The sequence below is a fragment of the Lycorma delicatula genome, chromosome 13, assembly GCF_047948215.1.
Source record: "Lycorma delicatula isolate Av1 chromosome 13, ASM4794821v1, whole genome shotgun sequence".
Taxonomy (NCBI): domain Eukaryota; kingdom Metazoa; phylum Arthropoda; class Insecta; order Hemiptera; family Fulgoridae; genus Lycorma; species Lycorma delicatula.
In genome coordinates this window covers 50,507,247-50,579,335 of record NC_134467.1, presented here as the reverse complement: position 1 = coordinate 50,579,335, position 72,089 = coordinate 50,507,247, and the positions used below count along the sequence as shown (strand labels likewise).

The 72,089-nt window shown below is 35.4% G+C and overlaps 1 protein-coding gene across 1 annotated transcript; it reads left to right on the top strand.

Annotated features, from left to right (window-relative positions):
- Positions 1–39,665: 39,665 nt before the first annotated feature.
- On the top strand, positions 39,666–42,850 carry LOC142333944 (uncharacterized). The gene is made up of 2 exons (XM_075381572.1): positions 39,666–39,697; positions 41,762–42,850. Exon 2 carries the CDS (start codon positions 41,820–41,822, stop codon positions 42,627–42,629), a length of 810 nt encoding a protein of 269 aa, XP_075237687.1. The 5' UTR covers positions 39,666–39,697; positions 41,762–41,819; the 3' UTR covers positions 42,630–42,850.
- Positions 42,851–72,089: the final 29,239 nt, after the last annotated feature.

The window sequence follows — 72,089 nt, the reverse complement described above, 5'->3', positions numbered from 1 at the left end:
CGAAGCCGTCTTTGTGTAAACACCGCGGTCTTTACGCGCCGTTCAACAGTCAGGAACGATACGCAAACAGCGCTTTAATAATCATTAACCGGTGTCTGTTCTGCCGACGTAAAACACGTTAATAATTATTAACGTAAACGATTATCGCCAAAACAAATGTCGGATCGTTTCGTGCGCCGCCCTGTATTTTACAATTTATAGATCGATGACTTATACGAGGTCCGATACCTGCGTTATACGGTAGAAAAGTATTTTTTAGCCGGAATATCATTCCGCAAAAGAACGGGATCACCGGCGGTGGTATCCTCATAAAAAAGTTACGGTCGAACAAAAAAAGAGCGTACTTCGAGAACCTTCCTTTTTTAACAAAAGAAAAGAAATCGATATGTTATTTGATTTTCACGAAATTATTTAAAAATTCTCAACGGTTATTTCGATACGCAATACCTTTCCTTCAGGCGATACAAACAGAATAGTAAAACTGAAAGTACGTACTAAGAAAAAGGAATATACGAAAACCAAAAGAGATAAAATGCACAAAGATAAAGAGCAACAGATCGAAGTGTACACAAATACTTCCAACTTTTTTGAAGTTTGTTAAAAATCTAAGCATCCGCTATTTATATATAATAATAATAATAATAATAATAATAATAACAATAAAATTATACAAACCGTGGTGCTCTTATTAGCATATTTTGGAGTTCGTTTTTAGTCGTAAGGTTATATTTTTCTCCTGAAAAAAAAAATTAAGATGTAAATTCAATAACTCAGAAAAACCAAAAGGAAACTATGAAATTATCAGATATAATGAGATAAAGACGTATTTTTTTCTATCGCAGATTTCATGAGAAGGAATCCGAAATCTGTTGAAAATCAAAATCACGACCGTCAAATAAAAATTTAAAAAAATAAATAAAAATAGCACGTCCGGCTAGTGTAATGTAGAATTGTGGAGCCTCTAAATTTCAGACCGTTCCCATTAGATCTGTGACGGCTTTATACCGATAGGACTAGGTTAAAATATTTAGTTTGGTTATAAAATGCCCACCTGCTTACTATAAACTTCCCGTTGCCTGTATCTTGGAAATGTCATTGTTCATTTCGTTCGTCATCTTGATTTTGCTGCGTTATTTGTATATAAAATAATTTTTTTAATTTATTTGAACATTTATGTATAAGTATTAATACGCCACTACGACTTCTGTTTTAAATGTTTGCACAAATAATTTCCATTTACTTGTGCGATTAAAATGTATTTAGTTATGCGTACATATTAACTTATTTTTGTATCGAACGAGTACAATATTACATATGTACTCGGAGAGATCTTAAGTAATACAAAATAAAAATTATATTATAAATCAAAGGACGCAGCTGCAACACATTCCTGAACGTAATGATTTCCAGAAAATTAATGATATCCGGATGCTCGTAGCATTTTGAATGTAATGACTTAGTAAGTTACTGTATTATAACTTTATTTATATATAAAGTTAAGTTTAAAACTCGACGAGTTACGTTTTTAAAAAACGAACTTATTTTTATACAATTAATATGCATTTTACTGTTAACTATTTAATATACATATAAATACGCTAATGATGAATTAAATAGAACGATGATGTGCGTCGAACGGGCCTCTAATACATATATAGGACGATGTTCTTCGAACGTGTCCTGTTTAACGACCGACTAATTATTCTTTACACTTTGCAACGGATTCAGCTGCATTGCGTTCCATCATACGGTGGATTTCTTACCGCTTAGTGATATGAAGCACACGTGGCCGATGGAATGCAATACGTCAGGATTTTACTGTAACATAACATATATATATATATATATATATATATATATATAGAGCCTGTGACACTACGGGTAATGTAAGGATTCCAACACGAGGTCATACAACTAAATCGGTTCAGTCATTGAGCTGCTACGGAGGAACAAACATACGTACACCCTAAATACACCTCACTCCTTTTGAGCGGTCTTTTAAAAATTAATAAAAAATATTTTTAATCGTTATAACAAGAAAAATACAAACAAAACCGGATAACAGAGTTGAACAAGATCTAGAAGAAATGAAAATATTAATCAAAGTAGTACCGGATAAGGACATTTGTTTAGATTAAGTACGGTAATAAATTTTGAGGGATTTCAAGAGAAAACAAAAAAAAATCAGGATGCGACTACAGATCAGAAAGTGAAAAAAGAAAAAGCGAGATAATTCTAGGAGAAAATGAAACAAGAGAAGTGAATATTTTGATTCACAATAGGTCTTCTGAAATTTACTTCGTTATAGTAAATACAGGCTGCAGAAGATTTACAAATAGAAAATAACATTTATGAATAATAATCTTAAATGATTTTTTTTCCACAGCTGTTTGAATTACGCGGCTGGAACCTGTATCGTAATGAAGGTCATACGATTTTTGGCCTGTTTTGCTTCAATAAAATATCGATTTTATTTGCATTAATTTTCTCAGAATTAGCAATTTTCCACAAGTCTCATTAGTAAAACTTGCGCTTTTTATTAGTCATTTAACAAAGCTATTGTACCACAAAACTTCTTTTTCGACATCGAATTTTGTTTTTTACGTCGGATATCTTAAAAACTACTAAAGTTACAGTTCTGGGACCCGTTTTATCCTATTTCCCAGCTCAAATTACATAAGAAACCGCCAACTTTACTCCTTAATTTGGGTGTCAAAAATTACAATAGGGGTTTATTTATTAGAAGAACTGAAATCCGGGCGAAATTTTTCGCTAGGCTAACTCGAAAATAAAGCATTTCCAAACTACTTTTATAATTAACGTTTTTCCAATCCGCCGGTAGATTATGTCCTGAAAGTTTCTTTACGGGACATTCTGTATATATACCCAGAGTCCCGGGAGGATTTTGCTAAACTTCATAGGCGTATTTCTCTTATTAAGATAATGAAAAAACTTTATTATAAACATCGGTCCGAAAACGCTTCGTTAGCGAGTTACGGCTAGTGAACAATTTTCCTCGATTTATGATTCTCCGCTGAAATGATGCCCCGGTAAAATTCCGGTAAGTTAAATTAAGGGGGCAATTTTAGTGATTTCTTACGGATTTTGATCTGAAAGATTTTTAAAAACGGGTCCGGAACTGTTTCCCCTTTATTTTATACGAAATAGGATGTAATAAACAAAAAGATCGAGTTGAAAAACACAGTTTTTTAGCTTTGGCGTAAAATAACCGTTATATAGTCGGTAAACAAAGAAAACTTATCCGTTAAATCGATACAGAATTTAATTTTGAGAAAATTTTTATAAATTATTTATCAACAACATCCGATGACGCTAATTAAGTTGTATTTTCACGTGAAAAAAAGAGAGAAAAATTACTCTAATACGTATTTGTCTGCCTGCAGTATTACGATGCGTTATTTTTTATGTTTAGTGCATTAATTCCCCACTAGGGCGCTGTAATGTTCTACACTACTAGCAGTCTGTCTTTAATCTCCTACAGATCAAAGCTCTACAAACAAAAGTTTGAAATGTTGTCGCTGTAACGATTCAGAATCTTGCTTCAGCGTGTTGTATTAGTTATGGAGAAGTTAATTTTCATTCTATAAAATTTTATTTAATTTTGAAGTGTGAATTTGTGATTTACGTGTATATTTAAGTAGTTCATTTGCATCGATTATAAAAGCTATCGGTAATAATTAGTGAACGATTTGTTCTGAAAAAAAAATCAGAAATATGTCGACATTCATTTCATCTACGGGTTTCTTAACGACAATGCTAAGCGAACCGTTAAAGAATATCGTCGGAGAATTCCTAACCGAAAAGTGTTTGCACATACTCACCGGCACCTAAGGAAAAACGGAACATTAAATATTTCGTTTTCTAAACGGAAAACAAATGCGATCGAGTCGATTTTACTTACGATAGAGCGAAGTCCGACTACTAGTAGATTATCTGCACGTTTGGGGATTTCACGTATCAGTGTATGGCGGGTATTACGCGGTGAAGATCTCTATCCGTATCATCTTCGACCGGTTCAGCGTCTCGAAGGCGATTAAAATCTGCGGCTGAATTATTGCCGACGGTTATTACAAAACGACGGGCTTCCATCGCCGATATTTTTACAGACGAAGCAACATTTACGCGAGATTTGATAAACGATACGCGAAACGAACATTTTTGGAAACACAACAATCCTCGTGAAACCATCGAAACTAATTTCCAGCGCCGTTTTTAATTAAATGTCTGGTGCGGGATAATAGATAACGTTCTTATCGGACCTCGCATTTTCATCGGAAGACTCGACAGGTAACGGTTACCTGAACTTTCTTCAAAACGACCTGTCAATACTTTTAGAAGACGTTCCACCATGACGGCGCACAGGTGTTGTTATTCATTATCTGAATGAAACATTTCTTTCGACCGCTGCATCGGTCGAAAAGGACTTCAACTGTGGCCGGCTAGATCGCCTGATATGATCCCTTTGATTTTTTTTTTTTGAGATATATGAAAGCTTTAGTGTACGCGAGTAAATCGGGAAATGTAAATGAATTTTTACAAAGAATCGCGTGGGTCATTGAAGAAATAAAAATAACCCAAGAATGCTAGAAAACGTCATTTCATCTGTACCTCGCCGTTCTGAAATACGTTTTCTGGTTAATGGCGGATATTTTGAACAGTCGATGTAAGAATAACTTATACTATTTTATTTGGTTTTAGAAGTTTAATTTGTTTTTACAATTAATAGAAGTCTGTTCGTTATAGTCTAAAATTTTAATTCTGCATTTTCCATATCGGTACGTATTTTTCCGCATTAAATAATATGTTATTTTTATTATTATTATTTATTGACTTTATTTACATCGGTTTTCTTAAAATTAAATTTATTTGTTTACTGACAATTTAACAAAAGTTATTTTACGCCAAATCTAAAAACCGGATTTTTCAACCGATGTTTTTATTTATTACATTATATTTTACAAAGATAATGGAAATATAGTTGTGGGACCCGTTTTGAAAACTTTTTCAGATCAAAAACCATAAGAAACCGTTAAATTGATCCCTTAATTGACCTTCCCAGAATTTCAGTAGCTTTTCATTTCCGCGGTGGAGCAAAGGTGGGGGCGAAATCTTCCACTAGCCGTAACTTATTAACGAAGCGTTTTCGGACCCGTGTTTATATGAACTTTTTTCATTATTTTAATAGAGAAATACGCTTATAAATTTTATCAGAACACCCCGGGACGCTGCATATATAATCATTAAAGAAACTTCTCGGTTGTTTGTGTAATAGACAACAGATATTTTTTTATTTTATTACTCCTTAGGTAGCACAGCCGTTTTGTAATACAAGAATAAACACAAAAAAGTAATTCTATTTAAGGTCCCGCATTTATCCAAATGTTTAGACAAAATAATTCAAAAAGTCGTAGGAAAAAATGAATTTAATGTAAAGGGCACGCGGAAATTCTATAGTTTTATATGTAAGCAAACGGTAACGGAAAAAACCAACTTCTATCCTTTGATGCGGTTTCGCTATATAGTAGTTTACTATTGAATTAGCCATACGGGCGATCAAAAATAAACGGGAAGAAATTCCAGAGTTCACCGATATAAATGAACAGGGTATTATTACATCGTGTATAAATAACACGTTTTTCAAATTTGAGAATAAATTTTACGAACGATATCACGGGTAGCCACGAGATCGCCTATTTCTGCTCGTTTAGCGGATTTGGTTATGGAATTTTGTAAAACCCATATAATGGCCAAATCGAGCGGTAAGGTGGCTTTCTGTACGAGATATGTAGATGATATTTTATTACGGTCGCTTGAGAACCAAATCGATGAAATATTAAACGGATTTAACAAATATCGTAAAAACATTAAATTTACACGCGAAGTAGAACGTAATAAAAGTTTAGAGTTTCAAAGGGATATCGATATCCCTTTGGAACGGAAAATACTCGCTAGGTGATTCGCTAAAAAGACTTCTTCGGGTAGATATTTTAAGTTTTCTGACGGCTCAGCCCGCGTCGTATAAAAAAGCTGTAATACGAAATTTAGCAAAGAGAGTTCCAACGTTTACCGATCCGATCGGTAGAAGACAAATAATTCTTGAAACAAAGAATATTTTACTAAAATATAAAATTAACAATATTTACCGCGATAGCTTTTATGAAATACGCGATTTTAAAGATAACAGAAACATCACGGAAGTTACTGTTTGTGATGAAAACGAATATCGGCTCGACGTATAACCGTTCTTCATATCCAAATTACGTGTGAAAAGCTTAAAAATATTTTAATATTTAAAACTTTAACGTATCATTAATCGGATTGCGTTTTCAATTATACTTGACGAGTTTCGAATTTAGCGCGAAACACCGTTTTATTATTTTCTGTGTATTACATTCCCTCCTATTGCTACAGCAGAGCTACATCTATAGACGGTTAAGTACGGTATCGGTCCGATTCGGGCGTATGCAGTTTTCACCGGATCTTTACGTTTGGACGACTAAGGAATCCTAAAAACCGCATGGAAATTTTCCGGATATTCTTATGTACGTGTGTGTGTTCGCGACGTCGGTCTCTAAATCACCTAATATATTCTGAATTATTGAACCGATTTTGACCAAACTCGGTCAGATTAGTTGTGTATGTGTATATATATATATATATATATATATATATATATATATATATATAATATATATATATTATATATATATAAGCGAGTACAGTGGGCCATTAGTACCCCCTGTCACCATAAAAAGCGCTTGTGTAGCGCTGACGTATAGCTGCTGTAGCGGTCTTTCTTCTTCACCATCTACGTTGTGACGTCACAGGTGAGCGGTAGAATTAAATAAATGAATAATATTTGAAGCGGCCGCTAGTACCTCAGCACCCGCGCGAATGAAATGCGGTTTGCGCGCGCGCTTTAGTTATAATTTTTAATTAATTTGTCTGTGTAAGCCGTGCATCAGAAAAAAGTGGCCTAGCGCGAAAGTCCTGCAACTTCTAACGTCAGCTTTTTTTTTTGTACTATAATATTATAAAATTGTTGTGTCGCCTAAAGAGTGATAAATTAAAATATTTGTTGTTTTATATATATTAAACCATCTGCATTCCTCGATTACAAAAAAAAAAACAACGTTCAAACAAATTCAAGAAGATCTAGTAGAAATAAGGTAAGCGTAACGCAAGAAAACCATTAAAACCATTAAAAAAAGAAACGAGTAAGAAAAATATTTTAAAAATGGAAATCTAAAGCTTCCAGGAGAAAAGAACGAATGAAAAGGAGAGAAAGAAGTTATAGAGTGTAGAAAATAAAACGATAAATCTGAAACTAAAAAGGGTATATGACACTTACCAAGACATAATGAAATGTTTATCGTTAAAAATAATGTAATAAAACAATTTATTTTGCACATTATCACCGTTTACAATAAATAATGTAAATTAAAAAAAAACCCAATTTTTTTATATTTATAGAAAATAATGGATATATTATTAAAAGATCATAAACGAAAAGCAACGATCTGAAAAAATATATTTTTATAATTTAACAAATTGCATAATAAAATTAAAAATATATATATAAAATGTATAGTTATAAAATTTTTATAACTGTACAACTGTAAAAATTACCGAATATAATTAAACGGAGAAGGATTTCCTTTTTCTTTTTTTTTATTGATAATAAAATAATAATAAACGCGATTTTATTTTTAAATATCTAAAAATTTAAATTATTAAATATATTTTTTTATCGCAACAAATTATTATTTTATTTCTATTTATTTATTTTTTTCTATTTCAGTTGAAATAATTTAACGTAATTAAATAATTAAAAGTAAATAAAAATTGATACCGTTAATAACAATAATAATATTACTGTTTAAATCAAATTTTATATATCTAGTAAAATTTACTAAAAATATCATTATAAAATTTAAAAATTAATATTATTTTATAAAAAGTAACCGGTAAAGATGTAATGCATTTAGTTTTTGTTTTTTGTTTTTTTAAATTACCCGATTCTTTTAGATGAGTATATAAAATTTATCGTATTGAAAGCGGCTGTTTTAAATTATTACAAATAAATAAAATATTTCTGTTGTTTTCCGTTTTAATTTTAATAATTAAATTTGATTCGTTTGTTTTTCATAGACTTTATCGTGTCGGTTTTATCCGAATTAAATTCTGTACGCGATTTGATAATAAAATTTACGCATTTATAAGTCATTTAACAAGGCGGTTAAATACTAAATCCCGAATACCGGTGTCCTTTGGGGGTCGGGTTTCAGTTAACCACGCATCTCAAGAACGGGCGACCTACATTCGTACATATCGTCCTCTGAAGTATAATACCTTTCGGCGGTTCCGTAAGCTTAACAGATAAAAAAGAAAAAAGGTCGTTTGACAAAGTTATTGTATTTAAAAAGAAAAATATGTTTTTCGTCACCGATGTATTCTGTTTTATGTTGGATTTCGCTAAAACTACGGGGTAGTTTACCCCTAATATATTGAAATCCACGCGAAAATTTTCGCTAGCCTAACTTGATAACAAAGCTTTTTTGGACATATGTTGGTATAAAAGTTTACTGATTGCATGTTCTAGAATCAGTTCCTACATTATTATAATTTATAATACTATTAAACACACACACACACACACACACACATATATATATATATACTCAAAAGAATGACATCTTAACATATGAAATGTATAAATTTACATACATACAACGATGAACGGAATTAATGGATGCAGTACAAATATATAGATTTTTGATAGAGATACTTAATTGTCTATCTTATCTAAATAAAAACAAGCGACGGTAACATCAGCGTTTTTTTTTTTTACCGTTTAGCCTGCGGAACCGCCGATAGGTATTACTTCAGAGGATGAACGAGCACGATATGTACGAGTGTAGGTGAAGTGTAGTCTTCTGTCGACCGTTCCTGAGACGTGTGGTTAATTGAAACCCGACTGCCAAAGAATACCGGTATCCACAATACCCTGGCGTTCTTGCCTTTGCTAGGACTTGAATCTTAGAACTCTCGACTTCGAAGTCGGTTGATTTGCGAAGACGTGTTCACCGCTAGACCGACCAGATGGATTACAATAACATCAGCCGAGGCCTGGTTGAAAACAATACCGTTTTCTAAAAGTCATCGACAAAACAACTTAAAAGTTTTGAAGTAACTTTTAAAAACACTATTATTAAATTTTACTCGGTTTGTAGTTTGAAACGTTTATTTTTTAAATGTACGTTTTTATTTTATTTTTATTAGAATTTAAATCTAGAAAAAAAAATATATTTTTGATATTAGTTGCGCGTTACCACTCCGTGGCGGAGTAGTAGCGTCTCGGCCTTTCATCTGAAGGTCTCGGGTTCGATTCCCGTCAGGCGCGCAATTTTTCATACGCTTCAATAATTCCGTTCCCGTATCATATCCTACGCACAAGTTTGAAGCTTATGCGGCAATATTTCCTAAGCCGAAAAAAACGTAAGTATTTAACATATTTATACGCGCGTATTATTATACGCTCGTAATTTAACATAGTATCGTATTTAATTTAGTATCGACGGTTCGTTCCTCCATCGATCCTACGGAAACTTTATAAGTTAGTCTGTAAGTTATTTGTTTAACAATACATCATCTGCTTTTAATAATTTTTAGTTAATAAAAATTTGATGTGGACACCACATGACATCCTTGTACGCCTATTAAATTACATATACAGATTTTTTAAATAAAAATTACGTAAAATTTTACTTCGCTAATAACTTCTGATTTTTTTTATTGTTATTATTGAACGATTATTTATCGTAAAAATCTTTTTACGATTAAATTTTTACGATAATTATTAATAAATCGATATATTTAAATTAAAAAAAAGGAGATGAAGTCTGATTCAAACCGATGTGAGATATTACCGCTTGTAAGATCCAAATATTTCATTAATTAAAATTTTATTTCGTATAACTCTGGAACCGATGAAAATTAGTACCGCTTATATCGTTGAAAAGCTCTCGATGAGGGCTTATTACTGCAGTTTGGCAAGTCTAAAACTCAAATGTTTTTAGATTTTCGGCTTTTGGAGACTTTTGGTTAATCCGATTTCAATCAAAAGGAAAGGTGCACAACTAGATGTTACAGCAGTCCTAAATCCAAAATTTCAGTGCGTATTTACGAACACGATGAACTAGGATGCAACAAATTCAGGGCTTTTTTAAATTTATTAATCGGTATTGTTTAAAAGAACGGGAAAAGTATCGCACGACTTTCTCGGCTACGCCGATCAAGCGATCACCAACATAAGAAAACGTGACCTAAAACAACGAATATCAAAACAAAATTAAAAATTACCAAAATAAGATTTATACATCAAAATTTACAAAGTTCGAATAGAAAATTTGTTTGATTTAGGGGGCTTCATAACTCTACGGAAAAAATCGGGTGGAGCGTGTGAAGGTGCACGGCCGTTGGTTTAACGCGAAACTTTACAGAACTCGGATGAAGTTCAGCTCCTCCGAGCTACAGACCGACCAAGAGTTAAGCGGGAGAGCCACCGTCGTATTTTTGAACAAAACTGAAAGTCACCGATAGAAGTTTTAGTTCCTTATTTTGCCAACTCTACTGATAAATCGGTCTGTATTTCATCGAATCGCCTTTAGAAATAAACGAGACGTTGAACGCCTACTAAATTTAATTTTAACATAAAACTGACGCTAAAGGGTACACGATATTTATTTCGACTAATATTCGACGACAATTTTGTTCGACATCGGTCTCTTATACGAGAAGAGACGTAAGGCGTAATGAGCAGCGGTAGAGGTGCTGGCGTCATCGACGTCGTTCGCCGAGCGCGTCATGCCGACTTTGCGACGCTCCCGAAACAGTCTCGGTCGCACCGGATACCGGGATACCTGTGCGTGTCCCGTAACCTCCCCTTTCCAACGATGCGCGTAATTTATATTTCCGGCCGGCTTCTGCGCGGACTGAGGCTGACATATTGAATTTTTATACTTTTTTACGCGTAAATGTTGTCCAAAATACAATTATTATTACTTAAATCGATCTATCTCGACAAACGTTAAGCACAAACGCGTAAAACACCGCGCTATCGCGTCTAAGTCGTGAGCTAAACCGAACGGAAATGAGCGAGGGCGCCAGTTTGGCCGATCTGCGCTGTGCCACCTCTTCGCCAACCCGCTCGCCAGTGACGCAAACTCGTAGTCGATCGTGTAAGTTATAAAGTAACACCGCATTTACGACTCTGAGTCTAATAATTAGGGAGTTACTAAGGCAGGCGATTTACATTTTTTCGTTACGCTACAAATTTCTGTTCCGGTACCCCTATCTTTTGTTGTGATTTTAAAGACGTTTCAAGTCAAGATTTATTTATAAAGAAGTAATACCCGCCGAAAAATAAATAAATAAAAATCAAAAGATAATTATTCTAGCGTATCTTTTTTTTAAAAAAGAATAACTTTTACGAAAGTAATGAAAAAAATCGCTTCTCATTTTGAGTTCGGAATATAATACGCACGGCAATGCTACTTCTTTTATAACCGTTTAAGCGCTGATGAAAGATACAAGGGAAAAAAAGATTTTTTAATAATCAAAATTTACTCGGAGTCAAAAAAAAACAAACAAAATAATCGAATTTTTCCGGGGTACGAAATAAATTTTTTAAAAAGCTTTACTAAAAATATTCTAGTTTTGGTTATGCTTAACGGATTTGCTTACGTAAAGTTTTCTCTAAATCTAACACCTCCTAATTTAACAAAATAAAAAACTTTTTTTCATTTCAGATCGTTTATAATTTAAAAGAATCGTAGACAATTCTCGATAGCTCTATATATTAAGTATAAACTTTCAAATTATCAGGTTTCATCCCGCTTGTGTACTATAAGATGGCAAAATCCAGGATTACTAGATTTATTCTTCTCGACAAATATTTTAATATTCGGTAATAAATAATACAACTCCCTAGTACATTTTTTTTATCCACCGGTACCATTGTTAGGTAAAGTAGCGTCTGAAAATTGCATTCCTGGCGGGGATTCGAACCCGGCCGACTACGAATCCCGATAAACTCGGTATCGACGGTATGCGTGTGCGTGTGCGTATATATACATCGATTCCCGCGGCCGTTGCCGGATCGGCTATCGGGTGGCCGCTCTTGACGATGGGGTACGCTCACCGACTATAGTCGGAGGGCGAAAACCGGTGAAGATGCTGAACGACCCTGAAGGCTGAAGAGGAGGACATTCCGGAAGGGGCGAGAGGGCGGTTGAAGCTAGGGAGTTAGAGCTCTCTAAATCTGTGTAGGAGAAGGGAACTGTTATCCAAGTCGGGGGGTTGGGTGTGGCGTTTACAAAATCTTGTTTCGAAATCCAAAAAAAAGCGTACATTTAGTACGGGTAAGGCCAAGGTTCACACTGGACTGCAGCGCCGGTGAAAGAAGAGTAAAATTTAAACGTATCGATTATTACGCTCATACTTCGTACTGTACGTAAATAATATACTTTTATATTGAAAAACCGGGCATCAACGCCTATTTGGGTTATTAGCCCGGTGACAATCGGTAGCGTGTGAAAAAATGCCGTGCCTGACCGGGATTCGAATTCGGAACCTCCTAACGAAATGCTACCTTCTCGGTTTTTTTTCATCCGTTGAAATATGGACGTTAAAAATTTGATCAGATTTTATACTTTCCTTTATATACTACAACGTATAGTTGTACAGTACAACTACATAGCCGTTTATGTAAAATTGTTAATTTATTTTTTATCTCTTTTATCAGCTCATTAATTCTTCATCTAATGATGATTGTTTAAAAATCCAAATGACCATCTAGTTTTAAATTTAATAAATACATATATATATATTTTTAAGTTTTTCTTACTTTTTGATTTGTTTCAATAAGCATCGTTTACGGTTTTTTTATAATTAATATATATATATATATATATATATATATATATATATATACATATTGTTAATTAACGTTTAAATTGAGTAATAAATTTTTTATCGAGTGTAATAATTAGTATATATATATTGTAATTACTATTTAATTATAAACTACTAATTTTGTTTTATTATTGGGAATTAACAAAATAATGCACTATTAATTCTTTCATTTTTAAATTCGCGGTTAATTTAAAATAAAATTGTCTTAGCAGATAACTTTTATATCTTACTTCTATTTACTTTATAAATAATGATTTAAAAAATTATCTGTATTTCAACTTTTTTTTTTGTTCACCGTAAGTTATTCTATTTTATTATTACATTTTTTTAAGGTCAAAACAGTTTACTTCCTTTAGTTTCACAAATATAAAATAAGAAACTTAAATTTAAAAAACTAACTTACAGACTTTTTATGGCTATTCTATTTAGCAAAAAAAAAAAAAAAAAATGCCGGCGAAGAATTACGTAACTTTCTTAACTTTGTCCTTAACAAATTTTTATTTCAAACTAGCTGCAGGGATTACCTCCGCAGCTAGGCCCGGTCGATCAAGAGCGTACCCGATACGTTAAACGGTTAGCGCTTGAACTGCTGATACATACGCCGGTTGAATCGTGAAAATCGGACGAGCGTTTACCCGAGATATTACGGTGGCACCCCGTCGCACCCCACCGCAATTTCCGATCGGCGCCTCGGGGGCGGTTGAAATTATCATCCGACGGGTATTACTGAGAGCGGATGAAGTTATCTTCATGGAAGGTTGAAACAGATTTTCAGAACGCTAGGACCGACCGTTTTCGAGATATTTGCGATTTTCGACCGAAATTCGGATCCGGTTAAAAAGCACTAAATTTTCCCAAACCTTCGGTATATATACATCAATAGATATATTATTATGATAATATATATATATATATATATATATAACAATATAACAAGTATACACCTGACCACCACGAGACATGTACTAACGAATCGGGATTTTCCGCTAGATCGGTACAAGCTCAGGGGAGCGCACAACATACAAATGCCGTTTAGTACGATAGGATCGCCACTGAGTTTTTAAGTATTAATGCTTTAATTATCGTTACTTTAACTGATTCGATGAAAATTTAAAAAAAATTGATTTATTTGTAAAGTACAAATTGGGAATTAGTTTTAATATATAAATTTATCAAGGATGTTAGAAAACGAGTTCAGAAATCGATTTCTACAAGACGTTTCTAAAAATTCGAGTAATATTTTAGTAGTTATATAAAGCGACGAACCCGGTAATATTTATCTTATTTCATTTTTTTTTTCATAATGTGCAATAAGGTTTTGGGAAAAATGTCGCTAATGATATCTCGTGAACGATAGAAATTCAATCGAGTTTTTTTTCTGAAGAGTATAAAACAATGCGACTGCTTTTTAGTGGTAATCGTGAGCCGTGACGTTGAATATGTTGATTTTTTAGAAGAATCTAGTAAACAGGTAAGCCGCATCGGAATTTGTAACGATAGCGATTTTTTTCCAGTTACATTTTGAATAGATGTTAAGAAGTTGTTCCGGCCGGATTCGCTTCCGTCTAAAGTACAGTCCGTTCGAAAAGTTTCTTTGCGCTGGAATTATGGAAGTCTAACGACGAAGCTCGTTATCGACGAAGCTTAATTATCCGTTATTTTGTAGAAACGAATATTACAATAACCGGAATACTTAATAAAAGATGTTGGAAATAACCGGCGTATGCCGTTATTGCGGCCTTCAGTTCGTCAATCGAGCAAGGTCTGTTGCGACGCTTTGTTTGTTTCGCTGTCCCCCGTAGAAAATGATCTGTAGGAATCAAATCGGACGTTCGTGCGGCTCACAAACCCCTCGAAAAGATTCGTTCACCGTAGACATTTCTAAAACAGTCATCGACCTGTTAGCTGTGTGCTCTGTAACGTCGTAATCTTAGAACCCACCGCGATCGATTTCCGCTTCTGTTAACCGACTAATGAAGTTTGTTAAAACAACACGATATCGGTCGCTATTATCTGTATTTTTAAAAAGGATCGGACCTGCGATGCCGGTTTTACTCGCACCTATCCGTACTCCGATTTTCGTTTCGTGTAAATATCGTCGGGATAATTCGCGGGGGTTAGTTGACAACCGCAGCGGTGTATTGTACGGATCGATATACCCTCCCGGATTAAACCGCGCTTCATCTGTAGAAAAACTTAACGTCGAGGATACTTTCGGAATTTTTATCGATAAACGTTTAAATCGTCTTTTGGCGCGATTTGTAGGCTTCAGTTCTTTTCTTACGGCTTTATGTGCGGTAGCAAGTCCGATATTTTGCTCCTGCGCTAACTTACGCGTCGACTTTGACAGTCTTTCGGCCGCGCATCCGAAATATCAACCGGTTTCTGTTCGTTTAGTTTAGGCGGTCTTCCGCTTTGATCTGCGTCTTCAACCGAGCCTGTTGCCGAAAATTTTTCGTTAAGAGTTCGAACCGCGTTGCGTAGAGGAATAGGATTATTTGGAAATTTTCAGAAAAATTGTACTTCGCTAAATCAGTCCCTTCACGAAAGACGTCTTTTCTCGACGAGAAAAATTCGTCCTCTACGGAAACGATTATTAGTCTCTCGCAAATGTCGATTCCGATAAACGAAACGATACGAAGCGCATCCGATCGTTACTCGACGACTGACGTTTCGGTTTATTACCGAGCAACGCCCGACGAACTCATAGCGTAGCCAAACTAACGCCGAAATAACAGAATGAAGTACGTAATTCTAAAGCGTATTGCACTGCGACTTTTCGAACGCGTCGTATAAAACCGTTTCTTATCTGTTGTACGAAAACGGTTTTAGTATCGTCACTTATTTATATTTATCCTTAGCCGGACAACGTACTGTAAATCCTAGTTCACGGTCAGACTATATATTTTTTCCCCCTGTTCCCCGGGTCGGATTTACAACAAAGCAAAGCACAGCCCAGAAGGTTGTCTACTCAGACGGGCTTCCCCGTCCGCCGGTCGTAAGTCTAGTCCGACAGGTCAGCCCCCACGGTTAGATCTTTTCATCGCCTGCCGTAGGTTACTTTATTAAAGTTACTCGTCTTTACGTAGCGATTCTCTGAATGATTTATCGCTAGGAGTGAATATTATTTTCATTCGTTAAATATTAAAAACAATTTTTTATATACGTAAACAAAATTAAGGAGTCGACGAATAATTTATTTTGAAAAGGGTAAAACACATTTGAGAAATTTTTTCAATTTATCTAATAATTCTTGAATTTTGAAAAGACGGAAGCCGACTGGTCGGTCTTTATTATAGCGAAAATGAAGCGTACTAAGAATTTTCTAATGCCTGTCTGTAGCCATCTTTCGGAAAATATTGGGAAATGCATATATTTTTTTTTGTCTTCAGTCATTCGACCGGTTTGATGCAGCTCTCAAAGATTCCCTATCTAGTGCTAGTCGTTTCATTTCGGTGTACCCCCTACATCTTTCATCCCTAACAATTTGTTTTACATATTCCAAACGTTGCCTGCCTGCACAATTTTTTTCGTCTTCCTCACCCTCTAATAATAAAGCGACTATTCCAGGATGCCTTAATATGTGGCCTATAAGTCTGTCTCTTCTTTTATCTATATTTTTCCAAACGCTTCTTTCTTCATCTATTTGCCGCGACACTTCATTTGTCACTTTATCCACCCGTCTGATTTTTAACGTTCTCCTATAGCACCGCATTTCAAAAGCTTCTAATCTTTTCTTCTCGGATACTCCGATCGTCCAAGTTTCACTTCCATATAAAGCTAAGCTACAAAAATATACTTTCAAAAATGTTTTCGTGACGTTTAAATTAATTTTTGGTGTAAAAAAATTATATTTCTTACTGAAGGCTCGTTTCGCCTGTGTTATTCGGCATTTTACATCGCTCTTGCTTCGTCCATCTTTAGTAATTCTACTTGCCAAATAAGAAAATTATTCTACCTCCGTAATCTTTTCTCTTCCTATTTTCATATTCAGCGGTTCATCTTCGTTATTTCTACTACATTTCATTACTTTTGTTTTGTTCTTGTTCATTTTCACGCGATAGTTTTTGCGTAGGACTTCATCTATGCCGTTCATTGTTTCTTCTAAATCCTTTTTACTCTCGGCTAGAATTACTATTATCATCAGCAAATCGTTGCATCTTTATCTTTTCACCTTGTGCTGTCACTCCGGATCTAAATTGTTCTTTAACATCATTAACAGCTAGTTCAGACTCAAAAATGTATACAGTTCACCTATGCCGGTCGGTTTCCGTCGTAAATTTGAACGAGCAAGGTTTCGGTGTAACATGTCTTTCACTGTACAGAATGTTCTGGGACGTATTCCCCGAACTTAAGGTACCGATTCAGGACACCAAAACGAGTAAAAACGTTTACATTGACGTAAGTTCTATTTTACTTTCTTTTTTTTCTGAAAGCCGTTTTGCGACAAAAATATTATTTCTCAGGAACGGGTAAACCTACTTCAATTAAATTTTTTAGTTCTAAGATTACCGTCTTATTCTACGAAATAACAAATTTTGAAAATGTCACCTAAAAAAATTTCAAAATGGCGGCCTTGTTAATTTTTTAATCTTTGTAATTAATTGTTCGATCAAATTTTTACAAATTTATGAAGCATTTTATTTTGAACAAAACGGGTTATACCTAATCTGTAAAAATTTGTCGACAAACAATCGAATCATCGCAGACAATTAACCGGAAGTACACGATGGCCCACCGTAATTCAAGACCGATGATCTTTATTAATTTACTTTTCTTATTACATTTAGCGGCGGAAATAAAAACAGACAAATAATTATCGGATTTTGCTCGTTTCGGTGTCCTGAATCGGTACTTGAAGTTCGGAAAAAACGTCCCGGAACACTCCGTATGTTCAGTATTTTCGGGCGTTATTGGAGGTTTAACGAGAAGAAATAAATCCTGGACACGAATGCGACCGATCGACCGCGTTTACCGACAGAGTTCAACAAATCTTAGAAAATTAGTTTTAGAACATGATTTTATTCTCTCGTTTCTGATCGATCGCCGCAACCTATCGATAGTGCAAACAGTTCATCTTAACGCCGATGCGGTGCAGCATATGTCGGTGAAAGAATTATATTAGTCGCGTTAACTCGACGGTAGACGATAAAGTTTTAAAACGAGTTTACGCGATCGTAGTCTGTGCGGACGGTTTAAACGTGACACCATTCCGAAAAGTTTAAATATGTCGAATTTAAATACATCTGTTTTTGTTTTTATATTTATAATTTACGTGACGAGATCTATTTAACCCTTCATTTATCACTTATTACCCGCGATTCCCCTACATCGAATGAAACGGATTTTCGGATAATCGATAATAAGTTAATCGAAACTAATAAACTTTATTTATTCTTCTAAAAGTATTATTCAGTTGTATTTATGTTTTTTTTTCTCTTTTCCAGATGAATATGACACTTGTTCGTTTGTTTCTATTCGTAATCATAACAGATGTCGTATTATGTGATAGTAAGTTATAAAAACATTGACGTTGATTTTTGTACGTAAGTTCTCTCTTTCACTCTCTCTCTTTTGCTAAATTTTTCTTTGACAGGTATAAATTTATGAAAGTCCTACTTTTTTTTTGTCTTTAGCAACTTTTTTCATTCTTTTTTAGCTTTTTCTCTCCCTGATTCCTCCTCTATGAATCATGAGACCTTGCCGTTGGTGAGGGGGCTTGAGTGCTCAGGGATACAGAGTAGCTGGACCGAAGGTGCAACCATATCGGAGAGGTATCTATTGAGAGCCAGACTAAGGAATGATTCCTGAAAGAGGGCAGCAGCTCTTTCAGTAGTTGTTAGGGGCGTGAGTCACAATGACTTAAACGGCCGTATCAACATCACTCAGTCCTCTGAGTACTGCGCAGCTGAAAGCAATGGAAAACTACAGCTGCTTTTTTTCCAACAAAATGTGGCTCTCTGCATTTTCACATAGTAATAATGGAGGCGCCTTCCCTGGTAAAATATTCCGGAGGTAAAATAGTCCCCCGTTCGGATCTCCGGGTGGGGACTACTAAGGAAGGGGTCACCAGAAAATTAAAAAATAACATTCTACGAGTCGGAGCGTGGAATGTTAGAAGCTTAAAAAAGGTTGGTAGGCGAGAAAATTTAAAAAGGGAAATGGATGGGATGTAGGATGTAGAGGGTATACTGAAATGAAACGACTAGCACTAGATAGGGAATCTTGGAGAGCTGCATCAAACCAGTCAAATGACTGAAGACAAAAAAAAAAACTCTCCCCGATTACTTAAAGCGTTCTAAAATTTATTTTTTCTCTCGTTCCTTGTATCATTTCCCAGAAATTTCTTCGATGAAGATAAATTCTGTGTAGGATATACCTTAAAAAAAATATGATTTTTCTGTATTTTATCATTTTCATCAAATTTCACACCTTTATTTCTTATCATTATATCCTATTTTTATTAGAGAGTGGAAAATAATTTGTAGATACTTGTTTTTTTCTACTTATTCTTACACGTAGATCGATTTGTAGATTCTCCTGAACAGGCTCGTCACTACGTCGTAACCTTTTTTTTGTATAGAGTGACACAGAGGTGTATTACCCGTTTTTGGAATGAACAGAACGCTGTTATTTTTACTCCAACCTGTAATTTGTTTGTCGTCACAAATGTGTGAACTAATGCCGTTTAGTTACAGCGCATTAGCGATCAGTCGAACATCGTGTGTTGACGTACGATGCGTATCTGAGAGGCGGCGATTTGGTTATGAGAGCTCAGAGGCCATTCCGCCGTTATTTCAACGTCGGCCGACATGGAACAGTCCTAACACGGAAAACCGTACTAACGGGGTTGAACATTTCCCCATTACAGGTGATGTGATTTCGACGCCGCTATGGGTTGAACGTACGGTGAAAACGCAAGAAACTGTGGAGAGAGTGAGAACGGCAGTTCTCTAGAGCGGCGCCAAGTAATAGCGATTAGCGGTACACGATCAGGACGGGAATCGGTAAAGAGAATTTTAAATTTAATCCGTACAAGACGATCTGCGTGCAGCAAGCAATTACTCCCGACAGATTATGAACAGCGGAAAGATTTTGTTGCGATGATGCAAATGCTTTTCCACGATGAACCAGATGCGCACGCGTTTACGGGCGATGAGACGCACTTTCTTAACGGGTACTTCAACCGACAAAATTTAGGTACATCAGAAATCTCAAGACAGACGTACGAACGACCTTTGCATTCATCCCGTGTGACTGTGTGGTTCACGATATCTAGGCTTACGTTATCGACCCACCGAGTCGGTCTAGTGGTGAGCGCGTCTTCCCAAATCAGCCGATTTGGGAGTCGAGAGTTTCAGCGTTCAAGTCCTAGTAAAGCCAGCTATTATTACACGGACTTGAATACTAGATCGTGGATACCGGTGCTCTTTGGCGGTCGGGTTTCAATTAACCACACATCTCAGGAACGGTCGAACTGAGAATGTACAAGACTACACTTCATTTACACTCATTACTTATCATCCTCTGAAGAATTATCTAAACGGTAGTTACCGGAGGCTAAACAGGAAAAAAGAAGAGGCTTACGTTATCAAACCACCGGCTTGGTCTGGTGGTGAACGCGTTTTCGCAAATCAGCTGATTTGAAGTCGAGAGTACCAGCGTTCAAGTCCTAGTAAAGGGAATTTTTTTATACGGATTTGAATACTAGATCGTGGATACCGGTGTTCTTAAGCGGTCGGGTTTCAATTAACCATACGTCTCAGAAATGGTCGCCTGAGACTGTACAGGACTACCCTTCACTTACATTCATACACATCATCCTCTGAATACGTGACTGTAATTCCCGGAGGCTAAACAGGAAAAAGGAAGGCGTTATGTTATCGGTCCCTACGTTTTTGAAGAGGAGAATGTACCGGTGACAGTAAATTCTCACGATTACCACCTTTTTCCAGCCAGCAGTCCGGCGCTTGGATACGGGTCCAGAAGTGCGGTTCCAACAAGACGGGGCGACAGCACACACTGCCACACTGCCGCTTATTCGATGCAAATCCTACGCCGATTGTTTTACTGTCGTGTAATTTTCAGGTTCGGAGATGTTCTTTGGCCCCTCGATCTCCCGACCTGAGTATGTACGACTTTTTCCTGTGGAAAGACTTAAAGGAGCCGGTGTACGTCGAGAAACCTCGTACATTACGGCAACTGAAGACGGGTATTCGTAGGCGGGTACAGCAGATCGCGCAGGAGACACTGGAACGGATGCGGGTCAGCTTCATTTCTTGACTTGAAACTCGAATCAGGGAAGACGGTCATTACGTTCCAAATGTAAATTTTGCCGGCTAACATAAACGGTATCGTTTGTCCACATGTTCCAGCCGTATAATGAAGTTTGGTGCGAAAATTTCGTGTGTCGTGTTCATTCCAAAGCGGGTATACATCTCTGCCACTCTATACTAGAATATTAAGAATATTTAAAACAGATCGATATTGAATTGTAAGTCGTTTAGAATAAATTCCAGATAAAAAAAATAAAATTAAAAAATCGATTAATTTTCCGAAAATATTTCGTCGATAACGTATTCTGTCATCGATTTAAATCAATAATCCCAGTATTTTTTCAGCCGTAGAAAAAGTGCGGTATACAACTCTGTATAACGGTCGCTAATGTACGCTTGCGAAGTTTACGACACTCGCCAAGGCTCGTATCGTAATTTGGATCGATGAATATCATTATAAGCTCTTTGCGTAATGTATTATCTATCGACGTTGAAAATATTATAAAACTATTGCGTTTTAGCAAATGTTACTAGAATAACCGTTATTACCGAAGGCGAGCGAAAAAAGAAAATTATTTTTATACGATTGAAATATCGGAAGAAAATAGTGACGATCAATAACTTAGACTTCAAATTCCTCTTGCGGTGGAGTGCCAGCTGCAAATCGACATACCGATAAATAATTTTCTTGCCGTTAGAGAACCGCATATAAATCACCCTAATGCGATGTAACGGATGAACGTCAGAAATCGCGATTATAAACTTTCGTTATTTTCCGGTTACGTTCGGATATTTTCGGTAACAATAGGTTTTTGTTTCCGTAGTTTTTAGTTATTACGGATCGTTTACCGGAACGATCAGTGCGCGTTTTTTTTCCGAAAGCGTTTTACAAAAGTAGTGATATTTTTGATGATATGTATACATGGTTTTCCTTTCTCTGTTGTTAACAATCAAGGTTGTTTTACTATATTTATTAAATTTTTTCTGTTAAAGTTGTATTTTAAAATATTTTTCAGCTAAATTAACAATTTTTATTAAGATGTTACGAAGGAAGACAATTGTTTGAATTACAACAGTTGCTTTACAGTGTTTCGTAAGTTCTTGTACTTTTTATTTACAGAGTTATAATTTTTATTATTATTTTTTAATTGCTTATTTACTTTTTCCACATATCTATTTATTATGAAAGTATAATAATCGAAATGGTCGTGTAGATTTATTTAGATTGTAAGTATATATTTTTTTTATTTTTGTCGTTCTGCTTACTCTTTGTAATTTGTCGTACTCTCGTTTTCAATCGTATAATACGGTACTGAATCGGGAATAAACGTTAAACAAAAATTTATACGCTTTGTATTGTACAAAGTTTTTAGTCCCGTCCTTATTTCTTTTTCTACGGTTTTTCTAAATTACAGAATCCTAACCGATGCCGTTTCAATTTTGTACGCAAAATAATTAGTACGTAAATAGTATTTCGGACAAAAATATTAAAATGTTGGCCGTTATTTTGGTTCCGCCGTTTTTTATTCGATTTATATTTTCTTAAATGAAATTACGATCGTATATTACGATTTATAGGCATTATCTTTCTTTCTGTGTACGTTGCAGTCTGTTCAGCTAGTGAACAATAAGCAACCTCTCCCCTCATAATCAGATGAGGATGATACGTATGACATTTAAATGTAGTGTAGTCACGTACAGACTTAGACTTATCATTCCTCAGATATTAGGTTAATTGAACCCAATCCGCCAAAATGCATCGGTATCCGCTGTCTACTGTTCAAATTCATCTAAAATTAACCGTTTTTTACCGGTATTTGAACTTGAGAACCTCCGAATTCGAAAATCAGCTGTTAAAAAAGCGATTTGCCACGAGTTTACCCGTGGGCTTAAGTAATATTCGACAAAAAAACACCCGTGCGTTGGATATTTCTAGCCGTTTTCAAAATATTTTCCATTAAAATGCCTATCGACTGACGGTTCTTTTTTTGAACGACTCGTGACCTAAAGAAACAATAGAATTCATGAGAATTTATCGAACGTTTTTCATTTATCGATTTCTGTTTTCCTTTGAACGATTTGAATCGGTCAATATCTGTCCATCTATCTGTATAGAATTGATTCTATTTTTTTATTTTTTTTTATTTTTAGACGCATACGGTAAACTAGTGGATTCATTGCTAAGTCCATCGGATGATGATAACGTTCCTGCATCTGTTCGACGACTCGACCGCAAGAAGTTTTCCGTGGATTCTCAAGATCGACGAGTTTTTGGAAATAAGAAATATCTCGATTCTTTATTAACACCTTTAGAAGAAAGAAATATTAATGTATCTTCCAGTAGTTTTTAAATCGGTACATAATTTCTATTAAAATTAAAGATATTAGTTGTTAAATTCAGTTTCAAAATAATAAGCGTGGTTTGTATATTTTGAATTTTTGTGTTGTTTTTTTTTTTTTTAGTCGATTTACTAGCTGCAGGACGTGCCCACGGTATGCCTCCGCAGCTGTGTTCTCCGGGCGGGTTACCCTGACGGGCGGCGTCTCGGAATGCGAAACTAACCTTTCGACAAAATATCAATGAATTCTAAACGGATAATCGATAGTATTTTCAGTATCGATTTACTTTTACCCCAAAAATAGTTGTGTTTTAAGATCTGCTACGATATCGAACGAATGAATTACGGTAGTAAAATTGATAAATTTGTTTTATAATTATTATTACTGCCGTTATTTATTTATCGTTTATAAACATCGAAGAAAAAATCTTACGATTTTTTGACGAGCAGTATGTTCGATCGTGTAAGCATGTTCTCAGCTAAGGGGGACGTACGGTTAACGAGGCAGCATCCGGAACCTAGTGTACGAGGAAGGTTCCTGTTGTCGTTCTCTTGGACGTGCAAAATGCCTTCGACTCCTTGCGCTTGGGATGCCGTTTTCGGGGCTCTCGATGGTCGAGGGATTGACAACAACCTGCGGAAAATGATGCAGCGATACCTTCAAGACAGATATCTAATCTATTATTCGACCGATTCACCCGTCCGTTTTCAAATCGCATGCGGTGCCACAAGGTTCGGTATTGGGGCGTACGTTGTGGAACATAGTATATAACGGGGTTCTCCGCCCGAGTTAATCCGAGGGTGTTGTTCCCAACGCCTTCGCGCTCGTAGTGCGGGCTGGGTCGGGAGAGGATATGGCGATTACGGCCAACACGGCAATACAAAGAGTCCAGGGATGGATGCGCCTATCTCATGAAGAGACGAAGTTCATCACCGTGGCCGACAGAAGGGCGTTGCCCCCTTTTCAATCAGACTCGACGGCAGTCCCGTACGTTGCTCAGGCTTCGTCCGGCTGTAGAAACGAAAAACATTCTCGGTCCACGCCGACTTGAAACCGCAGCAAAAGCCGAACGACCGGTAAAGGTATTACACCGATCGCACGGTAACTTGTCTAGTTCGAAGTCATCTCGTAGGAAGATATACGCTCGTGTCGTAATCTACATTGTCGTGCTCCTCTATCGAATTACCGTCTGAAAAACTGCGCTGAAGGACTCGAACAGGCGCGTCCTGGAAAGGGTCCGTAGGAGAGCAGTCCACAGGATCGCTTCTGCATACTCCTCAGTCTCAATAGAGGCTGTCGTAGTAATCGCTGGAGTTCCTCCTTTCCGGCAGTTGGCGGTGATGCGGTGTAACGTCGTTAGGGGAAGAAACAAAGTAACTGTTCGGACGGGCATGATACGAGAGCGGCAGAGGAGACGGGATCGATCATCAACGGGGCGTTAGATCCACCGATTAATTAAACGTGTTGCATCACGGATCGATCGCAAATTTTCCCGACTCGATTTTTAGCCGACCCGGTTCTTCACGGGGCACTGGATTTTCCGGTCATATCTTTTCGGGAGGTGGAAGGCTCTCAATTTCGAGCGCCTACATTGCGGAGATTACGACTCCCCCGTTGTGCACCTCCCCGTTTGAGTGCAATCAACTTGACCAAAAATTTCCAGAACAGCCCAAAATCAAAAAATTTTGGACTTTTTCTTAACTGCAGAAATAAGCCCCCGTTGAGAGCTTTTCAACGATATATGATAAGCGGTATTTATTTTCATCGATTCCAGAGTTATAGTAAATAAAATGTTAATGAATAAAATATTTGGATAGTACAAGAGGAAGGCACATCGGTTCAAATCAGACTTCATCTCCTTTTTTTAATTTAAATATATTGATTTATTAATAATTATTAACCTCTGATTGTAAAACACTGTTTCCAATAAATATTAAGTCAATTAAAAAAAAAAAAAAAAATATATATATATATATATATATATTTATATAGAAATATCAGAAGGATTAATTAATTAAGTAAAATATTATGTACGTTTCATTTTTTTTTTAAATGTGTAAATTTAATTTAATAGGCGCAGAAGGAAGTTATATGGTGTCTGTATCAGATTTTTTTTATTACCTTTTAATCTAACCCGACTTACGCCCGTGTGTGAAATTAAAGCTTTACTCCAACAGCTGCATATTAATTAATATTTTTTATTATCTTAGATTATCTAATTTTTTCTTAGAGTTTATATTATTTTGAGATAGGGAATCTTGGAGAGCTGCATCAAACCAGTCAAATGACTGAAGACAAAAAAAAAATTGCTTTACTTGTGTTTATTATTTTTTTAAATGCGATGTTAGGTACTAAGATAAAATTTAGATTTTTTGTCTTTTGTTGTGGTGTCCGCTGATGATTAATAAATATAAATTATAATTAATTTTTAAACAAGAAATTACTCAAAAAAAACCGTTCGCAAAAAATTTTACTTAAAATTAAAAAATTTCATCGATACAATTAATCGGTTCAGCGATAACAGTATTAATCGGTAAACAAATAAGTACTACCCCGAGGTATTAGTTAAAAAAAAAGAAGAAAAACATAACTGCTTGTATTATAAGCGTTTATAGAATAAAAGTAAAATGTATAAAAACAGGTATTATCACTTAAGCAATTCCAATCGAAAGCTGAATCATCAAAAAACCGAACTCAGACCGTCCGGTTAGCGGTTTTAATATTTTGAATTTTTTTAAACTGACTTTCTGATATCGTTTAAAACAATAATAGTTGTCTGTGTCTTTACTTTTTACTCGTTTATTTTACAAACACTTGTTTTATAACGTTTACAAAAAATTCTGTTTTTTTTTTAATTTTAAATTTCCGTAGTATATGCTGACGATGATCGTTTAACAACTGAAACGTACATCTAGATGTTAATAAAACATTTTTAACCTTTTTTTTAACGATTTCGTTTTTTCTAAATTATATCAATAATCATCTAGCATAGAGATTTCTCTACTAGGACTTGAACGCTGGAACTCTCGACTTCCAAATCGGCTGATTTGGGAAGACGCGTTCACCACTAGACCGACCCGGCGGGTTCCCTGGATCCCCCTAGTGTCTGTTACCCTTACGGTTGTGAGAATAGTACGATAAATAATAATTAAGGAATTCAGACTTCATAAAAACCCGAAAAAGAAATTAATCGACAAAAGACTAAATAGCAGTAATAACTATGTTAACGAAAAGACCCGGTTTCTTCGACGAGAAAAACTCTGTACCCAATCTATTTCACTTACCATGAGAACGGAAATATAAAAGGATTAATTTTTTTATTTAACCGACGAATATCTTTAATATATTTACCCCTAAGGAGGCTGGGCCTCCATCTACGGCTTAAAACCTTCCCTTGGTTAACAGGAATGTATCCTGAAAATTTGAAAGCGATTGGTTTGTAGTTCTCGCGTGATGCAAGAACAAACAAAATTTCGGCTCTATGTATACACGGAATGTTAATAAAGAAAAAGAACTCTTAATAAGTTTTCAACCGTTAAACCGATTATTTTTTCGGTATGAAACTACCGCATCCCCGCCGCTACCTCGTGGGGAGGCAACTCCCCAAATTCTAAAAGGAAAGGTAATTATTCATTTAAAATATATTTATAATTTTTACCGATTAACGGAAAGTTCTCGAATTTTCTTTTTAAAACAGAAATTATGAAAGTAAGCTTATTCCAAGTACCGTTAAAAACCAAATACGCGTAAAAAAGCGACCGGTAAAAACGAGCCGGACAAAGTAACTACCGGAAATCCGGAAAATCTATTAGAAAAGTTAAATTTCCTAAACGAAGAAATTTACAACAAAAAAGAAGAACCTATAAAGACAAAACCGAGGCGTCTCATTATATCGGTGATGTTATGCAGAGTTGAAACGGAAAATCTGACCGGCTTAAAAAATATTTTCAAACTCAAGTGAAAAATACATAACAGAATCTACGGTCAAATAAAGACAAGAAGGATACAGAGTGAAATCAAATAAGGGAATGTATAAAATTAAAACGTTTTGAAACTGTAGTTAGCAAAAAAATATTAAAATCGTCCAACACGTGATCTGAAAGGAATCCAAAAATAATAAATACAAAAATTTTTGAAAGTAGAAAGCCAAATCGGTTACATAAAACAGATGAAAGAGGAAATTCAAAACCTAAAGATAAAAGAGGGCCGTTTGAACGGAATGAAGTTCTATACAAAGGTTCTTAAGAAAGAGCACCGCGAGAAAGTTTTTCTGAAAAAAGAAAAAACACGGGTGCACTAAGAGAAAACGAAGGCAATATGGAAAAGAAGAAAAAACAAATGATAGTGGCGTGGTTCCTAGTGGTCGCTTCAAAATAAAATTAAAAATTAAAAAAAACCGCAATCTTACCGTTCATCAAAACCGACTGACTGAATATTCTTCCCGTTTTTTCTACATTTTGCATCGCGAATCCAAAAAAATACAAAATGTAAAAAGATGAATTTTGGCGTAATTGCCTTTTATTTTCCTCCGGATTTCGATACTTCTTATACAATACCCGACTAAAAACATAATTTTTGTCGATATTTTTTCGCCACAAGATTGTCATCAAAATATTGTTCGTTTTTTATCTTACCTTAATTTTATTAAAATATTTTTATAATAACATTAGCGAGCAGGCTGTGCTCTCTAGACCTCCATGACCCAGGCGAATCCCGGAGCCGACCCGGGGACTCCTGGGGGGCTACCCAGGGCCGCAGAGCTCGCGTCGGTCGACATTCTAGACTGGAATGCCGACCGAAGCGAGCATTCGGGCTCCGCCCCCTAAACCCCCCGCAGTTTTCGTTAACCTTATAGTTGTGAGCGTATCTGGTGAATAACAATTTAAGTAATCGTGCTTTATAGGATGCTGCGAAATAAACTAAATTACAAAAGGCAGAACAGTAGTAACTGGGGTAACTAAAGTATACCCCCCTTTGACGACGCAAATTTATAACTTTTTCTTTGCCGTGGTGGGAGAAATATAACGATGAAGTAAAAGGATGAAATCTTTCTTTTCTTTAACGAATAAGTTTTACTAACAACTTCATCGTGAATGGGGCTAGGACTATTGTTTAAAACCTTCCGTAGTATAATACGAATGTATCCTGCAAATTTGACAACAATCGACGGGTTGATTCTCGTGGAATCCGAGAACAAACCGACAAGCTTTCGGCTTTTTAAGTTGTAATGGTACATTATTTAAAATTTTACCTTTTTATGATTTTTTACCATTTTCATGGTATTTTAATGACAGAACAAAGTAAAACTACTCATATATATATATATACACACACACTAGCATTTTCCCGCCACACCTTCGCCCGCGAGGTGTCGACTAAACGTTATATAAAGACGAACAGAAATTTAAAAGTATCGGTACAATAAGTTTTGATGATGAACTTATTCAGAAACGCGTCAACATATAATAAAGGAATGAAGCTAAGAAAGGTAAACGGCAATCGACATAGAAATCCTAGCGAATTCGTTCTAGTTTTTGCTTTAAGGATAAAATGAACCGCACACTGAAATTTTTGGGAATCAAATTAAGCGAGAAATTTATGGTTTTCCGTTTCTTTAATTGTTTAAGCACTAAAAAGGTATTTTATAGTAACGCGTAGATAAAATTGTTTTAATTTTAATAAATTTGTCGTAATTAGGTTGATTTATATTTTAAATTTAATAAAATTAATAAACGCGTAACATTTACCGTGGAAATAGAAAATGACAAACGTTAAAATTTTTTAGATATAAAAATATATAACAATAAAATAAAGAACAAAATAAAATTAGATATATACCGTAAACCTTCTTAAAATTATACGATAATTAATTTCATCCACGGTCCCAAAAGGTGGCTCTTTTTAATGGATTTTTATATAGAACAAACATTATCTCAAAAATGATAAAGTTTCTTTAAAGAAAGAAATAGAAATAATTTAAAATATTGTTATTGCTAATGGTTATAATATTAGTACTATAAATAAATTATGTAATAAAATAAATAATAAAATTATTACCAGATAAAAACGAAAACATATATATATATAAAAGATATATACGAAGTGTGCGAGAACAGCATTTGCTCATTCGAAAAAATGTCGAATGAGCAAATCAAAGATCAAACCCGTGCCGATTTGCTTTTTTGACAGTAGGAGTATCGTGCGTAAAGAATTTGTTCCTCTATGACAAACCGTCAACCGAGTGTTTTAAAAAGGTGTCCTTGAAAGGCTCAGGAAAAGAGCGATTCGCGTGAGACCAGACATTGCAGACAAGTGGATGCTTCGTCGTGACAATGGCCCGTGTTTCCATCAGGGATGTTTTGACCCCAAAACGCATTCCTACGGTTTCTCAACCCCCCTGTTCACCTGATTTGAGTCCTTGTGACTTTTCCTTTTCCAGAAATTGAAACGCGTCTTAAAAGGACGTCCTTTTGGAACTCTGAAGAACATTCAAAAGACTGTGACCGACCGGTTAAAAGTCCTACCGGTTGAAGCCTTCCAGCGCTGCTACCAGGAGCGGGAACAACGACTCCGCCGGCGTATAGCTGCCCAAGGGAACTACTTTGAAGGGGATAATATTGTTGTTTGAATAAAATTAAAACTTTGGTAGGTAAAAAGTCATCTCCTTACTTTTCTCACCACCTCGTACTCCATTTAGTCTAGGAATTGAAAAGCGTATAAAAGAATTAACATAACACCTGCATATGTTACAAATAATAATTACGAGTATAATAAGGTATCATATAATAATGATTCCAATCTTGATAAACAAGGGGGTATATAGTTTAGGTTGTGAAGTTTTTAACATGATGTATATATCGGTATGACCGATCGTAAATTCTGTATACGTGCAAAAGAACACGGATAAACCAAAAAATTCTAACTTCGGTAAACATTTATTAGATAACGGTCATACATACAAAATGTTAAGCGTATCTTATAATTATCATAATACATCTAATTTACAAAAATATCAAATTTACAGTAAACATAAAAATCTAATTAACGAGCAAACATTTTTTAAAAGCGATAAATCGTTTAAACACGCCCTACACGTAAATACAAAGAGATAATAATTCAAATAAAATTTATTCGTACATGGTTCTCGTTGATTTTATTTTGTTCCACCAGATTACGCTGTAAGTTTCGAACGGTATACTGATAACTAGTAATCGGTCACGATCGCTTAATATTTTAATTCTTTAACTTTATTTTACAATGATATTTTAATCACCTGACGGTGATCTAAGGACTGAAAATTTATCGACAAGTCAAAATTAATTGCCGGTAAGTTGGATTTGTACTTTTTAATAATTCTTAATAGTTTGTATTTTATCGGTATCAATGAAACCTGACTGCTGCGGGCTCTAGGAACCGCCCCTTGGTAGTGATTATAACAAAAAAAAGCTTAGTAGTCCTAGGGTTAAAGCGCACATCAATCCGGTAGTTTTACACAGGCCGTAACGTTATTGTTTCCTTTCCGTACCTTTTTACGTTGACGGTTCTTCTCGCGGCAGTCACCTTTCCCGTACGAAATAAACTGTCGCCACGATTTACACGATTAAAGTCTCTTAACGTTTTATCGAGTTCGACGGGAAAATGCGAGCGGTTATGCCTATCAAGAAACTGTCGTTTAGGTTTAGGTATGGACTGACACAACCGCGTATTCGTCGATATGCCATCTAAGAAAACGTCCCTTTATGTTTATAATAGATAAAGAAATATCTGAAAAGCAGTTATTCTATTCTCTTTTTCTTTTGGCGTCTAGGTTTTTGAGATCTACCTTGTAACCTACTTTAAATACCGTTCTGGGACTTAATTAAAATTTTCAGATGAAAAAATCTGAATAAACACTAAATTTATTCTTTAATTTACGTCCCGAGAAATTTAATACGGCTTCGTTTAATTTCAAGAACGTGGACGAAGGACGTGAGCACATGTTTCGCCCTGAAAATAACCTACGAATCCTATTACAAGGTGAGGCACGGTGGAAAGATTCCTGAGGACGGTCATGACGAAGCTCCAATTATATGAGGAATCCCGCAGATGAGAATGGCGCCGGATGGCGCGGGGGCGGACAGGTCCTCGGCTGAGTCCCTAAGGAGCCCCCCGTAAGTGTGGGGATCGCCTGGGTCCGATGAGGCCGGAGACACTCTGCTGTGCGTCTGATGGTGGCTACTGGTAAGTGGTGTGACTATTTAAGATTTGTCTCGACGGCCGTGTGGGTGTTGCGGATGTTAGTAGCGTGTCCTGTTTTTTGTAAGTTATTACGCGTTAATTTGACGTATGTATTTGACGTGCTGAACGTGTTGCTTCCAGTAGTGTTTGTGTGGTGCGTGACATTGTTGGATTGTTATGACCGTGTGTGTGGGCGGTTCCTTCTTCTTCTGATGTAATGTTTTTATAAGGAGTTCCAGGAAGGGTGAAGCCAGGGGTGGAGGTTTAGTCGGTAGCGCGCAGGTATACATACGCCCTTGGTTATAACTGGCGGAACCTGTTAGCGAGCCCGACACTGCTTAGGCGCCCGTAAATTGGGTTCCTCCAACTCTTTAAAAAAAAAAGTTACAAAATTACTAGTTTACGGTGACCGCCGTATCTTTGATCCACCACATTAAATCAAAGGATTTTAATATAAACCTTTACGAGAAAGACGAAGCCTTAAATCGTTGCCCGATAAATGTTTTCGCTACTTTTTGAGTTATGAGCAATCAAAATCGCTAAAACGGAAAAATCGCGGTTGTAATAAAACAAAGTAAAACGTCCCGTATTACTTCTTTATTTTGTATTACCTTCAGAATTATATACGATAACGATAAACTTTAAACGCTTAAAGTTGGATTTAACGCTACAAACAGTAATAACAATAATAATACTCGATAACTGATGATTTACAACACTACTACAAATGAAAAGGCTACGTCAATTGTTATTATTTATTTAATAATCGCAACGTATAACTTTAAAATTTAATTAAAAGGTGACGATCCTAAATTTTTTTTAAACAATACATTTTGATCTACAAGCAATGTTTAAAATGCTCCCCCCTCTACAACTGAGCGATCCGCTATCCTCAAGTAATATCCGTTAACTTATTGTTCATGTGAATCGGCGGTATTCGTGCAGATTCGTCATATACATGCCGTTTCAAACGGTTAATTTTTATAGGTTTTGTTTTTTATACGTTATATTTTAATAAACCTCAAAAATAATAACGCGGAGGAGAGACCTCCGGAGACCTGGCAGCCATTCTACGGCTCCGTTACGACCTATCCGTGATCTGGAAATTTTTCATTTAAAAATTCGATAATATTAAGGTGGCGTCTCGTCTTGCTGAAACCGTAAGTTATTTGATTGTTATCCCAAAATTTTCCTAAAAATTCGGTAAAATTTAAACGAGTTACGATAAGCGTCTCCTGTAAGATTTCCATCTGAAATAAAAGGCTCTACAATACGATGACCGAACGAACGTTCACTTTCTGAGGACGCTTTGTACGACCCTCTAAAATCCATCTGAGATTATCACCGTTACAGTATCATCCGTAATCGCATGACCGTTTAACGTAAACGTGCTCTAGAAAAAACTTTTCGCCGACGTTTTTCTCGTAAAATATTACGTTAAATTCGCGTATCCCATTCCCGTATTCGTATTTAAAAGAAAAAAAAATCGATTTAATGTATCGGATGTAAAGTGGTAATTATGTAACTACGTAGATCTCCCTTTGTTTCTATGTTCCCTCGGTTTTGAAATACGAAGCCGTTTTCGTACTTGTACGTTTATGTAAAATGTGTGTAGCAGTGCTAATTTTTTTGTTTTTTTTTACGTTTTTTAACTCTTCTTTTTCCGTTTATCTTCTGGAACCACCGTAAGGTATTCAGAGGATGATGTGTGAATATAAATGAAGTGTAGTCTTGTACAGTCTCAGGTACCGTTCTCGAAACGTGTGGTTAATTGAACCCGACCGCCAAAGAACACCGGTACACGGTTATTACAGTTTATTAAGTGTATTTACTACTTTTTTTAAATTACATTTTCTTTTTTTCATTTTATTTAATAAAAGTAAATAAAATGGAAACGATAATGACATAAAACGATAATAATTTTTTTCTTGTTACTTTAAAAAAAAAATAATTATAAAGTAACATTAATCGAACGAATAATCCCGATAATTGATTAATTAATATATTAACAGACCATATTTAATGTTTATTAAAATCCTAAATGTTTATTTATCGTTTTTAATCCTAAATTTAAATATATTTAGGCGATTAGAAACGAAATAAATTTTATGGTAATTTGAGTTGCTGTTTTGTTTTATTTTATAATCAGAATCTTCTTTCAAGGCAGATGCGAAACGTACATCAGATTTCAGCGGGTAATCGTGGAAAATTGCTAAATTGTAACGACAGTATATGTTATATATTACTAAATATTCATTTTACGAGTAGAAAGAAAAAGCGTCCTTTCTATTTAATATAAATAAACGTATTATTTAATTTAATCAATTTTTTAATTTGTTCGACTATTATCCGTCAAAAAAAAGTAAGTATTTAGAAATTATGTAATTTATTCCAAATTTAATACGATTATATATATTTTTTTATTCATCTGCTTTTCTTCAAACATATATTTTGTATGTTTTTGATTCGTTTTCTTTTTAATTCGTTATCTTAAACGAGCTTTTAAGCATCATTCAATTAATTAAATTATACAGGTCGCGTCTAGAATAGATAAATATGCCGAATGATTAAATAAATCAACGGAATTCGTGAGAAAACCACGGTTAAAGCAGCATAACAGAATTTATAGATGGTTACTATAAAATAAAAACCAGATGCGAGTAAAATCGAAGGAGTGATGAATTTGGCTTTTTCAGACGGTACACATTCCTTATGCGCGCATCAGTCGGTGGTCCCGTGATCGCAGGTTTTGTTATTTCTTTCGGCGGAAGACGTGTCATTCCGACGTCCATCTGCGAATGAATTTTTATTATTATTATTATTTTCATTATCGTCATTATTATTGATTTTTCTTGTTTTACTTGTGTTTTTAAACCGATAAATTGTAATCGTATAAACATTTTCGATTGTCAATCTGTCAATATCTTGATCGAGCCGCGAACACGCGACAGTATAAAATAATTCCAAAACTTCCACCGGGCTTGATACGTTGTTGTTCCGGTGGATAAATTTTCAATAAGCATTTGTCAGGAGTATTAAAAAAGTTATTTGATTCGATAAATATAAAAATTTAAGATATTTTAAAATAAACAATTTTCGTAACGAAGATATAATAGTATCTAAAAATATCTTCTTTGTTTTAATTCCGTACAACCGTGTACATTACGTTGCGCATTGCTAGACGTAAGAAAATATATTTTATCTTTATTTACCAAAATACATTAATTTCACCGTAAATAATTTTATTCTACGTAAAAAAAAGAAAAAAAAAGACTTTTCATTTCATTTGGTAAAAACCACTATTAAAACCCAAAGCTTCTGCGCTAGCAGCATACTTCAACAGTCTGAATTTTTTTTAAATAGTTATTTTAAAACAAGAGATAAATATTAAAAATTAAATAAGCGACTGCCAAAAAAAAAATATTGCTCTTTAATTTAGGATAATTAATATAAGATAATTTAAGTGAGTGCGCGTGACAATTTCTTATATAATATCTTTTTTTTTTTTTAAATATAGATTGATTGCGAAGACGTACATTTCCGAATAACCATGTCCGGTTAGATCGAGAGTGAACCCGATGCGTACAAAAATTAGCGTTCGACCTAACTTTTGAAAGTTAGCCATCGACCTCCTAAAGAAATGTCCGGTTTGAATTTTGAAAATCGGACGATTGTTTGCAGAGATATTATAAGAGCGCCCGAATTCACCTCCCGAAACAGCGCCCCAGGGACAACCGTTTATTTACCGGTCGATGGTGATGATCGGTCTAGCCTCGCACATGGTTCTCGAATCAACTCGCAGCTCTAGCCTCACACGCAGTCCCCACCGGAAGCCCGTTATTATTAACAGAAATTTATTTAATATTAACGTAAACGAAATTTAATTCTATTACTTTTGTAATACTATTCGTTCCGTCGATTCGAATCGTCCAGTTCAAAGTCGGCTCGTACGGCGATAGAGAATCGCAGTTAATAGTTCATCGATTCGATTCGTTGAAGTTTTCGCTTCGACCTGCAAGTGTCCATCGTTACATATATATGTAGCCTATTTCATCGCGGGGTCACACGCCTAAATCGGTTCAGCCGTTGACTTGCTACGGTGAAACAAACATACATACGTACGTACAACCTAAATACATTACACTCCTTTTTGGAAAGTCCTGTAATAATATATAAAAAAGACGTTAGCGGTGAAAAATGTAGAAACGTATTATGAAATATTACACGGAAAACAAACTAAAAGAAAAGTATTTTTTTAAATATTAAACGTTCCAAGACAAATCGAAGTCAAAAGTGGACATCACCCCAAAACAGAAGAACAAAATAAAACCTTGTCCCAGAAGAATGAAACCTTACTGACAAAAAAAAAGAATAGTCGATTTGGACTTCAACAACGCTAAATTTTTCGGTCGTATGTAATTTGTTTTAAATTAAGATTTTTCAAAAGCCGAGTGTTAAATCGTTAATTAATTAATGGAATTTGATACCGTTAAGAAATTTATTTTTACGTGAAACGCGTGATGAATTGAATAATTTTAAACTTTCGATAATTAAGTACAAGTTAAAATAAATAGAAATGTCACTACTTGTTTATTAAATGTTTCGTCTATATTTAAATGAAATAAATTTTATACTTTTACAGATGGCTGGAAAGTTAATACGATTACTTACGACATTTCTCTTACTAGAATTTGCCGTTAGTGAAGGTGAGTTATTTAAAAAAATAACGTATACAATTACATTAAACCGTTTAAATTTTTAAATGTTAAATTTGTTTCGTTTTACCTTCCCGTCTTGCTCTATAGTAGAAGTATACTTATAGAAGAGATAGTGTTGTAATCGGTCCGATTTAAGCATGCGTTTTGATACCTAAGGAAGCGACAAAACCAAAAAACCGGATGGAAATTTCCCGGATGTTCGTTTGTACGTGTGCGTTGGATGTAGGCCTCTAAATCACCATATACTTCCACAACTAACCGACCGATTTTTATTAAACTCGGTCAGATTACTTGTACGTAAGGGTTATTGATGACATTTCATTTTCGACTAAAAAGGTCAAAGCGGTGAGGCTGTAGAGGAAGGTCACCCTGAGTATCTCCAGATTTCGTCTAATTAAGCATTTTTCTTAGGCGTATTTGTTATCGATTAAAAAATCATAATATTTTCAAAAAAAGATTTGAAAAATCGCACCCCCCCCCCCCTACTTAAAAAATGCTGTAAATTACTGATATTTTGTGACGTATACTGCGTCAATAGCCTATCGTACAAGGAACGCTAGTGCAGCGCCTGACGTACTAAATTAAATTGTATATGTTTGGGTGTGTAAGTCGCGAGACTGGAAAGTCCTACACCTGTGTTGTCAGCTTTTTTCGCTACTCTATCTTCAATTTTCAACAACATCAGGTGATGTTCTGCCTAGCGGCAGGTCCTTTACACCACCTTTACGTTTCTAACCGAAGTATTCTCCTTCGTCTCCTTGTAGTTTCCAATGTTCACCGCACGTATTAACATCGTCCTTCTTCTTCCTCGGTTCTTTTCTCCTTCTAGTGAATTCTCCGATGCGATTGTGACGATTCCGCTTCCTGTAACCCCGTTTCCTAATCGATTTTTTTTTCTTTTGTCGCTCGTTACTTTTGCTTTCCTTTATCCGTTCTTCTCCGTATCCGTATCTGAAAAGCCTCGATCTTGTTCCTTTCCCTCTTTCTTACCGTCCACGCTTGATTACCGTACGCAACACTCCACACGTACCGTTCGGTTAAACTTTTCCGTAACTCTATATACCCAGACGTTTTTAATTACGTTGTTTTACTACAAAGTACTTTTCTCTTCTTATCGAAGGTTTCTTTTACATTAGTTGCTCCAAACCTCTATCGCCGTAGTACCCAAATATCAGTAATATTCTACTTCGGTTGTCCTTACCGCTAAATCCTATTTGCTATTTACTTCCATCGCTTTACTTATTCCTTTCCTTTGTAAATTTTGAAGCGTCGGTGAAAGACATCATCGTCGCCTAAATTTTGCATCCTTGTAACACCTTGTTTAGATCCACCCGATCGGTTAACATTCTTCGTGTCTCTTCAGCCGTCCTTAGTAGCCCGGTGGGACCTCCGGTTAATTTTCCTTTCCTGAAACCAATCTGTTTCTCTCCTGCGTTCTCTTTCATTATTTTTACCGTCCGCCGGTTGAGGACTCTTAACAATCTTTTAGCGGCACGGACTAATAAATTTATTCATACGTGTTTTTTACATTTTCTCTTACCGGTTTTCTTCGGAATCGGTATCATTACTGTTCTCACAAAGTCTTCAGGCCATCCCTATTACACAGTTTTATTTCCTTCACTCCTTCCTCATTTAAGATTTATAAAATTCCCTTCTAATCATTATTTTTGCTTTATCTCTCTAATTAAATTTTATACTTCGCATTTTAATATCGGTAGTCCTTTATCCTCTTCGGTTGCCTGCCGTTCCTTTTCTATGTTTGGTGCACACCTCTCTTGTCATATGCAAATCCTCGCGTATTCTTACTTCTATCTCTCACGTAGCTTTTAACCACCTTTATCCTCAATTTCTCTAAGTTTATCATTCGTTTCCGTTTATTCCATGTTATTCATCACCTTCCTGTGCACCGTGTCGTACTGCCCTTTCCTTTTTAGATCCTCGATAACATTGCATTCTTCTTCGACTACCTTTTCCTTGCATTTTGTTTCCCTTCTCGTAAGACAATTTTCTTATAAAGTCGATAATATCGATAGCATTATTGTTCTTTTTTCCAATCAAACTCCGATGATGTTGGCTAGCCATCGAAAGTACAAAAAGATTAACTTTAAGAAACACCTGTGTTAAAAGTTAATTAGTTGTTAAGTTAGTTAAAGTTAAGTTAATTCGAGTTAGTTTAGATTAGCTGTAAAGTTAAGTTAGTCGTTATATATATATTAACGTGCATCTATATGTTCGTTGCGCTCGTGCAATCACCATTCTTTACAAAGAAAAAAAGATCTGTCTTTCTAGAGTTTTTAATCGAACGTTCTATATTTTCTTTCATCCTGAGTATATCTTCATTTCCCTTTCTAATCTCTGTAAGCGTACCGATTCTTCTTTTTCCTCTTCCATTCCTTGTTTCTACTTATTCCTTAACGATCCTTGGCTAAGGACTATTTCTACAAGGGGTAAGATCTCGGATCAATATGTTTTACTTTTCCGCATCGCTTTCATCAAATTCTGATAATTTTCTATATCCGCTCTTCCGTCTTCCGTACCGGTTGATTTAAAAATTATTATCTATCAGACGATGAATTTGAGGTAACTTTTTTACCGATCGAACGGAATCCTTCTAGCCGATCGAGAATATTTTTATCTTTTCAAAATACCTTTTTCCCATCGATATTTTTCCGTTTCGTTTCTCAAAATGACTATTAATTCTGAATCCTTTTTTCGTGAATTGCTGTTCTTATTGTCACTCGATCGGTACCACCTCGGTATAGATCGATGATGTCCTGCATCATCGTTATCGCTTACGTAGTAAGATCGATTTTGATTTGCGCTAAATCTTCATTAATCGATACGATTAATTATTCCGTGTTTAATAATAATATTTATTTATTGTCGATTGAAAATTACATGTAAAATTTTATTCGACTTTTTTACTTCCGATTTAACTTTCACTTAATTTAGTTTATTTTTAGAACGATAAGTTAAATTCAACATGAAATAAGCGAGTTTTAAATTTTATTAGAAATATTAGTTTAAAATGTACAACTTACATTGTACGAATAAACGTTACTTTATTTTTACAGATAATAATTATTTTAACGATATTTCACTTCATCAATCTCAAAGAAAGAGCTCAAATGTAAAGTTTCATCCAGCGAGGTTTGTAAATTTTGTATAATGTTATTTTTTTTCCGTACATAATGTTATTCGCGGAAATGAAAACAATTTTAAGAAAAGTTTATGAAGAAATGCGTCCAGCAATTCTTCGTTTTAGAAATACAGTTGACGAAAATTTTCGCCCAGAATTCTGCTTCTCCAGCAGTCTCTGTAAAAATTGTTGTCGATGCTCAATAAATTTGGATCGAAATACGCGCATATTTTTTTTATAATTCTGGCGTTAAATTAATTTACTAAATTACTAATAAATAAAATGAAATAATACCGTCGAAGAAATATTTTAGAAAATAAGTGTAATTAAATCCAAAGAAAAAACACGGTTGAAAGAAATTCGATCTTCACAAAAATAATTAAGTTCGCTTATCTCAATTTTAAAAATAGAACGCGTATTTTTACTACAGAACTATGCTGTTAAATTAGACAGTAATTTTCTTGATTTTTCACAGCCGCACAAAAAAAAAGTTAATTAAATTATTATTATAATATACTGCCTTTCCTGGAATCGCCTTTTTTCCAATTTTGTTACTATATAGAAACGACTGAATAGGTGGCTGATCTTCCGAGCTCGGGCTTTAAGTAGGATGATAGTGCATGGTGACACCGATTTTCAAGATCGCTCTTCGGTAAAGCATAACGTACGTCACAAGACGCTACCTTCAATAAAAATAATTTCCTAACGCTTAACGACATTTTCCCTGAGGTGGGAGTGTGGAGGTATGTGAAAAAGTTGGGATCAACCGGCTATAAATTCACCTTCGCTTAAAATTATAGACGACCCAGTATCTTTTAAACATTTCTTTCCGTCTGACTGATAAAAAGGAAGAAAAAATCCCGGTTAGACAAGAAAAGCAGGACTGGATGGGCGGAGGCGTTAACGGACAAGGTTATGGGCTACGCTTTCTTCAACAAGGAGAAATATTCTTTTTACTTCGTTATCGATTACATTTTCATTAATTTTGGTCAAGGAAAATTTATCCGCATCGTTACGTTTTTATTACTTTCCTGTCTAACGCTATAATAAAGCTATACCTTTAAAAGGAACAGTATTGCGATCGGTCCAACTTCGGAATACGCGGTTTCCACCGAATCTTTACGTTTTGATACCTAATGAAACCGAAAAACCCCAAAATCGGACGGAAATTTTCCGGTTGTTCGTGTGTATGATCGGTGTCGCCTTCTTAATCACCTCGCATCTCCAGAATTACTCAACCGATTTTGACCGTACTTGGTCAGATTACATCTATAATTGAAGCATTGGCGCTATTAAATTTTCAACTTAAAAGGTCGAGAGATTAAGGCTATTGAGCAAGGTCACCCTCAGTATCTCGAGATTTCGCCTAATTAAGGTCTTAATTTTATTAGGCGCATTTGTAAATTAAAAAATAATATTTCCAAAGAAAAATGTTGAAAAATCGCTCCCCCACCCCAAAAGATGCTCTAAATAAAGTTGTTTAGAGGGTATACTGCGTCATTAATACTCCCTTTCACCATAAGGAGCGCTAGTATAGCGTTGACGTACAGCTGTTGTAGTCGTCTGCTGTGTAACATCACAGGTGAGCGATAGAATTAAATAAATGAATAATATTTAAAGTGGCCGCTAGTACCGCCACACCCGCGCAAATGAAATACGGTATGAGCCCGCGCTTTAGTAAGAATCGTTGAATTAAATTAACAAAAAATATTATATTTAAATAAAATGATAAATATTTGAAATTCAGTCGTGCGTGTAAGCCGCGTATCAGAAAAAATCCGTGTTATATTAATTAATTAAATTATTAATTTAATAATAAATTATTAATTATTATTAAATTTATTATTATAAATTTAAATTATTTAAATTTAGGTGCTCGTATATCATGGATCAATCACAGGTCCAAATTAAATCATAATTGCACTCGATCTCTTAGTTTAATGAATAAAAATATCGTGGTAAAAACTATTCTTAACAAGTCTTATCAAAACAAAAACAAAAAAAATTTTTTTTTAGTATATAGATATACGTAAGAAATTATATATTATTATACATATATTTTTTTTTTCTTACAGTAGTTTACAACGGATACAAAGAGCAAGAAAATGTCCTTCTTCAGGTCAAAACCGTAATATGATGGATAATTTAGAGGATGGTAATATATCCGACGATAAAGTGTACGATCATAAAAACGTACACTTTATACCGAAATCTGAACTACGGCAGGGCAAAAGGTTTTATAATGGAGAGAAAACTAGAGACACGTTTGACAACAATGATTCCGAGTCGTCGTTTAGTAAACGAAAATTCTTGGAATATCTACATCCATTGACCGAATATGAACCTAAAATTGTCCCGGGAATTCCAGATCTTGAAAATATTGATCTAAGTTTTTTGCGACGAGCCGGACAAAATGTAGTTTCCAGTCAGCCGGCTGTTGTTTCAACTAAAGAAACTCAGTCGTTCCAACCATCTCGACAGCCAGGAGGTACCGAAACAGTTGTTCCAAAAAAGGAATTGTCATCACCACCTGAACCGCCTGCAATTCCTTGTGTGAATAGATTTCCAGTTGAATATCCATTGCCAGTATCTCCCTCCTATAAGGAGGGAAATTATAAAGAACTGTGGCCACCATCTCAACAGCCAGGAGTTATTAGTCTGGGTTTTGTTCCGCCAAAAAAAACAGAATTGCGGTCACAAACAGAACAGCCAGGAGTTAAGATTCCTGGTTTTGTTCCACCGAAAAAACCGGAATCGTTGCCGCCATCACAACAGCCAGGATTTATCATTCAGGTTATTGTTCCACCAAAAAAACCGGAATCATTGCCACCATCACAACAGCCTGGAGTTAAGATTCTGGCCGTTGATCGACCTAAATATCTGGAATTCCCTTCGCTTACCTTAGATAAATTTTGTTATAATTATTGTATTAGTCGTCCATGACTTTAAAGTAGTTACTGGAGGAAATAATCCTATTTATCAACCGTAGGTTCTACAAATCCTCCGTACATTGAACCACCGACTTTTACGAATCCAAAAAACTGATCGGCCAGTAACAATGCCAAAACTTTGCTTTATTTTTTAGAGTGTATGATATAGTAATAAAGTGCGATTATAAATACTGATATGACGATGTATCCACTCAATTTCAATCAGATAATAAATATTCGATTACGCTCACTAATAATATTTTTATCTAATTATATTTTCACATCCTCTTTCCTTCATCCTGTGTTTAATTTCATTTTTAAAACTCATTTTTCGTAGTAAATATAATTAAAAATTTCTATACACCTCTTTCTTCACATAGAAAACTGTTTACTTTTTGAAATTAAAAAAAAATCATTGTTTTCCTAACAATCAGTGTTATGCAAAGTCGTACCTAGTTTCTTACTAAAAATTATTATTATCTCATTAAATGGGATCAATGAAAAGTTATTTTTTAATATTCCTGAATATCCAATGATTTTATTACCGATGTGATCTGCGACGGATTCGTTCGTGTTAACTCTAAACGAGTCCTTTTTTCTTAACAAGGTAAATATTTTTCCTATAAACACTTCAACGATTATCTTTACTTACAGAATGTAAAACCGTTTCAAAACTCAAAAACTACGAGGGTAAGTCAATTACTATCGGCAATATAGTTATAAATTTTATTGCGATACAAATAGGAAACTTACATGTACATCATTTTTCAACATCGTCCCCTTGTGTTTTAACGCACTCGGTCCATCGTCGCACAAGCTTCCTGATGCCCTCATAAAAGAAGGTTTTCGGTCGAGCTGCGAGCCAGGAATGCACCGCTTCTTTCACCGTTTCGTCCGAGGTAAATCGACGGCCACTTAATGCCTCTTTGAGTGGACCAAACAAGCGGTAGTCAGAAGGGGCAAGATCAGGACTAAACGGACGAGCCGGTACTTCAAAGTCGAATTTCTGGAGCGTTTCAGCAGTGCGGGCAGCAGTATGTGGACGGAAATTGTCGTGCAAAAACGCAACACCTTTCGACAGCAGTCCTCGGTGTTTGCTTCGAATCGCAGCTTCAGCTCGGCAGTAAACATTTCACTGTAACGCGCATTGTTTACTGTCGCGCCCCTTTCCTCATAGTGTTCCAGTACCGGGCCTTGTGAGTCCCAAAAAACCGTAAGCCTTAGTTTTCCTGCGACGGTCAGGTCTTGAACTTTTTTTTACAGGGCGAATTTGGACGTTTCCATTCCATACTCTGCCGTTTACTCTCCGGCTCGTAACGAAGAATCCGTGTTTCGTCACCGGCAATGATTCCGTCTAAAAAGACGTCCCGTTCGTTACCGTAGCGATTCAAATGTTTTTGGCAGATGTCCAAGCGCGTTTGTTTATGCGACCGTGCGAGTTCTTTTGGGACCCGTCTTGCACAGACTTTATGAAACCCAAGTCTGTTACGAATGATTTCGTAGGCAGAACCGCAACTGATTTGCAGACGATGTGCGACTTCATCGATAGTTACTCGTCTGTCTAAGAAGACCGTGTCACGTGCACGCTCAATGTTTTCCTCGATTGTGGCGGTAAACGGTCGTCCGGCTGCTTCGTCGTGCGTAACACTTGTGCGACTGTTTTTGAAATTTTCAATCCGTTCGTAGACGCTCCGTCGCGGCAACAAACCGTTCCCGTACTGTACCGAAAGTCTTCGGCGAATTTCGGCCCTGATACATCTTCCGACCGCAAAAAACGGATCGTTGAACGTCGCTCTTCTTTGGTGCAAACAGAAACCGGAGCGGCAATAGTTAACGGTGCTAGGACATCGATAATGGAACTGACCTAACAGCATCAAACCTGCACAGACATAGCGACAATTAAACAACGCACGCGTCATCTACGCAACACGACATTTCTACCGACGTAAACAAAAATATAACTAAATTGCAGATAATAATTGACTTACCGTCGTATATAATAGATGACAATAACTGCTCAAGTACCGTGAAAATCCATCCGATCTGAAGGTTTTTTTTATATTTCGTATCGCTTACTAGCTGAAACCTTTTATTACATATTCACTAAATATAGTAAAAATTATATAAGTAATAAAAATTTACTCCTGCGTATCGGTTATTACAAATTAAAATAATAAAATACAAAATCAACGGACGAAGGGTAAATGGACCTATAGGTTGATCCCGGACCTCCAGAGATGCTGGCGAAATGGGATACCGATTGTCTCATTTCTTTGCCGGTCAGCGTTGCTTGAAAGCACCGGCATTGTGACCCTCGGCCGACCGTGATTATTACAGGAGGGAAGACAGTGCAGAAAACATTGCGTTCGACTGCGACCGGTTGTTGCAGCACATTTAAGCATGCCTGAGAGAATTCGCCACGCTTACCCCGGCTATAATCATCGGGCTATGCTGCAGAACGAACGGACGTAGCACTCAATATCAAAGATTTTGGTTAGAATTATATGTATGAAGATGGCGAAAGAAATACAGTAGTGAGGAATTCCTCCTGAATTTACCTTGGAATTGTATTCATAACAAACTAGGTCTGGTCCGAAGGAAAAGAGACAAAAAATGATAATAATAATAATAAAATAGATGGTATATTTTAATATTTTGCAAATATGACCGAATTTATTTATTTTTTTAAAATTCAACCGAATTATCTGTTACTACAGAGACACAAAAAAAAATAAATTTTCACAAATTTTATGATGAAGTTTGGAACAGGGTGTATTTAAAAATATTCAAAATTATAAAAAAAAACAAAATTTTTTTTAATATGACGAGCATCGACTGTTCTGGTCCTTAGGCCCTATTAGAATGAAAATGTTTAGCGTATGAAAAATGGGATGCGTGACCGAAATTCGAACTGAGAACCTTCGGATGAAAGGCGGAGAAACTACTACGTCGCCACAGACATCGGCAGAGTGGATAATTTTTTTAATTTGATCTCTGTCCTCTTCTAGCCCGACTGTTTTTTTAATGATTTTATTTGAAAATATATTTATTATTAAAATATTTGAGGAGTAAAAGAATTTTTTTTTAATGCGGACCATTAGACCCTTTCTAGTTCATTAATAAATAACTGTTGAAACACGAGGTAATAATGAAACCTACAACACAAAAGATTTCATTTTAAATCGATGAAATTAATTTAAAAAAATTTGTATAATTCTGACGACTTGACCGGAAAAGATATCGAGGGCCTCTCCTTCAAAAAAACTACCGCTTACCAGGAAAATCAAGCGGAACGTTAAAATATTTAAGCGTGCAATTAAATAATTTAAAAAAATTATTCCCCTCGTCGAGTAAAATTTTGAGATACTGGAATACGGTGACCGTATCTTTCCACCTACGTGGTAAATCGTTACCAAAGTTTTGAGGGTACTAATGACTCGTATTCAGAAGTTATCGTACAAAATTTCATAGAAATTCTAGCAGAATATCTCTAATAAATTGATAGCCGATGAAAAACGAAACAAAAAAAACCGGGTCTATTATTTCCCATCCCTGAATGAAATCGCCCGAATAGATCAAACTAACCGGTAAAAAAAAAAATGACTGATTCTACGACGGGCAAACAAGAAAAAAGCGTTTTTTTACCGTTACCCCTTATCGGGGGTTTGAATAACACCAAAGGCATCAGAAAATATCCTAAGGGAATTAAATTATGAGAATAAATGTATCTACTGTTTGAGTTCAATTTGGAGGTATGGAACCTATAACGTCCGTATCTCTCTCCTACTTGATCAAATTTAAATTACATCAGCGCCTGATATACAGATAACTATATAAATTTTACGCGGAATAAATTCTGATATATCGATATTAAAGAACGATTTTCAAATAAAATTAAATTTACCCGAAAACAAACCTAAAGAAGGTCGTTTCTAAAAATAAATAACTTCTACTTTACTGCTTGACTGCCGGTCTTCTGTACAGGGTATTTATTCGACGGGCTTTGCGTTATCGATTGAAAATCTGGAAAACCGACCGCAGATCGTCACGACGCTTAAAACATCAACCGATTTAGATTTGAAATGCGATAGTGAAAAATCGTACGTCACGTGTGAAACAAATCTCGATTCACCCACCCCTTGAACGGCTACGGTTGTACGTGATAGATTTTGATCTGGACAAGCGGAAATGTCCGCTGAATTGATAGAACAAAATCTTGTTTCACGGCCGACAATGACCGTTTAATTCATCGGATTTGATATTATTAAGAAGTAAATGTCTGCATGCGGATATATATCTGACATATTATTTCGTTTGTCTATTTTCCTGGTTCTAAGTGAGAGTTGCTCTTTCGGGCAAGAAAAAAACATATTATCGTTATTTCATGACGTACAGTGTTTTTATCGTATCGAGTTGTGAATGTTATGATTTATTATAATAAGTTGTAGGTTAATATTTGCACGATACAGACGGCATAGAAAGGCTATTTTTTTTTTTCAACCGTTCTACAATTTAATTTTCCGTAACATTTGTTGCCGGTTCACCCTTTCTTTTCGCTAAATTATTATTATTACTGGCTTACTAAAAATTGTTACGAGTTTAAGTCTTTTTACAGCCATTTTTATTACGTATTTTTTTAATTTATGAATTAAGTAAATTAAATGAAAACGATAATAACTTAATCTGGTAATCGGATTAATCGTTAATTATAAATTAAAAATCGTTAATCGTACGTATAATGCCGATAATTAATTAATATTAATAGCCGGCGTTTAATATTTATTTATTTTTAATCCCTACAACTAATTAAAAACGATTAACCGATAATTAATAATTAGATAAACGTTATAGTAATTTAAATCGCTTTCTGATTTTATATATTTAGGTTTTTCTTTCAACCCGCCTGATACGAAACGATAAGTACATTAGCTTTCAACGAACGGATAATCATGTTAAAGTGACAAAATTTTCTTAATAATATTAGTTATATAAAACTATAAGTTTTTTATAGATTTAAACAAAAGACAGACAAACGACAAAATACAACGAAGAGGGTGTTTACGGATGAAGAAAAGAAAGCAACATCTGAACGGATGAAGAAATACTGGGCAGCTCGGAAGAGTAAAATAACACGCTTTTCTCAGAAAAGATCCAACTAAAATTGACTTAAGCGGTCCCATGTTGGCCGTAAAAGCATAAAAAAAAAAAAAAACTAAGTATTTTCAAATCGTTTAATTTATTTTAAATCTTTACATATTATCTTAATATTATTATATATATATATATATATATATATATATAATACACCGACGCCCCTTTGTGAGTGTGGTGAAAATCAAACTGTTAAACGCATCACAGAAGTATGCCCTAGGACAGCTTATGAAGGGAATCCTGAGATTTTCTTTGTTTTTCTAAACGCATTTATGTGTTTAAATAAACACATACAAATTTAACGAAGTTATTTTATATCAAACAGGAAAAGAAAAGGTTTGTTTTTCGTTAATTTATTGGTTTTTACTGCAGATTTTTCAAAAACTACTGCAGATACGGTTCTAGGACTTATTTTACTCGATTTTTTATGTCAAATACCATAAGAAACCGCTAATGTTTCCCCTTATTTAACGTTTTACAAATGTCCGCCGGTGTAGCTGAAATCCGAGCGAGATTTTTCAGCAGCCGTGTGTCGCAAACGAAGCGTTTTAGGACATTTGTTTATATACGAACTTTTTTCATTACTTTTTCACAGATCGGTTCACGATGAACGTAACAAAGTTTCAGGACGTACTCTACCGATGAAAACGGAAAAGAAAGTTCATATAGATGCGAACTTATACGATAAATTCGGAAACGCTTTGTTAACGAGTGTCGGCTGGCGAAAGATTTCGCTCTGATTTCTAGTCTTCGGTATAATTAAGCCAAACTGTAATCAATACGACCCGAATAAGAACTATGATCCTTTTAAAAGTTAAATTATTGTTTTTTAAGTCTATTGTCCCTCGTACTAAAAAAATCTCCTTCTTTTCGCATCTCCGTTTCTAATTTTTTTATTTGTCGGTAAATTATTTTGTTACACTTTAACCTCTAACCTTCTCTGTTCTTTTGGGTAAAAAGATCTTCCTTAAGCGTCTTCTTTCTTCTTTTAAAATATCGTTTGTTTTAAACTTTCCTAAACCTTCGCTCGCATATAAGGTTCTTTTTTTCAATACTGTGTTGTAGCGTCGTAGTTTAAAATAGCTTAAGAATTTCTTATCGTGAACATCCGCTGTCGGTCTATAAGTTATTTTCATTTTACGAATCCTACTTTTAATTCCTTCTTTTTCGAGTAAAGTTGTTATTATCTCCCCGTTATTTTTTGTCCCTTTTCAAAAATTATTTCTTCTGTACGTTTCTTATAATCGGTTATAAATAATATTTTTATAGAATCTTTTTAAACCTGTACTTTTAATTTTCTTCTTCTATATACTCGTAATTACGATAAGTACGTCATCTATAAAGGCTAAATTATTAATCGATCGTTCCATTTTTCGCGTTCCAAAATAAGCAGATTGTGAGATTTAACTTTTAACCGGTTCTTTATACCGTTCTCTGTTATTTTCCTAAGACGACGTTGAACAGAATCGGGAGATTCCATCGCCCTGCCTGCGTTTGTTTTTATCTAAATTACTTTTGACAATCGCCCCGCGTGTAAATTTATATTTGACTTTTGTTAGCGCTTGTTTAATTGTCGCTATACCTCTCCTATTTGCTTTTGCTTCTTCTAATAATACTTTAAACAACGATTCGTGGTGTACGGAATCGTAAGCTTTTGTAAAATCTAAAACCTGTTATCGTTTCTGTTAATATGATTTACGATAGATTTTATAAGAAAGCTGTCTATTGTAAAGAGTATAACCGACTTCTGGAAAATGTCGACATATCTTCGCGTTTCACATCCCCCAGACCGAAAAATCTCTGTCGGCTCAAAAGTTTATATATATATTTCATTTTCTTGTGGACACGATAACTGCCGAAATTTTGCGCCAATCACTTTCAAACTTTTCCTTAAAAATTACTCGTCCCGTAATCTAGATCGTATTTGTTAACGGTCAAAATCGGACCGTGGAGATGGAAATGGAGGGGCTTTTTCCAAAAAAAACATATCGCTAAATTTCTTATTAAGTAAAATATCGAATTCGTTTAAAGTTCGTACTATTCTTTGGATAAGGGCCGTTTACTTATATAAGTAAATTTTTGTTATGTCACCGATTATCGGCTCAGGAGGTTGAAAAAATGGGGTTTTGAAGGCAAAAAGAATCATACCTCCCTTATTAGCCGCAGAATCGAATCTGTTTAAATTAATCCTCTAAACGTTACCTAAAACCTTTGACCGAAACGATTTTTGATATTACCAACCCTTAGGGAAAGGGATGACCTAAATGTCGGTGAAATTGTAAGAAAACGGGGCTTGTCATGCGCTAAACGTGTGAAACTTTTTTTCACGTGCAACCTTTGTCGTATCGAGTAGATTTGAAGTTTTTCTTAACTTTAAGGCGGAAATCTTTTTTATTCTCTACTTAGCACCGGTGAAATCTACCTTCGCCTTCCGGCGTGCCGAAAGGGATTTTTTAAATGTAGAATTTGTTCAGCGCAGGAACTTCCTAGGTGATAAACTCCTCGATATTCTATTCAATAATTCTCAACGTTCTGCTTTTAAGTGTTTTACCTAAAATTTCGTAAAAAAGTGATGAAAGTGATATTCATATGTAGTCGTTAACCCACCTTGCGTCTAGCGGTGAACGCGTCTTCTCAAATCAGCCGATCTAGAAGTCGAGAGTTACAGCGTTCAAATCCAAGTAAAGTCAGATTTGAATACTAGATCGTGGATACCGGCGTTCTTTGGCGGTCGGGTTTCAATTAACCACACATCTCAGGAACGGTCGAACTGAGAATGTACAAGACTACACTTCATTTACACTCGTACATATCATCCTCAGAAGTATTATCTGAATGGTAATTACCGGAAGCTAAACAGGAAAAAGAATATGTCGTCGTTGAATTTATTTTACTTCCTTTTTTGTGAAACGGTTGTATTATTTCATTCTTTCATTCCTTTGGGATTTTTTACGTTAGCCAATCACGAACAGTTTTAATCTTGTTTATTAATTTGGAGGAATAGGTTTTTTAAAATTTCTGCAGTAGTGTTATCTTTTCCGGAAGTTTTATTATTTTTAATCGCATTATTTCTTTGATTTCATTTTCGTTCGGAGGTAGTGACTTTTCTACTGTACGGTTAGATTTTTCATAATTAAATAGCGTTTTTTGAGTTCTGAGTAATTTAATAGATTCTCAAAGTCGTTCTCAAGCGTTTTAAGGTTTTCCGGTTATTTATTTGTAGTACGTTTTAATTTTTAAAACGTATATTGTACGGTCGGTAACTTTTAATTTTACTTTTAAAAGTATACTGAAAATTTCTTGCGTTATTTATTATTAATTATTTATTTTACAACTTGAAAAATAAAAGAACCAGATATTTAACGTTAGAAACAAATAATTATTCTCGATAAAATTTCTAATATCGTTTGGTAAAAACCGCTAGCAAAACTCACGCGATGGAAAAGTAAGTTAGAAAAAATACATAAGAAAAATGGGATATAGAAACAAGATAGAAAGAAAAGAAGAAAAACCTCTGAAAACGGTTAGCTTTGGTAGTATATAATAAAGAAATAAATTTATTAGGTAAGCGAATCAAATTTTAATAAATATTTTTCTTAATTCGCTCCGCAGTAATGTTAACGGCTGATTTCATTAATGAAATATCGACCTCAACATAACGTTTTATACGGTACAACGTGTCCGATTCGGAGAGAGAGTATAAATACCCCAAAAATTATATCTACAAAAGACAGATCTGGAAACTTGACACGCCGTTCTACGGCTCCTCTACGACCTCCGATGAACTGAAAACGTTTCAATTAAAAACTTCACAGTGCGCTTAAAAAACTAATCTAGCTGGACATGACGCCTTTAAAGGGGGAGTCAGGAGATGGAAGATCCCCTTGGGGACTCTCCGTTTGAGGCAAAGGCACTCAAAAGACCGAGACCCGGCCCCGACCCGGGATGAAGGTTACGTCATCGCTGTATCTGGAGCCTCCTCGCCGAGGATTAGAGGCAGGTATAAAGTAAAAGATCCACCCGGCGGGGTGACCTGCCTTGCCGGATGTTCAGCCGGAGGGAGGGGGAAGACCCGTTAGAGTAAACGTCACTCCCTTGAACTGTCGATCCCGCTCAGGGGACGGGTTATAAAAAGATAAAAAAAAGGGTGGCGCCCCATCTAACTGAAACCTAAATTATTTGACCGCGGTCCAAAATTTTCCTGAAAATTTAGTAAACTCCTATCGACTAACGAGTTGCGATAAGCGTCTTCTGTAAGATTTCCGTCGAAAATTAAATACCCTACTATAAGATTACCGTAACATTACTATAACATCAAGGGGTGGCACTCCATCTTACTGAAATCTAAATTATCTAACCGTCGTCCAAAAGTTTCCTGAAAATTTTGTAAACTCCTGTCGGCTAACGAGTCGCGATAATGTCTCCAGTAAGATTTCCATCGAAAATAAAATACCCTACTATAACATCACCGTCGATTCTTTCCCGAACGGTTACTTTGTTAGGATACCGTGTACCATCTCATAACATCCATCTGGGATTATCGTCGCTACATATCGATATTTATCTCTATTCGCACGGCCATTTCACGTGACCGTTATTAAAAAAGATTTTCTCCATTTTCTCGTAAAATGTTACATTAAAGTCACGTATCGCATTCACGTATATCCGTATTTAAAATAAAAAACGTTTTAATCGATGCGATCGATCTAAGATGGCGGAGAAGTTTTCAAAACACACCGTAGACAACATGTAGATACGCAATTGTTTCTGTATCCAAGTATCCCTAGATTTTGAAACACGAAGCGTTTCCGTACTTTAATATCAGCTGTATATTTATATGAAATCTATAAAGCTCTAATTTTTTCTGTTCGTGTTTTTTTTTTTTTTTTAAGTTTATAACTCTACGTACTTTTTTTTCTTATATTTTCTTTTTTTATGTCACAAGAAAAGTAAATAAAATCGAGACGACTTATACTTGAGCAGGTAATGACTTTTTTTCATTATTAATTTAAAAAAAAAAATTAGTAATAAAGTAAAAAGCATTAATCGGGCGAGTAATTTCGATAATTAATTAACATTAACCGACTATTTAATGTTTATTCGTTTTTAATGTTTAAAAGTAATTTAAAACAATTAAGCAGTCGATTAAGACACGTAATTAAAGATGAAATAAATTTTATTGTGATTTGCATTGTTTTTATTTTTATATAATGAGATTTTTCTTACAAGTCCGCTGAAACGAAACGGTAAGTACATATAGGGATTCAGTATGTAATCGTGTAAAGCAGCAAAATTGTTTTAACAATATAATTTATGTTATTACTAAACGATAATATTAATTTTACGCAAGCAGAAAGAAAAAGCGTCATATTTATTTATTATATATAAGTAAAACCTATTATTTTAATTATTTTCTACTATTATCCGTCAAAAAAGTGTAAGTATTTTGATATTTATTCCAAATTTAATACGATTATATATATTAGTAACTGGAAATAATTATTTCTCCGTAAATTCGGCCGGTAATGAAAATTTTAATCTTTATTATTTTTAATACCTTTTACACGACTTTCCAAATTTATAAGGTTCAAATTCTAAAATAATCACTCGGACAAGATTTTAATAATTTAAAGAAAAGTTACTAAAGCAAACAGAAATATTATTTGAAAATTAAATCAGATTATTCTCTTCTTTACCTTATAAGGAAATCGAATAATGAAACACATACTGTATATGCGATTGGTTTTTTATTTTCCTTTATATATATAAAATTTAAATTTGATGAAATTTTTAAATTTCAATATGCCTTAAAGACGACTTTTAACGGTTGTGTTCAATTAATTAAATTATACAAGTCGCATTTGGAATAGACGGATATGCAATTTTTATTAACAAATCAAGAAAAAATCGTTGGAAAACCCTGGTCATTTCATTATCGCAGAATTTATAGTTAGTGTAAAATAAAAATTAGTTGCGATTATATCCGTAATATGAGAGAGGGTTAAAACATAATTCACGATCGCCCGATCAAAATAACATTCAAACGAAACAAGTGTAGCAAAAAAATAAATTTTATTTACAAACACTTGGCATTTATTTTTCCATATAGTCACATGTAGCAGACGCATTTCTCCCGACTGTGAATCGGTTTTCTAAATCGGTGAAGAACGGTGGCGGACCTCACTGTATGCTTCAGCCATTTTCTTTTTCCTGTTTAGCCTCCGGTAATTACCTTTCAGATAATACTTCGCAGAATGATACGCATGTGTGTAAATGAAGCGTATTCTTGTACAGTCCCGGTTCGACTATTCCTGAGATGTGCGGTTAATTGAAACCCGACCGCCAAAGAACACCGGTATCCACGATCTAGTATTCAAATCCGTGTAAAAATAACCGACTTTACTAGGACTTGAACGCTGGAACTGTCGACTTCCAAATCCCATGATTTGGGAAGACGCGTTCAACGCTAGACCGACCCGGTGGGTTATATCCTTCAGCCCATCATCCGTAATGAAATGAACACCTTTTATTTATTTAAATTCTCTCCAACAGATACGATAGTAAACAGTACAGTTATACGCGTATAACAAGAAGCTAAAAATATATACGTACGATAAATTATTTCTAATAATACACAACAAGCCTGCTCCCAAAAATGAATACTTGAACCGGGAGCGGAATAAATGGTAAATATAGAGGAATCATAATTCACATGTAAAACAATATTACTTAAATACCGCTCAAATACTGTCCGTTTCAAAATGAATATCGGGGATAGCTACGTAACATTTGTCAAATTTCACGTACATTTATATAAATAAAAATGTAAATGTTCGTTTGTACAAATACTTAAATCTCCAAAAGTTCTTCACCGATTCTTTGAAATTTTGATACAAAATTGCATTCGAATACGCGCGTGTTTTATATATCTAAGATGTCAGACCTGTGATTGGTAAAAACACGCTATTTTTGAAAGACAACGCTATCTGTTGGACGTAAAACCAACACACGCTATACTAAATATTTTACGATTCCGTTTCAATGTTTCCGATACGTGTGTCCGCTATAGACTAAAAAACTGGACCGATTTACGCGCGGGGGAAAAGAATAAAGGGAAAAATCGGAAAATGGAAAATTTGAAAAAGGTTAAAGGGAAGAATGGGAAAATGGAGAAAGGGAAATCGAGATGGAAAAGTGAAAGTAGAAAAAAAGGGAAAGGGGGAGAGCAGAAAGGGGAAAAGAAAATAGAAATGGGGGACGAAAAGGAAAGGGGAGGAAATGATGAAAAGGTGGAAGGGGAAAGGTAATGGTTAAATTTTGTGAAGTTCATTTTTTAAATGTTTTATCAAACTTTCAGTTGTGGTCATTTAATCTCTCTCTCTCTCTCTCTCTCTCTCTCTCTCTATATATATATATATATATATATATATATATATATATATATATATACAAGGTGTGTGAGAAAAGTAATGAGACTGCCTTTTTACTTACCAACATTTTTATTTTTTTCAAACAACAATATTTATTTCCTTCAAAGTAGTTCCCTTAGGCAGTTACACCGGGGGAGTCTTTGTTCCCGCTCCTGGTAGGAGCGCTGGAAGGCTTCAACCACTAGGGCTTTTAACCGGTCGGTCACAGCCTTTTGAATGTTCTCCAGAGTTCCAAAATGACGTCCTTTTAAGACGCGTTTCAATTTCGAGAAAAGGAAAAATTCATAAGGATTCAAATCAGGTTAATAGGGGGGGTTGAAAAACCGTAGGAATGCGTTTTGAGGTCGAAAATTCCTTGATGGAAATGACCGTATGACACAAGGCATTGTCACAACGAAGCACCCGCTTGTCTGCAACGTCTGGTCTCACGCGAATCGCTCTTTTCCTGAGCCTTTCAAGGACACCTTTTTAAAACACTCGGTTGACGTTTTTTCCTGGAGGAACAAATTCTTTATCGACGATACGTCTACCGTCAAAAAAGCAAATGGGCACGGTTGTGATCTTTGATTTGTTCGTTCGACATTTTTTCGGTCGAAGAGATGACGGAGTATGCCGCTCTTCGCTTTGCCGATTTCTTTCAGGATCGTACTAAAATATCCAGGATTTATCACCTGCGATCACAGGATTGAAGAATTCTTGGTCGTTGTCGATCCTCTCAAGAACATCGACGTACACGTTTCTTCGATCGTCCTTCTGTTCCGTCGTGAGGTTTTTCGGCACCGATTTCGCACAAACCTTTCGCGTGTCCAAAACGTCTGTCAGAATTTTATTTACGGTGAAAGCGTTGAAATTTAACCGTTCGCTCGTCATCTTTATTGTTAAATGACGGTCTGATCTCATAAGAATCCTCACGCGCTCGACGTTTTCGTCAAATTTTTAAGTCGAAGGTCTCCCTGAGCGAGGTTGATCTTCGACGTGTTCTCGGCCTTCCCAAAATGATTTGTGCCGACGGAAAACTTGCGCTCTCGATAAGCGATGTTCCCCGTAGGCCTGTTTCAACTTTTCAAAGGTCTCACTTGCGGTTCCCCCGGTTTAACGCAAAACTTCATTGCACAACGTAGCTCTAAATTCCGACGCTCTATTTTCGTAACGACACATACAAAAACACAACTTCACTGATGGCGCTGTCAAAAATAATGTGTCGGCTGAATGGAGTCGAAACTCGTAATGAGCATGCGGAAGGGATGAACAAACCGGTAGACGCAGCGTTGCCAGATCGCTCGCAGTGTTACCAATCTCATTACTTTTCTCGCACATCTCGTAAATATGCTCAAATCTAGCAATAACGAAGCACTGCCGGGTCTGCTATTTAGTTAATAATTACACTTGAAATGAAAGCGCAACTCAAACAGTTTTAGCTGTACGCAAGCTCTTAAACTATTTCCTGTACCTTCCGCTTGAAAGTTCTAGTAGCAAAGATGGCGAACCCCCACCCCCTAAAACAGTAAGCGTTCTGTGTTTTGCCGTTTGAAAAGCGTGAATCTGTAATTACCGTTACACGTGCGTTCCGTTTGTGATTCCTCGAGTGACAATAACATTCGTAGATGGTGCAAATAATTTCAAACCGCCGGCTGTATTTGCAAACAAACATAAATGTTTTTGTGCCGTATTCTGACGGCAAGTTTGAGTGTCGTTCTTTTTTGCGGAAGCAAGAGAGTTTGGAATGAAGAAAGCCGTTTCCAAAAGAACGAAACCTTACTGACAAAAAGAAAAAGAATAGCCGGTTTGGACTTTAACAACACTTGATTTTTCGGTCGTGTAATTTCTATAAATTAAAATTTTTCAAATGCCGAGTGTTAAATCATCAATTTCGTAACATTGCCGGTCTGAAGATTAAATATTGTGACGAGATTGAAGAGATTTCAGGTTACGATGTTGCAGCCAGTTTCACGATAATTTTCATTCACCGAAATTTATTCTAATGGAATTTGATATAATTTGATACCGTTGAGAAATTTATTTTTATGTAAAACGCATGGTGAATTGAATAGTTTTAAACTTTCGATAATTAAGTGCAAGTTAAAATGAATAGAAATGTCGATACTTGTTTATTAAATGTTTCGTCTATATTTAAATTTAATAAATTTTATACTTTTACAGATGGCTGGAAAGTTAATACGATTACTTACGGCATTTGTCTTACTAGAATTTGCCGTTAGCGAAGGTGAGTTATTTAAAAAAATAACGTATACAATTACATTAAACCGTTTAAATTTTTAAATGTTAAATTTGTGTCACTTTTTCAATAATCTGTCTTCAATTTTCATCAAATCATCTGATGTTTCGCCTAGCGGTAGGTCCTACGCCACCGTTACATTTTTAACCCGAGACTTCTCTTCGTTTCCTTGTAGTATCCAATTTTTATCTCGTCTATTAACTTCACCCATCTTTTTCCTCGCTTTCTGACTCTTTCTCCTTCGCCTGACACTTCCGATGTAGCTGTCAAGATACCGCTTCCTCTAACCGCATTTCCTAACCGATTTTATTTTATTTTGTGTACTTCCAATAATGCTTTTCTTTTTTTTTAAACCTCTTCATTACTTCCGCGTTTCTTACTTTATCCGTTCTACTCCGTATCCGTATCTCAAAAGCCATCTTTCCATTCCAAAAGCCATCGTCTTAAAATCCATTGCTTTCCCTCTCCCCTATCGTCCGCGTTTCATTACCGTACACGACACCCCAAGACTCCATAAATAGCATCGGCTAACCTCTTCCTTAACTCTACGCTTTTTTCTGTTTAGCCACCAGAACCGCTGTTAGGTATCGCTTCAGCGGATGATATTTATGAGTGTAAATGAAGTGTAATGTTGTACAGTCTCAGGTCGACCGTTCCTAAACTGAAGAAGGTTACGGAATTTATAGTAGCAGTATTAACAGAGAAGGATATAGATGAAAGGCGACTAGGTTACTAGTGTAGAATAGGGTAGGGTGGACAGCCTCAGTGGTGAGAGACGGCACGCTGAGGTGTGTCGTTCTCAATGATCCACTGAGGACTCCAAGGGTTTAGATAGGTCCTGATGAAGAAGAAGAGTAAGAAAAGACCCGGTGCCACGTTACGGCTATTCGAGGTTTCCAAATGGGCAAACAGAAAATCACTCAAAAGAGCTGACACCGGCGAGCCGACCTGCCATGCCGGACGTTCAGCCGGTAGGCGGATAGGGTCGTTAGAGTTTACCAGACACTCCTCCCCTGGGTGGCGCAATACCAACCAGTCGGACCGGCCCAGGGGAGTAGAGTGGAAAAAAAAAAGAAAAGAAAAGTCGACCGTTCCTGAGATGTGTGGTTAATTGAAACCCGACCGCCAAAGAACACCGGTATCAACGATCTAGTATTCAAATCCGTGTAAAAATATCCGGCTTTACTAGGACTTGAACGCTTGAACTCTCGATTTCGAAATCAGCTGATTTGCGATGATGAGTTCACAGCTAGACCAACCCGATCGGTTTTAACTCTATGCGTAGACACGTTTAACTGCGTTGTAATTTCCTCTTCTAATTAAAGTCTTTTTTTTTGTTTCCATTAGTTTTGCCGGTCCTCTGTTATCGTAGTTCTGAAATATTTATGTATTTTTTTATTTATTTATTTATTCTTCCTTCGCTTGTCCTTATAATTGAATCCTCTTTGTCTATTACTTCCATTACTATAGTTTTTCAGTTATCTATTTTCATTCCGTATTATATTATTTCATTTCTTTCGTCTGAGCTGCTAGAAAGTTTCAAAGCGCATAAGTGCGCCATCAACTAGAACTACCATATCATCGGTAAATCTCGTGCATTTTTTCGTCTTCGTATATTTGTTCCTTCTTTTCTTTCTTGTAAATATATTCCTTAACGTACCTTCGATGTGAATGTCGGAAAGTGTCGGTGAAAGGCAACAACTATGCCTAGCGTCTCGATCTAGAACTACCCGGTTACCTACATTCTTACTTTTCTGTATCTTCAGCCAACCTTAGTAGCATGACGGTTAATTTTCCTTTCCTGAAACCAAACTGTTTCTCTCCTGCGTTCTCTTTCATTATTTTTACCGTCCGCCGGTTGAGGACTCTTAACAATCATTTAGCGGCACGGACTAATAAATTTATTCATACGTGGTTTTTACATTTTCTCTTACCGGTTTTCTTCGGAATCGGTCATTACTGTTCTCACAAAGTCTTCAGGCCATCCCTATTACACAGTTTTATTTCCTTCACTCCTTCCTCATTTAAGATTTATAAAATTCCCTTCTAATCATTATTTTTGCTTTATCTCTAATTGAATTTTATACTTCGCATTTTAATATCGGTAGTCCTTTATCCTCTTCGGTTGCCTGCCGTTCCTTTTCTATGTTTGGTGCACACCTCTCTTGTCATATGCAAATCCTCGCGTATTCTTACTTCTATCTCTCACGTAGCTTTTAACCACCTTTATCCTCAATTTCTCTAAGTTTATCATTCGTTTCCGTTTATTCCATGTTATTCATCACCTTCCTATGCACCGTATATTACTGCCCTTTCCTTTCTAGATCCTCGATAACATTGCATTCTTCTTCGACTACCTTTTCCTTGCATTTTGTTTCCCTTCTCGTAAGACAATTTTCTTACAAAGTCGATAATACTGATAGCATTATTGTTCTTTTTTTCCAATCACTCCTATGATGTTGGCTAGCCATCGAAAGCGCAAAATGATTAACTTTTATGAAACATCTGTTAATGAAAGTTAATTAATTGTTAAGTTACTTAAAGTTAAGTTTACAAAGTTAGTGTAAAGTTAAGTTAATTCAAGTTAATTTAAAATTAAAGCCAGATATATTTAAATGGATTTGAATACTAGATCGTGGATACCGGTGTTCTTTGGTGATTGGGTTTCAATTAACCACACATCTCAGGTACGGTCGAACTGAGAATGTACAAGACTACACTTCATTTACACTCATACATATCATCCTCATTCATCCTCTGAAGAATTATCTAAACGGTAGTTACCGGAGGCTAAACAGGAAAAAGAAAGAAAAGTTAATTTAAATTAGCTGTAAAGTTAATATATATATATATATATATATATATATATATATATATTTATTAATATATATTTTTTCTTTACAAAGAAAAAAAGTTTGACAAAAAATCTACTCTTTTTTTTGTTAGATCTGTCTTTCTAGAGTTTTTAATCGAACGTCCTCAAAGCATCGTCAATAATGCTTACATACTAATATCGATTTTGATTTTCGCTAATCGAAATTCGATGTCTTCGATTAATCTTCATTAATCGATGACGATGAAAGTTTCCGTTTCTTTTACTTTTAATTTAATTTTCACTTAGTTTAGTTTTAGAATTTAGTATATTTAATTCGCTTATAATATAAGTGAGATTTAAGATTTATAGAAGTATTAGAAGACCAACACCGGGTTGGTCTAGTTGTAACGCGTCTTCCCAAATCAGCTGATTTGGAAGTCGAGAATTCTAAGGTTCAAATCCTAGTAAAGGCAATTAGTTACTTTTATACGGATTTGAATGCTAGATCGTGGATACCGGTGTTCTTTGGTGGTTGGGTTTCAATTAACCACACATCTCAGGAATGGTCAAACTGAGACCGTACAAGACTACACTTCATTTACACTCATACATATCATCCTCATTCATCCTCTGAAGTAATACCTGAATGGTAATTCCCGGAGGCTAAATAGGAAAAAGAAGAAAAGAAGTATTCTTTGAAGGTCTACAACTAAAATATTCGAATAATTCTTTATTGTTTATTTTTACAGATAATAATTATTATGGAAACAGTTTAGAAAGCGATCGACTTCAAAGAACGGGTTTAAATAAAATGTTTAATGAAAGGTTTGTAAATTTTGTATTCTTTTTTTTTAACGTACATATTGTCACTCCCTCTATAAATCATGAGACCTTGCCGATGGTGAGGGGACTTGAGTGCTCAGTTATACAGGGTAGCTGGACCGAAGGTCCACCATATCGGAGAGTTATCTGTTGAGAGCCAGGCTAAGGAATGATTCCTGGAAGAGGGCAGCAGCTCTTTCAGTAGTAGTAAAAGCCGTAGGTCAGAAGGACTTAAACGGCCATAACAACATCACTCATTCCTCTGAGTACTGCGCAGCTGAAAGCAATGAAAACCCACAGCTGTTTTTTTTTTCAAATGAAATGTACTCTGCATTTTCATGTTACAAAGATGGTGACGCCTTCCTCGGTTAAACATTCCGGAGGTAAAACTAGTCCCCCATTCGGATCTCCGGGTGGGAATTGATAAGGAAAGGGGTCACCAGAAAATTAAAAAATAACATTCTACGAGTCGGAGCGTGGAATGTTAGAAGTCTAAAAAAGGTCGGTAGGTTAGAAAATTTAAAGAAGGAAATGGATAGAATAAATGTAGATGTAGTAGGAATTAGCGAGGTTTGGTGGAAAGAGGAAAACGACTTTTGGTCAGGTGATTTTAGAATAATTAACTCGGATTCAAATAAAGGGCGGGCAGGAGTAGGTTTCGTAATGAAAAAGAAGGTAGGGAAGAGAGCAGAGTATTTCAAAATGCATAGCGATAGTGAAAAGTGAAGAATAAAATCAAAACCTAAGCAGAAAACGATTGTTAACGTCTGCATGCCTAAGTGCCCATGACGAAGAAATTAAACACATAAAAGGGGATGAAAATTTAATAATAGTTGGAGATTGGAAGCAAGGAAGGAAATACTGCGGGTGGATGCGGGTTGAGAAAAAGGAATAAAAGACGGGACCGACTTTTGAGTTTTCTAAAAAGTATAATTTAATAATTTCCAACACCCGGTTCAAAAATCATAATAGAAGAATATACTCGTGGAAAAAGCCAGGTGATACTGCAAGGTATCAGGTAGATTATACATGGTTAAACAAAGATTTAGAAATCAATCGGTCGACTGCAAAACTTACCCTGCAGCAGACATTGATAGCGACCATAATTTAGTGATAATGAAATGTGGATTGGGGTTTAAAAACCTGAAGAAAAGGTGTCAGATGAATCGGTGAAATTTAGAGAAGCTTGATGAAGAAGGGTTGTAGAGAAGATTTTTTAGGACGTCGCAAGAGGTCTCAGTAATAAAGGTAAGGTAGAAAATATAGAAAAAGAATGGGAGAATATTAAAAGGAAATTCTTAAATCAGCAGAAGCAAACTTAGGCGAAACAAAGAGAACCGGTAGAAAACCTTGAATATCAAAGGATATACTGCCGCTGACGGATGAGCGTAGAAAGCGTAAGAATACTAGCGTTGAAGAAGGTAAATAGAACTGTCGACAATTAAGAAATACTATAAACAGGAAGTGCAAATTAGCGAAAGAGAAATGAACATCGGTAAAATAGACGAAGCATACAGGAAAGTTAAGGAAAATTTTGTGGTACATAAGTTAAAATCGAATAATGTACTAAACAAAGATGGTATACCGATTTATAATACGAAAAAAAAGGTCAATAGGTGGGTGGAATACATTAAAACGTTATACGGAGGAAATGAATTAAAAATTGATGTTCTACAGGAAAAAGAGGAAGTTGACGAGGATGAAAAGGGAGGTACTAATACTGAGATCTGAATTTAAGAGAGCATTAAACGATTTGAATGGCAGAAAGGCTCCTAGGTTAAAGGGATACCTGCAGAATTACTGCGCAGTGCAGGTGAGGAGACGATAGGTGGATTATACAAACCGGTGTGTATTATTTACGAAAAAAGGTAAGTTCCATCAGACTGCAAAACAGTGCTATTGTCATGATACCAAAGATAGCAGGAGCAACAGATAAATGTGAAGATTACAACACGATTAGCTTAACTACTGGCGCGTCAAAAATCTTAACTAGAAGGAACAACGAACGACATGGATGAAGTCCTACGCAAGAACTACCGCAGGAAAAAAAACGAAAGTAAGGAAATGCAGTAGAAATAATGAAGATTGACCGCTGAATGTAAAAATAGGAAGAGAAAAGATTATGGAAGTAGAATTACTAAAGGTGGACAAAGCAGGAGCGATATAAAATGCCGAATAGCACAGGCGAAACAACCCTTCAGTCAGAAATATAATTTGTTTACACCAAAAATTTAAACGTCAGGAAAACATTTTTGAAAGTATACGTTTGGAGCGTAGCTTTATATAGAAGAGAAATTTGGACGATCGGAGTACCTGAAAAGAAAAGATTAGAAGCTTTGAAATGCGGTGCTACAGGAGAATATTAAAAATTAGGCGGGTGGATAAAGTGACAAATGAAGAGGTGTTGAGGCAAATCGATGAAGAAAGAAGCGTTTGGAAAAATATAGTTAAAAGAAGAGACAGACTTATCGGCCACATATTAAGGCATCCTGTAATAGTCGCTTTAAAATTGGATGTACAGGTAGATAGGAAAAATTGTGCAGGCAGGCAACATTTGGAATATGTAAAACAAATTTTTAGGGATGTAGGAGGTATATTGAAACGAAACGACTAGCGCTAGATAGGGAATCTTGGAGAACTGCATCAAACCAGTCAAATGTCTGAAGACAAAAAAAAACATATTGTCATTCAAGGGAAAGAAAATAACTTATGATAATTTCTACTAGTGAAAATAATGAACTTATTTTAAATAACATTTTTGTAAAACATATCTTCTTTTTTTTTGGTTTGTTTTACCTCCGGGTCCGCACTCAAGCAATTCATTCCACAGAGGATGAGATGAATGTTTTGTAGCGTGTGTGAAAAATGAGTACCAACATATCTACCTCACCGTAACTTCTAGGTCCTCTTTTATTTCCGACCGGTTGGAATTAAAGTTTACTAATAAAATTCTGATGTTCTGGTTCAGATTTTTTTTTGTATTTGTTTTTTTTTTATAAGATGCAAAAATGTATCGATTTTATCTTTGTTTTTAAATTATCCGTACTGATAAAGTTAGAGACGGATGAGTGGCGCATTGTATAAAGATTTTTAAGGTTTGTGGAGCTCGATTTGATCGCAGAGAGTGTTCAGTGTAGAATAGCAGCCTGCATGGCTACTAGGGGTTGACCCGTTTTACTACCCGTCTACTAGGGTTGACTATTGGTCGACCCGTTTTGGTGCTTTTACGACAGAATAGGCGCAATCGGCAATCGTGTCCGATTCTTGTTTGGTATGTTCGTGGGTTGATTTATAAGTAATTTTGGATGTTTTGATACGGTAGGTTAAAATTGCGATGTTGCGAACAATTTTTAGCGCGTGATATTAATACTTTTTTATAGCACAATTTGTGCATTTTTATTGATTATCAGTCTTTCGGTTCGGTTTAGGCGAGTTTGAATATTATTTTTTGTTAGTTAACGGGTTTCAACACCGATTAAAATCATCGAGGCATTTTCGACGGTTCTATCCCGATAGAGGCTTACCGACGACTGAAATAAGTAATCGGGTATTGAGGGACCCTGGAAGATGATCTCCGGGAATGTCTATCAGGGCTAGCGACGGAGCGGGTGCTCTGTCGACCGGGATCGTCACAAGGTGGGTCTCTTCCCCTATGGGGTCAGAATAGATGGTTCTTGAAAAGTTTTCTTTAAAAATTACGTAATAAAGTCAATTGAAAAACGTTGCAAGAAAATCGATCTTCATTTAAAACAATGAAAATAGTTTTTATTAGCGACCTAAAACGATTTAAAGCGCGCAAATGTTAAATCGGTTGTAATTTCATATCGTTTAGAGTACAAAAAAATTAAGTTAATTAATCGAACTTGGATCAGTAGGAAGCGTAAAATAAATCTGTTTAGATGAATATTTCTTACTGTTTTATTTATAACGAAATTTCAGGCGTAACCCGACCGTCTTCGTACTATCATTTCTGTTCGTAATAGCAATCGCCTTACTTCCTGGGAGCACCGCTTACACTGGTAATACTCGTATGCGAATAGATATCTGGATAAGTGATTACATAGACGCCTAAATTTACTTTTAAAGATTTTAGAACCGTCTTAAATATTTTTAATGATGTATCCGTTTCAGCGGTAATGTGTACCTGTCTCAAAACTGATGAGAACAGAGTCATAATAACTCGATCGCAGTTTTTTTACTATATAGAAACGATCGAATAGCCGGCTGATCTTCAGAGCTCGGCTTTAAGTGCGTGGTGACACACCGATTCTCAAGAGCACTCTTCGGTAGAGCATAACGTACGTCGCAAGACGTTACCTTCATTAAAAGTACTTTCCTAATGCTTAACTACATTTTCCTTTAGGGGGAAGTGTGGAGGTATATGAAGAAGTTGGGATCGACCGGCTATAAATTCACCTTCGCTTAAAAGAATAAACTTCCAAGCGTTTTTTAAATATTTCTGTCTTCCGACTGATAAAAAGGAAGAAAAAAATCCCGGTTAGGCAAGAAGCACGAGACTGGATGGGCGAAGGCGTTAACGGACAAAGTTATGGGCCACCCTTTCTTCAACAAGGAGAAATATTTTTTTACGTCTTTACAGATTACATTTCCATTAATTTTGGTTCAGATAAATTTATCCGCTTTGTTACCCTTTTGTTCTTTTATTATTTAAATTTAGGTATTCGTATATCGTGGATCAATCACAGGTCCAAATCGGATGATAATTACCCTCGATTTCTTTTAGCTTAGTACGTAAAAATATCGTGGGAATGCTACTCTTAAGTTTTCGTTTATAGATATAGTTAAGAAATCATATATTATTAAAAGTTTCTTTTTACAGGGATTTACAAAACAAACACGGTTCAGAAAAAAAACGAAACGCAAGAAGTTGCCCTTTTGCAAATCGAAACCGAAATACGGAGGATAATTTAGGGAATCGTAACATATCCGACTTAATAGTGTATGATGTAACAAACAAACGCTTTATACCGCAATCACCTGAAACACAGGAGGACAGAAAATCGCATTACGGATCGAGAAGTTGGGATCTTCTTTACGATTACTTAGTCGGTGATTCTTCCGAATCCAGTGAACGTCATAAATTTCCATCTTTCGGACCCTTTTTCCCCGGCCCGAAATTTCCGTTTAAACCTCCATTTATACCGCCACCTAAACCTCCATCTATACCGGCACCTGAACCTCCATCTATACCGGCACCTAAACCTCCATCTCAACCGCCACCTAAACCTCCATCTCAACCCTCACCTAAACCACCACCTCAACAGTCAAAAGTTCCCGGTCGTTCGACTGCCGGTCCGTTAACAAAACCGGAATCAACAGTTCACAGCAAGCCGACTGTTAGTACAACAAAAAAACCGGACTCGGCTCCGTCGACTCAACAGCAAGTCTTTTACGAAGTTGTTCCACCGGAAAAACCGCAATCGTGGCCACCATCTCAACAGCCAGCAGTTCCCCCCTGTTATCCGATAATCGTTCCGCCTGGATATCCGACGCCTCTGTTGCCATTCGATCGGGAAAAATATCTAGAATTCTGGCCAGGATCTCAACAACATAAAACGATCGGTCCGACTTTTGTTCCGCTGAAAAAATCGGAATCGCAGCCACCATCTCAACAACCAGGAGTTAAGATTCCGGGTTTTGTTCCACCGAAAAAACCGGAATCGTTTCCGCCATCACAACAACCGGGATTTATCATTTCGGAGTTATTTCCACCGAAAAACCCGGAATCGTTACCGCCATCACAACAGCCGGGATTTATCATTCCGGGTTTTGTTCCGCCGAAAAAACCGGAATCGATGCCACCGTCACAACAGCCGGGATTTTTCATTCAGGGTATTGTTCCACCGAAAACACCGGAATCGATGCCACCGTCACAACAGCCGGGATTTTTCATTCACGGTTTTGTTCCGCCGAAAAATCCGGAATCGTGGCCACCATCTGAACAGCCAGGATTTCCCGGTCCGATTGATTTAGCTAAATATTCAGAATTCTTTTCGAACGTTGATCAATATTGTTATAATCTTTGTACGACAAACGGCATCGGACGCGTTACTGAAGAAAATAATAATAATAATCGACCACAAGTTGCTAAAAATTCGACATACTCTAAACCACCAATTTTTAAAGAGGTTCCAAGAAACCTCAATGGCCAATAACAACGCCGATAATATGCATTTTTGGTATACAGGACTGTAACGTGAAAACCGATAAAATGTCAATCGGTTGTGACTAATAAATATTTGATTAAATCTCTACCGATATTATTTTTATTTAAATTACATTTTTACTCTCTTTCCTTCATCCTGTGTTAATCGTATTTAAAAAAAAAACATTTTCGATGTAACGAAAAAATTAACCATTTTCATAATACACCTATTTTCTTCACATCGGAAATGTAATAATTTTCAATGATGAAATGATGAAATTCTAAAAAAACATTTTGCGTTCCTAAGATGCGATGTTGTGAAAACTCCAATCTCATTAAAACGCAGACAATATTTATTCCCACAAGTAGCATCATAACGTCCTCCGAAGAGACTAGCAATATAGAGTACATCCTTAATCTCACAGTAAAACAATGTCGATAGGTGAATTTATTATCTCTAATACTTTATACGTATAAAAATCATAAAAACGACCGAAATCGAGATAGCGTCGATCGACAAATCGATGTATCTACATTTTATACTGCTTTGACACAGGTAAGGATAAAAATTGTAATAGTAAAAACGGGCAAGCAAAAACTAAAGTCCACAACGCATTTTTTTCTCGTCGATTATATAGAATATTCTTTTTCAAAAAAGGAAATTTTACGTTCAAATTATTTGGATTTGTTCTATACGGGTTAGATTACCTAGATGAGCAAAGCGGTATTTAAAAGAAAAACAAATAAATCTTTTATTCTGATCGGTATAAATCGCTTAGGAATAGACGCATCTGCTACTCCCTATATAATAAATCGAACTTCCCTAGCGTTTGCCTGGATGAATCGATGGATCAAGGGAAACGCTTGTAAAACCTTGATCGGAACAGCGTCACAAATACACTATTAATTATGAAATTAAAAAAAAGTTACCATTAGTCCGTATTACAAAATAATTACGCGAAACGATATTAAGGTACAAAAAATAAATGCAAAACGGTAATTTACATATCAGAAAACGTTTTTGAAAATTATTTACGTACACGTTTAACAGGATGCGTAAAATTTAGGCTCTTTTTTAATGAATATTTTTTAATTAGTATCGTTTAAAAATTAATCGACCGAGTAATTTTATTTTTGTAAAAGTGGATTTTTTATTATAATTTAAATAAATCGGCGAGAAGATTTTTAGAAGGTTCGGTAATTTAAGATTTAAAAACACAATGGAAGCCCTTTTCCAGCGAGCCGAAGTGTCGTGTTATATCGCTGGAAAACAGTTCCGTTGTTTAGTTTTGTAAGGGTGGGTTTAGTTATTTTAAAGATTAAACGGCCGTTCTTTTTATCGAAGATTTCACGTTCATAAACGCAAACGAAACGATAACGCATTTAATTTTCTATACTTAATCTACAAGAATTATACTTAACGATGCCAGATAACCGTCTAACATCTCATTTTTATACCGTAAAAACTCGTTCTAACTTTTTAAGGGAACCCCAAAAGACGACATTATAATTAGACGGGAATAAATAATTTTATAAAAATAATTTTCGTAAGTAACTACGAAAATTATTTTTAAATAGCACGTTCTCATTACTACTGCGGCGATCAGGAACAACTGTTCCGCATGCCGAGTTATAGGAGTGGGGTACAGAAGGCGAGTAGAGGCAAGTTGTAGGCAGGATCTGCCTTTAGATTTTACGTGTACTATAATGGGAATTCTATTCGCGCGATCATCTACGTTATACCTACCCGAGAAGCGAAAATCTACTGTTAAATTTTTATTTGAAGTTAGAAATTTACAATCTATCCGGAGAGTAATTTTTTAAGCTACCGTCGGAATTTTTATATCTTTAAAACAATTATCCGCAGATATAAAAATAATTGCGATATCTTCGTCGAAGATAACGATGAATGTTTAAAGATCTTGAGCCTAGTCGATAATAAACGATAAGAAAGAAAGGCACCAAAACATTTCTCTGTGACACGCCGCTTTCTACATTTTGAACCGAAGACTTACATTTTACGTATTTAATCTTATCAACAGATGAAATTTAACTATCTGTTTACAGTCGGTAAGGTATGCGCTTAACCTTTATTATGTCAAATTAAATTTTTTAATAAATAAAAAGACGCTTTCAACGGTGAACTAAAAAGTAAATAACGGTTGGCGTAGTTTGTTCCGTCATTACTGAGAAATATTATTTTCCTTTCTGGCAGGAAAAGACGATTCGGAATTTTTGTCGTTCTGGTAAAAAGATTGATTCGGTAAACGTATAGCGACTTGAAAAATCAACAAATTATTTAAATATTCAGTAAAGAGAACATAATTAATCGCATGCGTTCAGATATATTTATAGAAGAAACCAAAAATAACTACGAAAACTCAGAAGCTTTTCTATATATGAAACGAAACGATTACAAAACGTTCGTTACTTATCGATATATATATATATATATTCTTAATCTAAACGTGAAACGTTCAGAAAATTTACTTACTATTTTATCGACAAATTATCGCCAGCCAACAAAAACTTTGTCTCTAATATGTTACACAACTTTCCGAATAGGTATTACTTGTACCTGAACCACCGTCTAATCCGACCTTGTTAGAAGAACAATCTGAAAATGAAGCAGATGATTTAGAGGATGTGAAGAATTTCTTCTAGTATTTTATGAAAAACTCCTCAACATATGAACTTAACGATTTAGTTCGAGATTTAAAGTCATCAAAACAGCGAACTGAACTTCTGGGGTCTTTTAGCGGAAAAAAGAAAACTTACTACATTTAGAACACGAAATAAATTTTTTTCAACTTATTCTACTATGAAAAATCCATTATGCGTTTTTACCGATGTCGATGGTCTGATGATGAAATATGGTCTGATGATAAGATGGTCTGATGATGATGGTCTGATTTAATGAAATATCTGGATCTTAAAGGGAAGGCACATCGATTCGAATCAGACTTTTTTATTTTTTTTTAACATTTTTTTAATATATTTTTTAACTTTTCTTTTTTTATTTAAATATATTGATTTAATAATTATTAACCTGTGATGGTAGTAAAATTTTTACAATAAATAATAATAATTCAATGATAATAAAAAAAAGTGAAAAAAAATTATTAGTGAAATAAAATTTCATGTACTTTTAAAAATGTGTATATGTAAAATAGAGTTTGTGAAACATCTGATTATTTAATTAATTGAAAAATTATAATTTAGAATCGCATTATTTTTGGATTTTCTTAGCAAATTCTTAAAAAAATTGTATATTCATTTTATTTAATTATTCTATAGAAAAATAAAATACATTTTTGAATTCTATTCAATTTAAAGTGATATTGAATTTTTTTTTCCAGTTGTGCGTAATACGCACAAGATTTCTGTTGTATCGTATAAATAGAAGTTAATTATACTATTCCCTTTAGTGAACTCCTGTTTACCGGTTGCAAATATTAATTTTGACCTTACGGTGTAGAATAATCGCTTTTTATTATCGGATTATTTGGTAAACGATTTATTTAAAGAGTAATCAACAGACTTTTACTCGACTTAATATTTCAGGTAAGACGTTGAACTAATAATTGTATAAACATTTGATTTTAATAAAAATCAAATCAAATCAAATCAGCAATCGTGTAATTGTCCGCTTTATTAAAGAATTGAAGGATCGTATTTCACTTTCAAATGAAATAAGTTTAAATGAAGTGCAGTAAAAATGTGTATATGTAATTTAATAGGCGTACAAGGAAGTCATGTGGTGTCCGAATCAGATTATTTTATTTTAAAGAATATAGCCTCCGATGGTTCCGGAGGTTAAATAGAAAAACAAAAAAACAAAAAAGGTTAGGTTAGGTCGGCTTGGGTTGGGTAAACGAGTTGTCTAGACAAGCTTCTGAATCTCACGAACACTGTGTGCAATTTAACATTTTGCCTACGCTTAAAGAAGCTCAAAAACTATCCGAAATGGAAGGAACCAATAGCTGGAACGAAAAACGGTAACAGATAAACCTGTAAAACTTAAGAAAGTACAAAAAAGTAGTTATGCCGAAAATCCTGCACGCTCGTGCTCAGGAAACAACAAAAAGTCATCGATACTCGACCGAGGATGTAATTTCACAAGTTACATAGAACAAATTTCGTTTCTACGGTCGGTGGACCGGTGTAGCCGCGAGGCTTAACGCACTAGTTACCGAAACGAGTGGGTGATCGAATTCGAGATCCAGCCAGTCCGAGTTATTATTTATTTAATTCTACCGCTCACCAGTCACGTCACATATTCTGACCAGAAGACGTCTACAACAGCTGTACGTTAACCTTTGAAATTAAATAAAGAAAATAATTGATTTTAAAAATGTGGTCGGCAACCCTGTGGAATTTCAAATTTCCCTATCCAAGAAGACGAAGGAAAAGGGAATTTCCCGCAGGTAAAAATTGGAGATTCCAATATGGTGGACTGCGACACTAGCGCTCCTTGTGGTGACAAGGGGTACTATCGATTCAGTATACCCACTTAGCCGCTATCTCAGAACATTTTTTGGGGTGAGGGTGCGATTTTGCAAAAGTTTTTTTGCATATATTGTTATTTTCTAATCGTTAACAAATGCGCCTAAGAAAAATAAAACTTTCATTAGGCGAAATCTCGAGATACTGAGGATGATCTACTGTACAGCCTCACCCCCTACATCCATGCCGTTCATTATTTCTTCTAAATCTTTTTTACTCTAGGCTAAAATTACTATATCATCAGCAAATCGTATCGTCTATCTTTTCACCTTGTACTGTTACTCCGGATCTAATTTGTTCTTTAACATTATTAACCGCTAGCTCTACGTAAAGATTAAAAAGTAACG

Bases quoted from the DNA above. Each gene is read 5' to 3' on its own strand.
- LOC142333944 (XM_075381572.1), top strand. From the start codon at position 41,820: ATGATGGATAATTTAGAGGATGGTAATATATCCGACGATAAAGTGTAC.